General features: G+C 31.9%; 4 protein-coding genes across 9 annotated transcripts in view; 3 read left to right on the forward strand and 1 right to left on the reverse strand.

The window, feature by feature from the left end:
- Window positions 1-5032, forward strand: part of LOC134716689 (voltage-gated hydrogen channel 1-like) — a 14246-nt gene extending 9214 nt beyond the window's left edge. The window contains exons 5-10 of the mRNA XM_063579695.1: window positions 819-902; window positions 1285-1368; window positions 1630-1713; window positions 2096-2179; window positions 2555-2693; window positions 4358-5032. Of these exons, the coding sequence (XP_063435765.1) occupies window positions 819-902; window positions 1285-1368; window positions 1630-1713; window positions 2096-2179; window positions 2555-2693; window positions 4358-4485 (603 nt within the window). The 3' untranslated portion in view covers window positions 4486-5032. The remainder of the gene's footprint in view (window positions 1-818; window positions 903-1284; window positions 1369-1629; window positions 1714-2095; window positions 2180-2554; window positions 2694-4357) is intronic.
- Window positions 5033-11142: 6110 nt separating this feature from the next.
- On the forward strand, window positions 11143-15003 carry LOC134714019 (protein O-mannose kinase-like). Its single transcript, XM_063575271.1, has 2 exons — window positions 11143-11421; window positions 13658-15003. Exon 2 carries the CDS (start codon window positions 13920-13922, stop codon window positions 14925-14927), a length of 1008 nt encoding a protein of 335 aa, XP_063431341.1. The 5' UTR covers window positions 11143-11421; window positions 13658-13919; the 3' UTR covers window positions 14928-15003.
- A 10565-nt stretch (window positions 15004-25568) lies between these two features.
- LOC134715600 (nucleoside diphosphate-linked moiety X motif 17-like) lies at window positions 25569-60033 on the forward strand. Of its 4 annotated transcripts, XM_063577887.1 has the most exons (9): window positions 25569-25723; window positions 30808-30930; window positions 31395-31578; window positions 37256-37281; window positions 38970-39071; window positions 41331-41572; window positions 42713-42868; window positions 54207-54233; window positions 57731-57795. In XM_063577887.1, exons 1-7 carry the CDS (start codon window positions 25643-25645, stop codon window positions 42864-42866), a joined length of 912 nt encoding a protein of 303 aa, XP_063433957.1. In that variant the 5' UTR covers window positions 25569-25642; the 3' UTR covers window positions 42867-42868; window positions 54207-54233; window positions 57731-57795. The 4 variants fall into 4 exon arrangements, with proteins under 4 accessions (XP_063433957.1, XP_063433956.1, XP_063433959.1 ...); XM_063577886.1 differs by lacking the exon at window positions 54207-54233 and having other exon boundaries at window positions 57731-60033; XM_063577889.1 differs by lacking the exons at window positions 25569-25723; window positions 30808-30930; window positions 31395-31578; ... (2 more) ...; window positions 41331-41572; window positions 42713-42868 and adding an exon at window positions 52200-52968 and having other exon boundaries at window positions 57731-60033.
- LOC134715599 (uncharacterized) lies at window positions 44593-52209 on the reverse strand. Of its 3 annotated transcripts, none has more exons than XM_063577882.1 (4): window positions 52067-52209; window positions 49470-49633; window positions 48320-48465; window positions 44593-47091 (listed from the first exon to the last, which is right to left on the reverse strand). In XM_063577882.1, the coding sequence occupies exons 1-4, from the start codon at window positions 52200-52202 to the stop codon at window positions 45483-45485; spliced, it is 2055 nt and encodes a 684-aa protein (XP_063433952.1). In that variant the 5' UTR covers window positions 52203-52209; the 3' UTR covers window positions 44593-45482. The 3 variants fall into 3 exon arrangements, with proteins under 3 accessions (XP_063433952.1, XP_063433955.1, XP_063433953.1); XM_063577885.1 differs by lacking the exon at window positions 52067-52209 and adding an exon at window positions 52005-52054; XM_063577883.1 differs by lacking the exon at window positions 52067-52209 and adding an exon at window positions 51940-52053.
- Window positions 60034-60948: the final 915 nt, after the last annotated feature.

The raw sequence follows: 60948 nt of genomic DNA on the forward strand, positions 1-60948 counted from the left end.
TTTGTGAGCACCCTTGCCAACATGGACAGTGGTGTAGCATCACACCGCGCGCGCCGTCTGTCCGAACTATAAAAAACAACATGAAATTTGTTGACTGATCAAATATGCACGAAGCACAACAAAACAACTAACTTGAAGACTAAAGAAACAATTCATAGATCTAAGAGTATTCGGAAGTTACTGAACTAAAACTGTTTTATTATGTATATAGTAATGATAAGTTCACATCAACAACAATTGGATTGTTTTCTTCTTGCAACTTTGTTTGTTTTCTTTGTTAATGTTAGCCTTTTCCCCGAAAAAATAACTCTACCTTATTTTAGGCAACTTTGTTATTTGTGTTTTGTGTTTTATAATATTCTTTTTTCTCTATTGGATCATTGTCCTAATGTTGCACCAATCAGTAACACCGTTAAAAATGTAAAATCATGTAAAAATTCAGTATTGTCAGTTCTATTTAGGTATTTGATGCCGTGATAGTGTTACTGTCATATATATTAGGTATGGCTTTAACGTTTGCACAAATCAGTAACAACGTTAGAGATGTAATAATTCAGTATTGTCATTTATAATTTAGGGTTTGATGCCGTGATTGCATTACTGTCATTTATATTAGATCTGGCCCTAACGTTTCAACTTTGCACCAATCAGAACACCGTTAGAGACGTAATAATTCAGTATTGTCATTTATAATTTAGGGTTTGATGCCGTGATTGCATTACTGTCATTTATATTAGATCTGGCTCTAACGTTTCAACTTTGCACCAATCAGAACTCCGTTAGAGATGTTATAATTCAGTATTGTCATTTCTATTTAGGTTTTTGATGCCGTTATAGTATTACTGTCATTTATATTAGATCTGGCTCTAACGTTTGCACCAGTCAGTAGAGCAGTTAGAGATGTAATAATTCAGTATTGTCATTTCTATTTAGGTTTTTGATGCCGTTATAGTATTACTGTCATTTATATTAGATCTGGCTCTAACGTTTGCACCAGTCAGTAGAGCAGTTAGAGATGTAATAATTCAGTATTGTCATTTCTATTTAGGTTTTTGATGCCGTTATAGTTTTACTGTCATTTATATTAGATCTGGCTCTAACGTTTGCACCAGTCAGTAGAGCAGTTAGAGATGTTATAATTCAGTATTGTCATTTCTATTTAGGTTTTTGATGCCGTTATAGTATTCCTGTCATTTATATTAGATCTGGCTCTAACGTTTCAACTTTGCACCAATCAGAACATCGTTAGAGATGTTATAATTCAGTATTGTCATTTGTTTTTAGGTTTTTGATGCCGTTATAGTATTACTGTCATTTATATTAGATCTGGCTCTAACGTTTGCACCAGTCAGTAGAGCTGTTACAGATGTAATAATTCAGTATTGTCATTTCTATTTAGGTTTTTGATGCCGTTATAGTATTACTGTCATTTATATTAGATCTGGCTCTAACGTTTGCACCAGTCAGTAGAGCAGTTAGAGATGTAATAATTCAGTATTGTCATTTCTATTTAGGTTTTTGATGCCGTTATAGTATTACTGTCATTTATATTAGATCTGGCTCTAACGTTTGCACCAGTCAGTAGAGCAGTTAGAGATGTAATAATTCAGTATTGTCATTTCTATTTAGGTTTTTGATGCCGTTATAGTATTACTGTCATTTATATTAGATCTGGCTCTAACGTTTGCACCAGTCAGTAGAGCAGTTAGAGATGTAATAATTCAGTATTGTCATTTCTATTTAGGTTTTTGATGCCGTTATAGTATTACTGTCATTTATATTAGATCTGGCTCTAACGTTTGCACCAGTCAGTAGAGCAGTTAGAGATGTTATAATTCAGTATTGTCATTTCTATTTAGGTTTTTGATGCCGTTATAGTATTCCTGTCATTTATATTAGATCTGGCTCTAACGTTTCAACTTTGCACCAATCAGAACACCGTTAGAGATGTTATAATTCAGTATTGTCATTTGTATTTAGGTTTTTGATGCCGTTATAGTATTACTGTCATTTATATTAGATCTGGCTCTAACGTTTGCACCAGTCAGTAGAGCTGTTAGAGATGTAATAATTCAGTATTGTCATTTCTATTTAGGTTTTTGATGCCGTTATAGTATTACTGTCATTTATATTAGATCTGGCTCTAACGTTTGCACCAGTCAGTAGAGCAGTTAGAGATGTAATAATTCAGTATTGTCATTTCTATTTAGGTTTTTGATGCCGTTATAGTATTACTGTCATTTATATTAGATCTGGCTCTAATGTTTGCACCAGTCAGTAGAGCAGTTAGAGATGTAATAATTCAGTATTGTCATTTCTATTTAGGTTTTTGATGCCGTTATAGTATTACTGTCATTTATATTAGATCTGGCTCTAACGTTTGCACCAGTCAGTAGAGCAGTTAGAGATGTAATAATTCAGTATTGTCATTTCTATTTAGGTTTTTGATGCCGTTATAGTATTACTGTCATTTATATTAGATCTGGCTCTAACGTTTGCACCAGTCAGAACACCGTTAGAGATGTTATAATTCAGTATTGTCATTTCTATTTAGGTTTTTGATGCCGTTATAGTATTACTGTCATTTATATTAGATCTGGCTCTAACGTTTGCACCAGTCAGTAGAGCAGTTAGAGATGTGGTAATCCTTATGATCCTTCTGCGACTATGGAGATTTTTTAAATTGATATGTGGTAAATATGCTCGCTCAATGAACAAATACATACATGTATGTGATGAACAGATCTCTTAAAAAACCACTTAAATGTGTGGTAATTAAGCTCTGTTAAAAAGATATGTGTGGTAAATTTGAACGGATTAAATATTTGGTAAATATATTCTCTTAACATGCAAATCAAGGGTAAATATGCTCTGTTAACAAAATATGTGGTAAAAATGCTCTTCTGACATCAGACTCGGACTTCTCTTGAACTGAATTTTAATGTGCGTATTGTTATGCGTTTACTTTTCTACATTGGTTAGAGGTATAGGGGGAGGGTTGAGATCTCACAAACATGTTTAACCCAGCAGAATTTTGGCGCCTGTCCCAAGTCAGGAGCCTCTGGCCTTTGTTAGTCTTGTATTATTTTAATTTTAGTTTCTTGTGTACAATTTGGAAATTAGTATGGCGTTCATTATCACTGGACTAGTATATATCTGTTTAGGGGCCAGCTGAAGGACGCCTCCGGGTGCGGGAATTTCTCGCTACATTGAAGACCTGTTGGTGACCTTCTGTTGTTGTTTTTTATTTGGTCGGGTTGTTGTCTCTTTGACACATTCCCCATTTCCATTCTCAATTTTATCTGTTAAAAAACAAATATGTGGAAAAGATATTCTGTTAACAAAATATGTGGTAAAATGCTCTCTTAACAAACACATCTGTGATAAATATGCTCTCTTGACAAATAAAAATATGTGGCAAATATCCTCTATTAACAAACGAATATATTTTTTTTCTTTTTGTATTAAGAATGACATAAAGAGTTGCTTTTGAGCTTTGGGTCTTTTGATTTTGTTTTCCTGAAGACAATATTTGATAGAGCTAACTACAATATTTGTTTATATTGAACATTTTTTTGTTTATAAGATTTTGTTTAACAACTGTAAAAGAGAGACGAAAGATACCAGAGGGACATTCAAACGCATTCGCCAATAATAACCTGACAACGCCATGGCTTAAAAAGAAAAAGGACAACAGACAATAAATACACGGAGTACAACATAGAGCAACAAGAACCCAACCAAACATTGAGGGAATGATATCGGGTGCCCTGGATAAGTAAGCGATAACACACATCGTGTTGCTCATGTTTGTACGTATACAAATCCGGTAATACGTATGATTCGATAGGTCACATTCGGGAAAAGGGGAAGGTTTGAAGTTACGACATTAGGGACATATCAGATATCAACGGATATTCCAAAATGGTCTACCAACTCGTGATGGGCGTCCGTAAAGCTTACGAAGGGATGATTTTAACTTCTCCATTTGGAACTTTTGGTTTAATAGCTTCCTTGTGAGCAGCAACACTCTATATCAAGAAAATAATATCAGGAAATACAAGTTTTGGAATGTCGTACCAACTTGAGATGATTACTGGTACTCAGTATGCAGGCGCTGATGGAATGTTGCTATATAGAAATTGAAAGTTTACAATTGAGAAGCTGAAACCATCTCGTTTTGTCGTAAAATATGATGACATGTAAATGTGAATGTCTAATGCACGACAACATATCAACTGATTGAGATAAATCACAAAACTCATTACTTGTTTAAAAATAGATTGTATATTTTCTTTTTTAGATGTACTTTATTTTGATATGTGTCAATTAAACCTCTGTTTTTTGTTTGTTTCAGCCGTGAATATATGTGTACGGAAGGACATGAAAGAAGAATTAGAGAAAGAAAGAACAGCGAGAATGAAAGCAGAGGTGGAACGGGACCATTATAAAGAAGTTTTACAAAAGATACAAAATGATTCATAAAGCTTCGCTCAGTTCATTATTTTAATATTATATAATAATATTCATTTATCCTATTTTATGTGATTGAAGAATGCACTCCAATGAGGATTATATAATTTATATAAGATTATGTCATTGAGATCTATCAGTTATCATCGACTTGAAAAGCGGACTTCACAACTAGTCACTGTGGCCTTGAATCTAGCTGTCTTGAAAGAACTGCCAGTAAATGAAGTAAAAAATATATACATCACAATAACGTCACAAAACATCGACAACTGAACTAGATAGACATCAAAAGTTAAGTTGGCGGGAGGCTCAAAAACTGAAAATAACACGAATTCTATACTAATCTAGTAAAACAGTTTGGGAAAAGACAACCGTGAGCCTTCGGTATATTAAAATATATTAAGCGTCTTCTGGTATAGAAAAGTAACTCCTACCACATCCGACACCACAAATATGTATATTTCACTCATGCATATACAGTAAATTTGCCCTGATAGAATTGACATTAGATTAGATATATAATGCATTATTTTCCTGTTTATTTTTCAAATTGTCATAAGATTAAGGTGGTACCTAACACTACAGGGAGATAACTCTGTAAAATCAGAAGAACGTTTGAATGACGTTGTGTTCTTAAGGGAACATAAAGCTTCTCAATGATCAAAATAAGTGTTTGTCAAACTGCTATGTAACCAGTGTAATTTTTCTGATTAAAAAGTTGGTTCAATTTTTTTGATTTTTTTGATATTTTTGTCAAAGGGTCAAAGTAAATACTTTGTCAAAATTTAAAGAAAATTAAACGAGCCAAATTAATTTTAGTTCAGGTGTTAGGTACCACCTTAAACTGTTTATATTGAAATATCATTCTATCTTATCTTTTTTATAACGTGCAAATCTTAAACCATTAGTCGAAAGAAATGCAGTTAAAAATAAAAAGCCTTACGACAAAAAAAGTGAAGATTGAGCAAAGAAGAGTTTGTGTTTTTTTTTACATCAGCGTTAGTCTCACGAGACAATAACGGTGAATACAGATAAAGTAAAAGAAAGGAATTTAAAAAAAAATCATTTCCTTGTAAACAAAAAATTGGACAAAAAGATCAGAGAGAAGAAAGTTACCACCAAAAACAATAACATTTTAAACAAACAAACACATCAACAAAAATTAAAAAAAACCAGTTATTTGGTTAGCGTATACCATCACTTAAAAATTAATCTTATCTGTAACCTTTGAAACAAATCTACATGAGTGTAAATGTAAACAGTTTTGTATTATCTTGAAAATCATCAAGGAAAATCTTATAAAGTCAAAAGGACTATGAAGAACCACCTACATTCCTTCTAGGAGGTTTTGTTTTAAATAATAGTTTCTGGAGTTATTGCCCTAAATTGACGGGTTGTCTTTACATAGTTTTTTTATACTTTTGCCGAACTAAATCAACAATCTACAATTTTCGAAACTGCCAATACGATATATACCAACAACATACTCCTTATATCAAACATTTTATGTTTCAGAGTGATTTCATCTGCCCATATAAATAGTTTCCTGTGAATTCGATCTGTCACCATGCCTATTAATCTTTGCAAGTGTATGAAATAACTGCCCAATGTGTATGGTAATTGAAACTCATCCCATGTCTCCCATGGCAACTGAGATGGGTGTGTATTTACTTACACCAATGAAAAATATACATGCTTTCGGCGCAATCACCCTTATAAATGAAAATGAGTGCAGCCCCAACTTACAAAGCTATTTTTGACAACAGGACTTAATACAAATGAATCAAAGTTGTTTTTATAGAGTGACGTCATATGAAATTCTTCCAATAGCTTTATCCTTAACCAGAGTTGATGCTTTGGTTGTTGACCTAGCAGCTGTAAGTGTTTTCAGTTATGTTTAAATCCAGAAATTCATCGTTCAAATACGTAAGGTCGGTATGGCATAGAAAACGTTACTCTTACATGCATTGGTAGTCATTTTATTGACAATAACCAATAATATAACTCATCGAAAAAGTAAAATAGCAACGAAAATGAACTCCAAGGAAGATTCAAATCGGAAATCCCTAATCAAATGGCAATATAAAAAGCTCAAACACATCAAGAGAATGGAAAACAACTGTCATATCCATTATAGGTTACTCAATGTCAGTATGTGGTAATTAAAAGAAATCAAGAAGAAACAAAAACATGATTTCCTCCCCAATGTCAACACCAATTTTTAAATATTTTTAAGTACATCGGTATGCTCATTTGTTAAAACATTAATTAACAGTGAAACACGTGGACATCCCTGTTTCAAAAAGTAAAAAACCAAAAATGATGGAAAACCAAAAACGGAAAGTCCCTTATCAAATGGCAATATTAAAAGCTTAAACTCAATTCACAGGTTTCAGTAAACTGGGGTGTATGTGTTGTACCTATTAACTATGATCACCTGATCGTCTATACTGTGAACACGTTTTTGAAATGTTGATTTGTTTTGCCTAAGATTATACTAATGTGTATTACTATCTGTAGTGTTGCAATTATTATTATTTTTTGAATTATACATACTTTATTGAAAACTTTTGTTAGTTTGATACAGAAAGTGTTGCAATTAAAACACTGTGTAATGTTGTTTCATTACACTGCCGATAACCTAATGTCTATGACTACAGTGTGAACATTTACTTTGTAATGTTAATTCATTTCACATATGATTACACGTATTTAATATTAATACATGTAGTTCCACTATCTGCTATCTTACTTGCTGCTGACACGGGAAAGTGTCAACATTCTGAACCTTTTTGGCTATACAACTGTATATCTTTACATATTTGTTGAATTTAGAGATATACTTTTCAACAAATTGTCGGCATTCCTATGATAATGAACTGTTCGCCTCTCCTTGCCGACCTATTCTTATTTTCATATGAGTCGGAGTTACTTCCGACACTTGTCAAAACAAAAATATCAAAGAAGCCAGGTCCTTCACATTCAGATATATTGATGATGTTCTTTCCAAAAACAATCCAAACTTTTCTGATTGGGTTCCATTAATATATCCTCCAGAACTAGAAATTAAAGAAACAGCAGACACGACTTCCTCTGCTTCATATGTATACTTATACCTTGAATTTGACATAAGCGGTCATCTCAGTATCATAATTTATGACAAACCAGACGATTTTAATTTTGATATTATCAATCCCTCTCTGTAGCTACTACTTAGACTTTGTAAACCCTCACCAGTGTCCGTGCAGAAAGTTGATGAACCAGTCAGTATGTCACAAACGTCTTGTCCTTTTTCTTAAAAGTTCATAGGAAGATACAAAGACCTTGTTGATAAATATTCTTCACAAATGAAACACGATGGTTTTGAAAAAAAAGTATAGAATCTGGATATTGACGTTGTTTATCATTTTAATAATGTCTTATATTATTCTTTTATTTGTTTTCTATTTTTTGTTATATCCATTTGACGTGGCTCAGTACATGTACTACCCGTCATTATGTTAGTGTGCTATGATAAATTTTTGTTTTCTTGTTTTTCGTTTATGTTATTGCGAACCCTATCATAGTTTTCCACAGATTCACCTGCAAGTTACCTGTCCATTTAAACTTTTGTAAGTTCTATTGTCCCATCTAACAAATACAATAGCTATTGTTTTCTGTTTTAGTTTATTAAATGGGACCTTTAAATTTCTTGCAAGGGAAATCTATCACTCACTGATTAATTTACCTGAACAAAAATTTGAACTGTCAATGATGGAAATACATGTACAAATAAGTAACTATAAAACTGCATGTGATGTTGTATTTATTCAATCAATAGCACATTTTTAATTTGTTTGATATAAACACTGATTTAATTAAAAATTATAAGTTGATTTCTGTTCAAATTTCAACATTTTACCTATTACAATTAGCTTTTTTTTCGTCTGTTCACAAATAAAAACTTGAAATGATAATGTTTTAATAAAGGTCTTCATAAATGTATTCTTCATAACTGAACAACCACAAAAAAAACCGCAAATTCTTTGAAACATAAATGCATGCAGTAGTTCAAAAAAATCAGAAATAAACTTTATAATTAAATCAGTTTTATATTGAACAGATTGAAAATATATTATTGATATTGAATAAATACTGTATCACATGCAGTTTATGTGAGTTTATACATGCATTTCAATCAACAAAGAAGATATTTTTATGGTCAGGCAAATTAATCAATGAGTGGTAGATTTCTCCTAGAAGAAATTTAAATGTCAAAGTGAATAAACTACACAGAGAACAATAGCTATTGTATTGATTCAATGGGACAGGTAAACTTGCAAAAGTTTAAATACCTTGGTCAATAGCAGACGACTCTATGGTCAACTTTCATTTGGTTCGCAATAATATGCTTTTTATATACTTTTTGTTTTCTAACACTACCTCTTTTTTGACATGTTTACTTATTATGTCTGTTTGTTTTGTTTACTCATCGTTATCAATATGATAGAATTTTATGCGACTGTCATAAGTGAAAGGTTTAGTTAGCTATAAAACCAGGTTTAATCCAACATTTTCTACAGAAGAATGTACCAAGTCAGGAATATGACAGTTGTTATCCATTCGTATGATGTGTTGATTTTTTGATTTTTCTATTTGCTACGGGATTTTCCGATTAGAATTTTTCTCGGAGTTCGGTAATTTGTTATTTTACTTTTATAAACAGTAAAAGGGAAAACTGTACAATTAAATACAGTGATAGACAACGTCAGCACCTTTTAAAGAGGGACAAAAGATACCAAAGAGACAGTCAAACTCAAAGATCGAAAACAAAATGACAGCGCCATGGCCAAAAATAAAAAGACAAACAGACAAAAAATAGGACAGAAGTCACATCATAGAAAACTAAAGACAAAACAACACGAACCCCACCAATAATATATATCTTAAGACCAACCATTCTGTATTATATTGGAAGCATAATATACTAAATATCTATTTCGTAGGTCTCGGTATTTTCAATCAAAGACGCATCATTCTTTAACAAAACACTGGTTGATTAGTTTTATAAAGTTTGAGTAGCAACTGTAAGCCCCTGAATACCGTATGAGTTAAAAAGTATATAATACAGCATACGCAGATGACGTTGTAATATTGCTTCTCAGGGTCGGATTTTTTTTTTTTTTTTTTAAAGTAAATTGTCCTCAATTTTGATGATGAGAAAAACTGTAGTCAAAATGCAAGATAACAACACGCAAAAAAATAGTGTCACATTTTTTCTGTAAAATCGCTTTCACTGCGGACAAATTTTGGTGAATTTAACGGACAATCATTTTAAAGTAGAACAGGCAGGTGAGCCAATAATGTATCGTTGTTTGTATGGAGTTTTGTAAAGCTTTTGATATCCAAACCAAACAAGGTAAGTCGTTAGACTTACTGATCAATGGACTATTCAATGAGGCAACGAATGACTTATGCTTCGCCAAGATATCATATTTATCAAAAGATACAGTTTGTACGTGAGATTATCCGAGAGTTCATTTATTCCTTATACGTATACTGTAAACCAACTTATTTTCGCGGATTTTTTATGCACTCTTATAAAACATTTATCCATGCATTCATTCATTTATAGTGTCTCTGAATTGAGGTTAGCATTTCGTATTAATCTAAACATTCAATGCGACGTTGAAGAATTCAATGAATTATGGCCGATATTTTCAACAAATTACAACAAAACGTTGTAACTCGGTTAAGAGTGAAAACTAACAAATATAGCATGACGTCATTTTCTTTTTCATTTTATTTCACTAACAATGATATTACTCATATTCCTTTAATTCTGAAAAGTCGATCTCCATCTTCACTGGCTACACTTATTCTTTTACTTCAAATTTATTTTTGACCACAATATTGAAAGCATTAGTATGGCCGGATCCAGCCATTTAAAAAAGGGGGGTCCCAACCCAGTACAAAATGGGGGGTCAACTATATGTCCCCATTCAAATGCATTGATCGTCCAAAAAAGGGGGGTTCCAACCCCCGGACCCCCCCTGGATCCGCCACTGATGGTTATGACATTACGTAATGATGTTTAGATATAACTCAATATGGAATAGTCATTACTGAATGATTTTTTGTTTTACATGAAATTGTATTTTTTATATGGTTTTCATATTACGTAATGTAAAAACAAAGATATCATCATGTAATAATAAAACTACATAACAACGTAATATTAGAGTTCCACATAAGACAGATGTGGCGTTCTATACATTAGATATCACGATAAATTCTTTTAAGGTATTTTATTTGCCAACGTCTAACAAAATCATTAAAATCATTAGCCGATCATATGTTTATTAGTTTATTCATCCCTCTACAACAAGTATGTATAGTAGTAGGAACTAAAGAAAGAAATTATTAAGATTTTGCCTTTGAAAGATAAACACATGTTGTCAATTAAAGTTGAAATATATTGAGAGAGACCAGCATGATTTTTTAACCTTCACACAAGTCTTGATTTTGATAATAAGAAAATAAAGAACGATTAAAATTATTATATTTTTTCTATTAAATATTGACTTTGTTATCAACTGCTATAGACAGATCAGCATATTTACATAATGATAAAAAGGTGTCACTGGCGTGATTTCTAAATATCAAAGTAATAAAGCATCAGATGGGTACTAAAATTCGAACAGAAGTAACATAAGAATCTATCCGGGTTTTTTTCAAAAGGAGGTTCCATTTTGTTTGTTCTGATCTGTATCTAGTCTGCATCTTATAACGTGTATTGAAACGATGAGAATGTTAGATATTTTACAATATATATGAAAACGTGTCGGATGTGACTGATTCTTTTATACCGATGCCAAAAGTAGAGAAAGTTTGCAAGAAAGATAGTTGTATAACACCGATTTCAAATTACCAAGACAGCATAAGATGTATGTTCACACTGATGTAAAGGTAAAGAAACCCATCTAGAAATATATGTAATTACAAGTATTTAGAGATGGAAAGAGAATTGGTCATCATTCAATCGGTTATTTAAAAAGACAAGAGAGGTTTTTTTTCAAGACGTACAAGATATTTGATCTCAAATCAAAGTAATTTAATTCCCGAACTATGAAAACGAAGACTAGTATCGGTGATTTTTTTTATCTAAAAGTAAAGAAATTTAATCACAATGGAAGTATCTCGTATTTGCACAAAAATAAAGAATCGGCTGTAGGTCAATGTGAATAGTACTTTATAAACTTGCGTGTACGAAGCGTTTTTCTGGATTGGCCTTCTTCAACAGCAATAAAATTAAAGAATATGAAAACTAGTGATGCCGTATTAATATGTTGGAATGTTATTGAATATAATAATATGCCGACCGTGTGAGGGCAGTAGAGCAGGTCAGTGTCTTTAAAAACTGACATCACCATCCATCTATGATCATCGATGTTAAACTTTGCCTGAGGAAGTTGGAACTTTAGTAACTTAGATTTTTTTAACCTATCAACGTTAAATTAAAAAGTAAAAATTCATTCAATTACTGAAACACTCTACTGATATACCCTCTGGAACTATCAGTTCTCTAGAAGGGGTATCAAATCAGTGATCGTTAATGAAAAAATTTAAAGCACTTTGGTGATTTGTGCGTACGAAGCGCATTTCAGAAGGGGAAAACAACAACAATATATTTCATATCAAATATTATTTCTTTGTAAATTAACTGATCGAAGATAAATAGGCTCATAATTGAGTACGCCAGACTAGCGTGTATTCTACATAAACAATTCAAAATCAAAGTCCTAATCAACTATGACGTTAAAACCAACAGGTAACAACATATTCCTTATGTAATGTCAAATCTGGCTGCGACCATATATGCCTGCTCGTGAACAGACTATAATATTATAATCTTAACTACCTTCTTTTTCATATCAATATTTTTTTTCTTTTAAAATTTAGCACTAGTATGTATGGTATGTTGAAAATCTAGATTCAGAATAATTTTTTGTCATCTGCTTGACTACATAATTTTAGTCGTGCGTTCAGTGAATATAAGGGTCGGTAAACTAAAACAGTGGAAAGACCAAATCAAATACTAACTTAAATTGAAGAACATTAAAACACTAAATTCCGAAAATATGTACCAAATACGATCAAGTCAATATATGTCTTGGGTAGAAAATCTTAGTGTTTTGAATAATTAAACCTTTTTCAAACAGTACATTTTAAGGTTGTGTTAGCTAAATGCCATTTCACATTATTTTTGTCAAATTGTGCTCGTAGAAAGGAGAATCTCAATTAATATAACCTCCGTGATCGAATGAAGTATATTACCAAATTGAATTATTTTTTATAATCCGAAAGACAATACATATGTGTTTACTTCAAAAAGAAATTAAGACAGCGTTCAATGGTGTCCTTTTTATATTTTTTTTGTTATAATTGCGGTTTGGGGATATCTTTAGGCTTTTACTAATGTGTTACATGTTTCAAAATGATTAAGCTATTTAATTATTACAACCTTTGCAACAGACATTAGCCACATTATGAAACACTGTTTTGACCCTGATGTGGAAAAATCAGGGGTGGGATTTTACTGCCTCTTATTTTATTTCTTTTATTGATCAATTGCACGTGTTTGCTTGTGGCATTTTTCAAGTTACTTTGATGACTCTTTTGTAGACGAAACAAGCGTGTGACAAACAAAATTTCAATCCTGATATCTTTGATGATTTTATTTACAACAACTGGATTGATGCCACTGCTTGGTGATGGTCTTCCAAGAGGGTATAACCAGCCCGGTTGTTCTCTGTTGACATGAACTATCGTTGATAAGGTCATAATTATAAAATAACTTTTAACAAAACTTTGAAATAGTTGAAATGTTAAAGATGTTCTACCCAAGGATTATAGTACCTTGGATGTATTTGGCAAAATCTTTTGGAATTTTGGGTCCTCTATGCTCTTGAAATTTGTACGGCATTTATCTGTATTTCATTTGAGCGTCACTGATGATTCTCATGTAGACGAAACTGGCGTCTGATGGACAACATTTTAATCCTGGCATTCATGATGAGTTTATTTGAATCTATAGTTACTTTAATTCCAAAATGGTAGTTATAGTATTGTTTAAATTATGCATGGTTTAATAATATTCATTGTTTTGTCTATCTATTTATATATTAAATTCATTCACTTGCAGGTAGAAAACCGACGTCGTTTTAAGTAAAGTTTTAACAGCAATAAAAAAGAAAGAAAGGATCGTTTTCTTACACCAATAAACAATAAACAAGGCAGAAGATATATAGAAAGAATGTGCATGGGCCAAATTGCCGCATACCAAAATTTAAAAAAGAAGATATTTCGGTCTGGCAACAAATGCAAAGGAATATAATCCAGTAGAATCATTCGAAGTTTCTTTATCAAACAATTTAGTTAGATAAACAAACGAGAAAATACGGAAAATGTTTCGCAGAATAAACAAAAATATGATGATCATAATAGTGCTCCAATTTGTACTCTTGGTACTGTATTACAATGTTCCAAATAACAAAGAAGCATACCCACGACATGAAACATATGAAGACGAAAACAAGTCCGATAAAAGTGCCTCAAAATATATATTTAATTGTACAAATATAAACAGCATTAGATTATTCAAGTATGATATTGGTGGAGGAATGTCAAAAACTATCGATATTGGTACCTTTGAAAGAGAAACGGTAGTGGTTAAAAGACTTTCACCACGTAAAAACCCTAAAGAAAGGGATGCACAGTTCAGAGAAGTGTTGTTTATGAAAGACATACTTATGCGAGACCAACTTGACCATCCATCAATTATAAAAATGTTAGGCTTTTGTGTGAATCATTTAAAGCACGATCTTGATATCTACCAAGGTTATCTCCCTTTTGGTGACATTTCTGCAGTGTATGAATTTGGCAAAGAGTTTAGAATTGCGGAAGCCAAATTTAGAATAGAGGAAAGACTCAATCATGCACTTGATATAGCTGATCTGATATCCTATTTGCATCATTCTCCGCTTGGATCTTTAAAACTTGTTGATTTTTTGCCATATGACCATTTCCTTATGGTCAAGGGTAAGATCAAATTGATTGATCTGGATTACATAAATAATGTAGAGCCCACGTGTTATTTTTCGTCTGGATGCTCTTATTATAATATCACATGTCAACCATTAAATAGTTACGAAATTCAATACACCAATTGTAAATCTACAAATAATTGCACAATTGGTGTGTGCAGAGGAACAAATCTAAAACATAACATGGCTAGATTTACCGAATCATTCTTCGCGCATCTCTTAAAACCGGAATTATATCCTTTAGATAAGCAAAAGAAACTAATACAATTATTACTACGTCTTGATAAACATGATATATACATTGATGATCTGCTAGATGAATTGAGAGGTATCAAGCAAACATTCCCGATATTTAAAGAGAATTTATAACATTCAATTAGACCAAAAAATGGCTGACCTGTCGTATGTACAGTGAAGAACACTATTGAATAAAGGTTGCATTACACCTACGTAGTAAAATGTTAGATGTGTGTCTTATATGTGTTGGTAATCGTTTAGTAGTATCCATATCTAAGCATCATAAAATTCTGTACAAACAACTGTCGGTTCATCTGCATGTTCTTCATTTAATTATCGATTAGATTGAGGAAAGTTTCGTTCGTAGTGGAAGAAGATCTATAGAACTAATTTTAAACTGTTTAAAAAAAAGGCCCCGATAAGACAATGTAAAACAATTCAAACGAGAAAACTAACGGCCTTATTTATATAAAAAAAAAATGAACGAAAAACAAATATGTAACACATAAACAAACGACAACCACTGAACTACAGGCTCCTGACTTGGGACAGACACATACATAAATAATGTGGCGGGGTTAAACATGTTACCGTGATCCCAACCCTCCCCTAACTTGGGACAGTGGTGTAACAGTACAACATAAGAACGAACTATAAAAATCAGTTGAAAACGTTTCTAAAAAAACTCTAAACATCTTCTGGATAATTTTAAATCTCGATCTATCTCTGGTCAATTCGATTAAAATCTTAGATTTTTCAGCCTTTTTAGTTTTAACCACCAGTCCTCGTGTCAAATTAAAAAATCGTCTAAAACGAATTACTCTACAATGCTTTTCAATACGAAAATTATAGCATACGCTATAGACAAATTGATTTGGGCTACAATGCGACAGAGGTTGTTAATAGTGAACGAAAATGTTAAGCATGCTACATCGAGGAAGAAATGATCAGTATGCTGAAGTTTCTTATTGACAACATATTTTAACAAATTGTCGGCATTCCTATGGAAACGAACTGTGCACCTCTCCTTGCTGACCGACATCTTCTTATTCTCAATTGAGTAGGAGTTCATTCACACACTTGTATAAAATAAGAAGATTGCACATTCAGATACATTGATGCTGTTCTTTCCATTCCAGAGTTGATAACTCTTACTCAAATTTTATAAAACGTCACCAGTGTCTGAGCAGAAAGTTGTAATGTCAAAGAAAGTCCCGTCCTTTTTCTAAAATAAAGTTCACCTGAAGATACCAAGACCTTGTTGATAAATATTCTATATCAACTTCATAATAATACATACAGTGAAGATTCTAGCTACTGACGTTGTTTTGCGTCTTAATTATGTGTTAAATACTGGCAACATTAGTATATATACATATCACAGTTGAAAAAGTGTTAGTTTTTATATATTTTTTTAACCTTAACAGTTTAGTTGATTTTTTGGTAATATCCTTTTGGCGTTGCTCGGTATTTGCAAATCCCGCCGTTGTGTTTTTGTGCTAAAGTCATTTTTTGTTTTGTGAAGAAGAAAAAAATCCATTTGAAGTTGTGATATTTTAAAATTTGGATATCGAAAAAGGAAAAAGGAAAAAGGAAATAACTTGTGTCTGTTGTGTTGTCATGCCATTTTGATTTTCTTTGTTGACATGGTTGATTGTTTTTATATTTATTAAGATTATAACACAATGTTGTGTGCCATAATTTATGACATTTTTACCTACTATGTCTGTTTGTTTTACTGTTACATTGTTGTCAATATAATGGATTTTTATGCAACTATCATACAACTGAGCAGTTCGGATGGCTTTAAAACCAGGTTTAACACGCCATTTTCTACGTAAGGAAATGTCAGGAATATGACAGTTGTATTCCATTTGTTTGATGTGTTTGTAGCGTTATTCAGTCGGTGACAATTCATGGTTCTTTTGTGCTGTTTTGTGTGCTGTCCTATTTTGTTTTACGTGTTCGTTTCAATTCTGTGGTTAGTCACCACTTCGGTGTTAACATGAACATCAATTGTATGGTCATTTTTTTTATAAATATACTGTTTGCGCGCAAAAGTAAGAATTGTTCTAAATACTAAGGATTTTCTTATCCCAGGCATAGATAACCTTATCCCTTATTGCACAGCCTTTAAGAATTTTGGGTCATCAATGGTCTTCAACTTTGTACTTGTTTGGCTTTCTTTTACTATTTTGATCTAAGCGTCACTGGTGAGTCTTATGTTTACGAAACGCGCGTATGGTGTATTAAATAATTAAGCCTCCAAACCCAGGTTCAAGCCACCATTTTTTTCTTAAAATGTCCTGTACCAAGTCAGGAAAATGGTAGTTGTTATCTTATAGTTCGTTTCTGTGTTTGTTACATTGTCGGTTTGGTTTTTTGTTGCACTACAGTGTTTGTTGTTTCGTTGTTTTCTTCTTATAGTTGATGTGTTTATCTTCCTTTCAGTTTGTAACCCAGATTTGTTTTCTCTCAATCGATTTATGACTTTCGAACAGCGGTATACTACTGTTGCCTTTATTTGAGATTTTGTCATTTTGAAGGGACTTACGTTTTTAATTTTCTTTTGAGTTACGTATTTTGGTTATTTTACTTTTTAATTCACCTGTGACCATGATTTCAAAATTGTGAATGACTGTCAGTATTCTGAACATTATTCGATCAATGAAGTGTATATACTTCTGGTTGATGGCAACATCGATTTAAATGATTTTCTATATCAGGGAATGTCTGTACAAAGTCATTAACATGACAATTGTATTCCATTCATTTATGTATTTGAGCTTTTGATTTTGCCATTTGAGAAGGGATTTTCTAATTTGAATGTTATTTGGAATTTGGTATTTTAATTTTGCTCTTTACATTTTTTACAAAAAAAATACTTAGATATTATCTGATGGTTGAAAACTCACCAAATTTGACAGGTTTAAAATTTTGAACGCCAGATGCATGTTCCGTCTACATAAGACTCATCGGAGTGGAGTTCGAATTTAAACAGTCGGACGGCCAAGGATTTGTATATTCTTGGGACGATTAAATCGATATAGGAAGTTGGAGACCTATAAAAACCTAAAATGTCCGACAATTCGTGTTAAAGACAAGACGACTAAGACAATCTAAACCTGGGGTTAGAAAACCCTTAGTGTTTCGATTAATTCAAAATGTCATATATTTTTAACTTTACATGAAATTAATATGTGAATATTTTATGACCACTGTTGGCCTAGAGATACTCTCTGTGACGAAACGTCTTCTGGGAGAGGCATCGATCCAGTGGTTGTAAATCCACATCAAAGATACCAGTGAATTATCAAAGACATTAATAAAATATATGCCATGTAATAAGATACCAAATGACCACAATAACTTCAAGAAGAGCCTTGACCTGTATAGAAAAGACCAAAAGATAACTTCAGGAAAATTAGTCCGATGATTTTGCAGACCGAACAGTTTTCTGAACTTTAAAAGCTGAATTTATCATCTAGCATAGTGTAATGTTCAGGCTCATACAGTGACCCTTTTTTTTTCTTTTTTCGTCAATAGCTTAATCTTGAAGTGTAGGTGAAAATTGTCTTTAAATGACATCAATTTACCTAAGTGTAGTAGAATTGCAAGGGATATCTTCAAGATCAATTCGATGAATATTAATTTGTACGCTGAAATTCGCAAAAAAAAATAATACCAGCAACATGGACCTCACAAAATCCTTGGGATCAACTCAGAGGACAATTGGTACATTTGTGCACAGTAACATTTCTGCAGTACGTGAATTTATGGCTTATATATCCTAATTGACACAATAATGCAAGTGCTAGTGTATCATGCCATGGTTTCCTTCAGAGTGAGTTACTGCTTATGAGGAAGCTATTACATAAAGGGTTCCTTGTGAATAATTTGAACCATCCACTCGAAAGTTTTATAACCAGGAAGATTTGGACTATTTGCGATTACAAATAAATTAAGATCAGACAATATATTTTAAGTGCTAAAGTGACAATTTATTAATCCGTCTATCTAACCTTTTATATTTCTTTGTGCTTTATTAATTCTATTGTTAAATATATGTTTGTCTTGATGGAAATCACTCTGACCATGACAAGTTAATCCGTTGGACACTAATCCTTTTCTATAGATACTGTTTATTATATATGCTTGTGTATGTCATTTTGTAGTCAGTTTAGATCTTAGGTCTGGTACTGTCCGGACCTTGCTAATAAAGTTTATAGTATTGGTATTCCGTCTTTGAATCACTATAACACGGAAAACGCCCGGTTATATATTGGTTGAGGTACCCGCGGCACGATTCTGAGCTAGTTCCCCCAAACTAGTAAATGGATACCTTCAGAAACAACACTATGGAAGGAACCTGGAATTACCAGCCTTGCAGAAATGGATACCCGTTTCCGATAACAAAAGAAGATACCTGTTTGGACTTTCTGTGCAAACATTGCGGTAAGACATTGAACGTTTTCACCTACCATCGATGTTATGCAGCTAACGCTCATTGTTACAAGTGCAGACATCATGGACATTTTGCCCGTATGTGTAGTTTTCACGTGAAGTCATGTGAAAACCCAAAACTGAGAAAGAAGTCAAAATCAAAAATTCAGAGAGACAGCGACCGCATGAGAACATTTATTGAGAAGAAACAAATGTCTCAATTTCCGTTTCAAGGACTCGAGGACAAGGAACTTTCCGTTTTTACGTGCTCCATACAAGATGAATCCGCTAAACAGAACCTGAAGAAGTTAAAAGTTTCTCACAGTAACTCGTTGAAAGAAATAGCTGTACTCAAAAGTGAAAATTCAAAATTGGATACCGTAAGAAAAGAAAATGTTATTTTAAAGAACAGTTTGGACAAAGTACATTTGGAACGTTTAGAACATGGCCGGATAATTCAAACGATAGAACATGAGTTAGCCGAACATAGAAGTAGAACTGAGCATTTGGAAAGAGTAGTAGTTCAACTGGAAGAGGAAAACCTAAATTTAACGAACTCCAGACAACGCTTAACAATGGAGTTCAAAAATACTGACTTGCAGTACACTCGCATCTTACATGATATGGAAGACGAAATTCAGAGACTTAAGGCAGAGAACGTAAACAGTAGACACGAGATTCAACATCTAGATATTAAACATTCAAACCGAGGTGCGCTTTCGACCTATGCAATTTGCTCGCGTGGCAATTCGCAGCAACGTCATCGGCGAGGAGGAGGATACCCACGACGATAACAAAATTATTTCGGCAAACTCGGAGACCGAGTTTAGGTGGAGTAGTGGCGAATATAACCAGGAAGATTTGGACTATTTGCGATTACAAATAAATTAAGATCAGACAATATATTTTAAGTGCTAAAGTGACAATTTATTAATCCGTCTATCTAACCTTTTATATTTCTTTGTGCTTTATTAATTCTATTGTTAAATATATGTTTGTCTTGATGGAAATCACTCTGACCATGACAAGTTAATCCGTTGGACACTAATCCTTTTCTATAGATACTGTTTTTTATATATGCTTGTGTATGTCATTTTGTAGTCAGTTTAGATCTTAGGTCTGGTACTGTCCGGACCTTGCTAATAAAGTTTAAAGTATTGGTATTCCGTCTTTGAATTACTATAACACGGAAAACGTCCGGTTATAGTTTTACGAACGCATCACCATCATGATTTGGTTGACCGCAATGAAATATCTGTGTCATAATGACCAAGGATATATTCAACCTGTCGATCTTATAATTCCGTCCTCTTTTCCTCAAATATAACATTGTCGAAAGCGATATATTCCCGATTTGTTCCTGCTTGAGCAACACGGCGAATGTATAGCAAGAATTGCTTACGTTTTCAGAGCACCTGCATGAGGTCACCACCAGTTTTGTCTTTGGTTTTCTTTGTAATGTTTTGTATATTGTGGTTTTTCTGTTCTTAGTTTTCATTTTTAGTCATTGCATTGTCTGTTTTTAGATTTATGATGATCGATAACCATATTGCTGTTTTCTCTCTTGTCATTCATTTCAGATATTAAAAACAATGATGACGTTCGTAACACGGCCGTAAAGATAATTGTAACTTCGTAACTTCATTATTGGACGTTTTTCCAGTCAATAGTTGACACTTATTGACTGAATCTGAAGGTAATTTACATTTTGTTGTAACTTAGGTAATATTAGTTATCTTGGTGTAATCAGGGGTGTACAGAATTTTACACCGTTGTTGAAAATTCTTACACCCTGAGGCGCAGCCGAATGGGTGTATGAATTTTCAACAACGGTGTAAAGAATGGGTGTATGAATTTTCAACAACGGTGTAAAATTCCGTACACCCCTGATTACACCAAGATAACGAATTTAGTTCTTATGAACAGTATGAACAATACCTTTACTCATTTTGAAACCAGGATGTAAAATTGTAAAAATGGTAATGAAAAATTTCCAGTGTAATATTTTTTCAATGTCCATGCTGCTGCACATTGTCAAATACTTTTTTACTTATTTTGGAAAAATTAGAAAAATTTTGTGTTCTTTTGAGTTAACCAAAAAAAATTTTTTTGCATTTTGCATTTTCTAATTATTGTTTATTTTCTTAATTTTCATTTTTTTTCTTTATTTTGGCCAAATTTTATATTTTAAATTTTTTTGGCAAAATTTCATTTTATTTTTAAATTTGGCAAAATTTTATTTATTCCCGGGTAAACCAGGGTGGGGTGTTATTTACACCGGGGTAGTCAACCAATCAGATTGCAGTATTTTTGCTGCATAAGAAATAACAACTGTTGCATGCTTGTGGGACAAGAAATTTGTTATTCATGATCCGCAAAACAGTATGGCATATTATGGTGTCTACATTTCACAACTTGAACGATTCGTTATAATATGTTCAAGATAAATTAATGAAGCGGTCCTTAATGAAGGTCGCAATGCAGTAACTCTACACTGTCAAAGTCATATATTACCTTGAAAATATTTACAGTCATTGTAAATATAATATTTCCCTTTTTTATCAGATTGTAGTTCTACCATATAATCATATGATACGTGTTCAGAAAATGCCAATATAATACAATTTGACGCAAGTTGTATTAATATATATATATACGACTAAATTTACCAATCTTAATTTAAGACAACCTTCATCCGATTAGTTTTGCAGATAACATTATTTAAGGGGTATAATTCATACGTCACAGTAGTTAATGAAATTCATCTTTGTCAGAACTTAACAAAGTGACATTTCCTGTTCTTTTTTGATATACCAGATGTCGCTATATATAAAAAAGAAGATGTGGTATGATTGCCAAGGAGACAACTGTCCACAAGACACCAAAATGACACAGACATTAACAACTATAGGTCACCGTACGGCCTTCAACAATAAGCAAAGCCCATACCGCATTGTCAGCTATAAAAGGCCCCGATAAGACAATGTAAAACAATTCAAACGAGAAAACTAACGGCCTTATTTATATAAAAAAAAATGAACGAAAAACAAATGTATAACACATAAACAAACGACAACCACTGAATAACAGGCCCCTGACTTGGGACAGGCACAGACATAAATAATGTGGCGGGGTTAAACATGTTAGCGGAATCCCAACCCTCCCCTAACCTGGGACAGTGGTATAACAGTTCAACATAAAAACGAACTATAAAAATCAGTTGAAAAAGGTTTAACTCATCAGATGGACAAAAATACAAGTGAACGTGGCCGGGTACTTATACATCCCGACACAATGAACAGATCTGAGAGTACTCGCAGTTATCTGACAGCTAGTTCAAAACAACTAACAACTAATAAAAAAATCATGCTTCTAAGACTCAACTATGTTTTCTATACAAATGTTTGCTTTTTGTTTTATTTGATAAGATATTTACTTTATAAACATAAATATTATTAAGAAGCAGCTACCACAGGGATGATAAGCGGTATTTAGCAGAACAAGGTTTTGGTTGTCGTGGATATAAACAAAAAACGCCCATTGTTCAGCATTGATATAGTTATGGTAAAAAGAGGTAGATGTAAAAATTTCCTAGTATATTAGATACCATCATTTTTTTTGACAATTTAAATCTTATTACAATTTAGATTTATCGAAACAAACAGGCTCGTGTACATACTATATGATATGAGCAGAACGAAATCAGAGATATTTTAATAAGAGTGTTCCAATTTAGAATTTTGGTTAGTGGAGGGCAAATCTATCAAAAATGATACTTTAATAGTACGACTGTACACTATAAAAGTTCTTGGTTTAATGCAACCAAAATCATAATTTCCTGATTTAAATCCATCTTGCCACCTTAGAGTGTCCAATAGATAGTTGGCCACGTTGAAAATCTACAAACACGTTCCTCAAAGAGTGAACTGCATTGATGATTTATGCTGCGGCACAATTCACTACACGGAAGTGTTCTACGCGACGTATACAACTGTTTATTTACAACTAGAAATTTGTTGCAGCATTTGATTATCCTTCCGAAGCACCTGGGTGGTGTTCAAATTGCTCACTGACATGCAGCATATAAGCTTACACATTCTATGAGTTGTTTTAGAGACGGGTGTTAGTCTTTTCGCCCTATTTCTTTTTAATTTTAATGTTGTCGGCTTCTATTTCTATCATATCATACCATACTATCTCTATTGAAATATCTTATTCCCAGAGGTACAATATACTGGGGAGTAAAGTCAAAAAGAAATGAAATTGCACGACCACTTTAAACCGTTGACGTTAATCTGGTTGTGATTGAGTTAGGACTAAAGTAGATTGTAACATAAATTGGATTTTTTCCTTTGATGTTTTTATTAAATAATTTGCTTAAAAAGTGTGGTGAGGGAAAACCATGGTATATTATATGCAAATTTATGTTGTACCATACTTTGCTAATTAAATATGCAACTCAACTAGAATCCAAAGGAAAAAAGGAGGAGCTTCAGCCATGGTATAACATATTCATTTTCATGTTATTCCATGACTGAAGCTCCACCTTTTTTATTAAATGTATCCGCCTCTAAAATATTAAGGAAACTGGAAAACGTACTAAAAGGTCAAGATCTTCATTTGTTTTCATTTTATAAGAAAAAGCAATAAATTATGTGTACCACATTTTAAGAAACCTTTTTCAAACTATATAGGATTGTTACGAACTCCATTAATTTTGGAAACAATTAGTAAATGTCCTTCTTTCAGTTTTGAAAAATATAAAATGTAAAGCTATCATTTCCTTTACGAAAATTAAATTAAATTTTGATTTAAAAAGCGGGTATCTATACAAAAAGTAATTAATACCGGCTACAAATATCTGTGACAAAAACATGAATTGTTTTTTGCGATCTATTAGGGGGAGGTACACTATCTGAATCCGCCACTGTTTAAAAACATTGTGTTTAACTTTTATCATTAAAATTGTGGTTTGATAAATAATTTAATAATCGAATTAATAAAATAACGGAAGAAAAGCATTTTTCAATTAGATGAAAATTCTGTAAAATATGATTAATTTGTATGATAGAAATTGAGAACAAAGAAAAGAAACCAATTCTTACCGTCATTAGAATAATTGTTTAATCCTTGTCACTGGAATCCGACATTTTTGTTTACCTCAGTCTGATGACATTATGAAATTCCTGTGCATACAATCATACACGGGGCGCAAAAATAAAAAAAAATCATTTCCTTTACTTTCTGCAAATTCAGTGATTCATACATGCAATACACAGACGATCATATACGTAGCGCAAAAGTGACTTGCGCGAGCTTCCATTTCATTGGATAAAACTGTAACGTGATCAATTTCCAATATAAGTTGAAGGTCTTGAAGCTGTCAATCATTTTATTTATATTACAAATTTTATATACCATGTGTCTTACTCATTAACATATTTAAACAAACTCATCCTTCGGATTCGTTTGTTTAAATATGTTAACTCGTAAAAACCATGGTATATATAGTACTTACTGAATGACATATTCTCAGAATTGAGCGACTTATAAAAATAAAATAAGTCTTTCTTCTTTGTCGGAAAAATGTTTTAGTCCGATTCTTATACGGCAACAATTTCAATAAAATATGACTTTTATACGGTACGCTTTAAAATTTGACTTGCGAGTCAAGGAGTAGAATCGGATTACTATCCAAGATAACACATTTTATAGTATCTATCTACGTTGGTGCTTAACTTGAACGCTATAAATAGTTTATAGTAGGGATCTATACCATTATTATTAGAAATAACAACGGATACACTTTATTTCATCTGATGATGATACCAATTTTGCATAAGAAAAATACTAGCCTGTGAAATCATGTCAATACTATAGACACTTTTTTTTTTTATAGCACACCAACCGTAATTACAAACAAAATGATTTGCAATTTCAATTAAATTATACAGAAGTCAATATGTACCCATACATGACTGAATTATTACAGTAATCATTGAAATGATTTAAAGGATGGTCTCCTAGGTTTGTGTGGGTGTTTGCCTGTTTTTGTCTCAATCGAATATGTATCACCTCGGAATCGTGCCAAAAAATATGAGTCATTTTAATTTATATTTTACTGATTGGTTGACATTTCTAGAAGAAGAAACAAATACAAGCTTCCAATAAAATATAGCCAATAGGTCAATATGTTTGCTGAGAAAATATTAAATTTGAGAAAAGTGTATTTTCATACCCAGTAAGTGCTGCAGTATAACTTAACATTTTACGGATTCTCTTCGTCGACAGTCCGTTACCGATATTTCCATTCCCGCGGTATTTTAACAAGGGACATAACTTTATTGTTTTGGAAACTTTTGTCTCACCACACGATTTGGGAGTTGATTTGTACGTGAATACTTATGGCATCTTCAAAAAGAGTACTCGTTCATGTTCAGAGAAAAGGAATAGACAACAAGCCATTTATTGCCAGATTCACTCAGGTTTAATGATTACCTCAATTAATTTTACAAATAATGAAAATTATATATACATTTTTTTGTAGATTTATAGTTGACTGCACAAGCACTTGTTTTGTTAGATATATGGCCCAAATAAATGTGTAACAGATTAAGTTATTATCCGAGCATGTAACCATTTCACCAGTATGTAACTTCAATGGAGGCCACACAACAAGGTTATTCATATCGGGTACACAATGCCACAGTGTATTTCCTAGGATCACTATACAAATCCTTGGTATGCCTTATACAGTTATGTTGTTTCATGCAACATGTATATATAGTAAACCCTCTCCTTGTGGAAATACAGAGGAAGGAGCCTCTACCATTGCACGAAACAAATGTTTGTGGTTACTGCAATAAAACAACACATAAACTTAAGAAACATGTAGATGGTTCCAGTGCATGAGCAGTGGCGTAGCTGGGTAATTTTTACGTGTACGCCCGAACCTTGGCGACCGCTCAATCTAAAGCACCTGCTGGTAGTGGGTTCGAACGGGACGAATTAAGCCCCCGAAAGCTTTCGAGAATGAGATACCGTTATGATTCCTGTCAGTAAAAAATCATTGATAGCAACATACTTTTGAATCCAATTGGTTTATTTGTTTTGGTTAAATTTTGTTACATCACGGTTAACTTATTCATCGTGTTAAACTGGAAGCTAGCCTAATGGTCATTTGTTTGAGAGAAAACGTCCAAACCAATATTACTTTTAAATAAGTTTAAAGGGTGCCGTGAGTGAGTATACAATCGACAAAAGCACATTTAACTCAAAAATAAATATTTCTAAGAGATGCAATAGAAAAAAATTGAAACACCTAGGATTTCGTCCCACAAAAAGTGAGTCAATTTATCATTCCTTTAAAGGGATTTAAAAAAAATCTAAAATTTTCTTTTGATATTTTTTTCTTGATCTGGAATATTTCACTACAATCTCTGAAGGTTTATAAATTAAGCATGTACAACAATTAATTGCGTAAAGAAGAGTCCGGCTATCTGTCTATCAGAAAAGAACAGAAAAACGAACGAAAACAAATGCTATCAAAATTTTAGCTTTAGACATTAGTCATAGAAAAACTGCTTCTTCAGCATTTTCATAAAATTCGATGAAGGTTCGACAAGTAGTTAATGTATTGAGAAATAGCAAAATGTAAGCCTAAACTGTGACCACTTATTAATTGCAGAAAGAAATACATTTTGTCTTAAAATGCGGGAAAATTAAAGATATAATTGCTTTATCATATTGATCTGAATATACTCTTTTGATCATAAACAGTTTCTGTCCAACTTTCGTAAAATTTCACGGAGAGTCATACATAAGACTTTATCCAACTTCGGAACCTGTATATTGACGCCGCTTTGTCTTGCTTTTGGGACATAAATCACAGGCTCGACAAAAAATACAAACAGCATATCGAATCTGAGCAGATAGTGAATTGCTTTAAATATAAGAAAAGTACGTAGAATTCATAGCAGATTCAGACTTTTACAAAACAATCGAACACATATATTAGATGATCTATTTGAGTAAATTTAGTCCCTTTTTATTCAAAATTACAATCCATTGAAAAAAGAAGCACAAGGTTGGTGTGCTTTTGACCAGTTTTTCTTTTTTTATGTAGATTATTTATTTTATTTTCAAAATTCAAGTGTACGCCCGGGCGTTTTGACGTAAACGTAGCTACGCGCATGATGAATGTCATGTTTTTATCATCACAATTAATCTGCCAAATCCGTTAAAGTAATATGTTTGATTCATGGCAATCAAAAAAGATGCAAAACAGATACATGTACATCAGTGTTCTAGCTACAAAGTTTGAACAGGGCGCAGCGCCCACCCTTTTTTTATTGACGCCCACGGCGTGCCTTTTTCTGCCATCCCTCTGGCGCCCTGCCGTTTTAAATCGGCAATTTCTGCCTTTGAAATAGCAATAAATTTGTAATTTTTCCATGAGCAAGAAGTTCAGCTACCTTTGCAAACTGTCAAATTAAGTAACCCATTAAGTGCATGGCTTCTGACAGCTTTGGTGTCAAACACATTGTAAATTAACTTAGCTTTAGGTCATACATAATCAGGGCCCTAACTTCATTGAGGCAAATGAGGCAAATGCCTCATGTTAGAAATTAACACATAAAAAAACTGAAACAAAAGATTATCTTAATATCAAATTGTTTTCACGGAAAGTGTCTAGCAAGAAGCTTTTAGTTTTCAAAGTTGATAGTCTAGCTATTGTTTGTACTTTTGTGTCCCGGGTTTGTCTTTTGTTCATTTATTGTCCTACTTTATGACTTTAGTCTGAGTGTTGATTTTCATTTGTAAACGTGTGGTTTTGCAATGTTGCATGCCCACTGATGTCCAGATATTGTGCGAGAGAATATTTTAAGAATAGACAATGCTACAAGACACAGAAAAAAATGGTTGTTTGTGAATGGAAAATTGAACTTGATATCATGCATGGAAAGAATACAAAACTGACTTTTTTTTGTAGATAAAACGAGAGAGCTGACATGGTTTAAATTAAAGTAATTAAATAATTTGAAAAAAAAACAATAATGTATTGCTATATGACCTTTAACATTGAAGGGTTAAACTTGCATTCAGTCATGTTCAGACCCTTTAACAGAAAATAAAGAAATATGGAGTAAATGTGCACGAAACCTTATCACACACAAAGTCCATGCATAGAAAAAATACTTATGTTCAATGGTCAAAGTTGCTGGAGGTTCTTCAACAATAAAAGAATCATCAATACCAAGATGGTCCCTAGTGTCGACTTAAGCAGTACTAGTACTTAAAGTATAATACTGCACTGTCATGACTGTCACTGTATTTAAATCTAGTCATAAAAAAATCACCAAAGTCTAAGCACAATACAAGACGAAAACAGACAGACAGACTTATCCTACATATCGGTCTTTTAATGTTGTCCGTAAAACGTAAAAGTCTTAAATTATAATGAACCTATGTTTTTTGCTTTGAGACCAGAATTTTTTGGAAAAAAAATGGCTAAAAATTAATTGCGTTTCAATGTCAAAAAGAGTCTGGGAAATGCTCAGAATGCACGTTTTACGTTATTTTTCTCAGAGCTTTTTTTTTGCCTCTCTCTGCTCAGCGAATATATTTTGCCTCATTAATAGGAGAGGCTAGTTACATCCCTGATAATTTGTGTATATCAACAAAATGAGTTACTTCCCCTTATTTATCACCTGTTCACAATATATTTCATATTCCTTAAATTTATGTTTCTTTTCGAAAAAGGATTAAATATAAAATTAATTTAAATAATGCAAATGCGTATTAGAATATTAATTTATTAACTGATCTATAAAGTGCAATGAAGTATAAAAAATTCACAACATCTGTTTACATACTTGGTGAGACTGATATTGTAACAGTTACTATATAATATGAAGGAAACAGCTTCCTAAAAGGGTCTCAGCATCATGACCATAGATTTATGATGTCACCCATATAAAATTGAGCCAAAAGTATGGAAATATATTACTCCATTTTAACTGAAACTTAAATTTACAAGTATCACTGAATGCATAATAAAAGTTATTTGCTAATTAATTATGTGGCTTAAATATTTGCCTTTTTGGAAAGATTGGAACTTGTTCTAAATCTTGCCTTAGGCACTGACCTTCCTAACAACAGGACAGGTTAGCTACTATTACTGCATGTATTAATTCACACTGAAATACAGTTCCCTATAGTTCTCATGTATGTGCACATAATACACATATTAACTGTGAAAAATGGGTATATTTTTGGAGCAGTTCGTTCAAGAATGTATGTAATTAAGGTGTGTTGATGTGCAGGCTTTTTTTAAAACATTTTGATTAGGTAATTGAGTATTGATACACTACTAGTATGATTGACAACTGTCATTATCACTAAATGATCAGGGACAAGGTGGACCTTGAATTACAATGCCCCAACTCCTAAACTGTCAATCAAATTGACCAACTTACTTATAAACCTCGGTGTTACATAATTATACAGACCCAATATACATCTGAATACACAAATATTTGACCTCATAATTGAATACACAAATGTATATATTAGATGTTTGATATATAAGGATGATAGATTTATTTATTGCCTATTACTTTTGATCTACATTACATAAAGTGATTCTGTAAACTATGTCTGAAAGATAAATGATTAATTAAAGATTAACACGAAAATTTTCATAAGATGTGAATATATATTTTTGCTATCAAGAAAATCTGCATTTCAATAAAATAAGTTTCTTAATTTGTTTAAGTTGAAAAAGTACATTTTCAATGCCCTGTGCTGAAAAAAATACTTTATAAATTGATCAAAAGGCACTCTATAACTTTTAATCTTCAATGTCATATAACCTATGTTTTAACTAACAAAATGCCCCAAAACAACATTTTAAGATTATTTTTGTTGACACTTTAAAGTTCTTAGCTGTTGGTTTAGAACTTATGTCTTAATACAAGAAATTGGTAACATTTAATAGAACAATTTTTGATATTTAATTTTTTTTAAAACATGTTCAAAACAGGCAACATTATTTAAATAAGAAATAAACTGCAGTTGAAATGAAATTATGCAAATTCAGAGACCCATATTATGTAATTTGAGCTCATTTTATCTTCATACTAGAAAAGCACTTTTATTCCTGCTAGAGACCTGCTGTTAATTCAATTTTCAGCAATACTGTTTTATTAATGCTCTGTTGTCCCCACCATACCCTAATTTGAAATTATTCAAACTGCTCTTCCAATCTTTCCACAGGTGCTATCCAGCACTTTGATTTTCTGTGACATGAATTAATGCGTAAAATTGACCTTTTTTCAAAAACATTTACGTGTAAAATTGCCTTTTTTCTGACTAGGACCCTTCCCTTTTCAAATCCTGGCCAGAACACTGTGTAACATTTACATTGAAATAAAAAAATATTAAAAAGAAAGCTTTATCTTGGAGTCAACATGGTATACAAAAACCAGGATGAAAAGTCATGGTTTATTGAGCTTTTAAAGAAAAAAATAAATGAATTGATATATAATATGTGTTGTTGTTGTTGTAGTGCATAGTTGATTACTTTGAAACTGACAAAACCAAGCTGACCACTCTTCTGTGTCCACTTTTGGTCAACAATCAACTTATAATTACAGACAAATCAGATACTGTCCAACCAGTTAAAATACAGGTAATAAGACTTTAGCATTCTATTAAAAGGCAAACTCATTTACTTTTGGAATTTATCAATAACTCATAATTAAAAGAGACAAAAGATACCAAAAGGACAATCTTTTGTATAGCAAAATCTACATTCTAGAAAAACTACATAAAAAATGAAAGACTGCGGTACATTTTACAACAACTTCACTTAAACTAAGGGTGATCAGTTATTAATTCACATGTGGCACCGTTCATATTGCTTCTTGCAATGATGAATTCAATGACATGTCTCAATCAGGGATGTCTCAATCAGTGAAGAGATGAGAAGATTGTGTCTAGGAAAATTTAAAAACGGTATAATATGTCTGTGGTCATTTGGACACAGCTGATATTCCGTAAAGCTCATGTTTAGTGCCACATTTCTTAATGACATACATGTAAGAATAACAATAATATGAAAATTAACTTGATACCAAATTTTCTATTTTACAGCATCCTTCATTTTGTCCCATCAGAAATTTATCTCCTTTAGAGGACAGCAGACTGCCAGAAGATACAAAAAACAGAGGAATTGATGTTGGTGCAGCAGTAATCTTAGAGTCAGCTGATGGTCAAATTCTATTGACTCGTAGATCTAAGGCACTGCGAACATTTCCAGGTGTATGGGTTCCTCCAGGTAATGAATTTATTGTAGATAGTATTTTCAACCCGAAAAAAAACACATAAAAAAATAAAACACATTTATAGATATAAGAAGATGTGGTATCAGTGCCAATGAGACAACTCTCCCTCCAAGTCACAGTTTGTAAAAGTAAACCATTTTGAGGCCTTATATAGCTGACTATACGGTATGGGCTCTGCCCATTGTTGAAGGTGGTACAGTAACCTCTTGTTGTTAAATTCTGTGTCATTTTGGTCTCTTGTGGAGAGTTGTCTCATTTGGCAATCATACCACATCTTCTTTTTTACATTATAGGTCACAGTACTGTCTTCAACATGGAGCCTTGGCTCACACAGAACTGCACACATGTATGCCATATAGATGTTTTTACACTTGTATGTAAACTTGTCCAGCAATGTCTTGTCTCAACTTGTATGAAGATCCTGTCTTTCAAAAGCACATCTCTGAGTAAAGATAATGGTGTTTTTAACACCCACTAAAAAAAAATTACCCTATTTATATTCAGGCATATCACAATTTCAAAAATTTGATCAATGTCATAACTGAAAATTGGTTGTTGCTTGAGGTCAGATGGTTACACATTGTTTTAGAAACAGATCTAAGGTCATTGGAAGTCAAAATTCAGCTAAATAGTATACCAAAAAATATAAACTTTTCCTACTGACAGACATATTATAATTGTTGACATGTTAGAAATACAAATCTTGGAAATTGGCTAAATTTATGATTCAATAAGATATTTTTATTAACCAATCATGGTGCCCCAAATTTGAGCTATACAATCAAATGGATTACAAAATAAAGCACAGAAAATGATTAGAATGGTTAGAATGATTAAAGTACATTTAAACAAAAAAAACATGAATACACATTCACACTAATTAACCTGATTATAAACCAAGTTATTGACAAAACAAAGTTATTTTGGGTGCCACTGTGACCTGGAGAAATTACATAATTTTTATAGTTCTAGGTCTATGGGAGACAACTCCTGATCGATTTTATTACATATATATATATAATTTTGTTTTTCTACTTTTTAGCTCACCAGGCCCGAAGGGCCAAGTGAGCTTTTCCCATCACTTTGCGTCCGTTGTCCGTCGTCCGTCGTCTGTCGTCGTCCGTCGTCGTTAACTTTTACAAAAATCTTCTCCTCTGAAACTACTGGGCCAAATCAAACCAAACTTGGCCACAATCATCATTGGGGTATCTAGTTTAAAAAATGTGTGGCGTGACCCGGTCAACCAACCAAGATGGCCGCCACGGCTAAAAATAGAACATAGGGGTAAAATGCAGTTTTTGGCTTATAACTCAAAAACCAAAGCATTTTGAGGAAATCTGACATGGGATAAAAATGTTTATCAGGTCAAGAACTATCTGCCCTGAAATTTTCAAATGAATTGGTCAATCGGTTGTTGGGTTGCTGCCCCTGAATTGGTAATTTTGAAGAAATTTTGCTGTTTTTGGTTATTATCTTGAATATTATTATAGTAAGAGATAAACTGTAAACAGCAATAATGTTCAGCAAAGTAAGATCTACAAATAAGTCAACATGACCAAAATGGTCAGTTGACCCGTTTAGGAGTTATTGCCCTTTATAGTCAATTTTTAACCATTTTTCGTTAATTAAAGCAATCTTTTACAAAAATCTTCTCCTCTGAAACTACTTGGCCAAATTAATCCAAACTTGGCCACAATCATCTTTGGGGTATCTAGTTTAAAAAATGTGTGGCGTGACCTGGTCAACCAACCAAGATGGCCGCCACGGCTAAAAATAGAACAAAGGGGTAAAATGCAGTTTTTGGCTTATAACTCAAAAACCAAAGCATTTTGAGGAAATCTGACATGGGGGTAAAAATGTTTATCAGGTCAAGATCTATCTGCCCTGAAATTTTCAGATGAATCGGTCAATCGGTTGTTGGGTTGCTGCCCCTGAATTGGTAATTTTGAGGAAATTTTGCTGTTTTTGGTTATTATCTTGAATATTATTATAGATAGAGATAAACTGTAAACAACAATAATGTTCAGCAAAGTAAGATCTACAAATAAGTCAACATGACCAAAATGGTCAGTTGACCCGTTTAGGAGTTATTGCCCTTTATAGTCAATTTTTAACCATTTTTCGTAAATTAAAGTAATCTTTTACAAAAATCTTCTCCTCTGAAACTACTGGGCCAAATTAATCCAAACTTGGCCACAATCATCATTGGGGTATCTAGTTTAAAAAATGTGTGGGGTGACCTGGTCAACCAACCAAGATGGCCGCCACGGCTAAAAATAGAACATAGGGGTAAAATGCAGGTTTTGGCTTATAACTCAAAAACCAAAGCATTTTGAGGAAATCTGACATGGGATAAAAATGTTTATCAGGTCAAGAACTATCTGCCCTGAAATTTTCAGATGAATCGGTCAATCCGTTGTTGGGTTGCTGCCCCTGAATTGGTAATTTTGAGGAAATTTTGCTGTTTTTGGTTATTATCTTGAATATTATTATAGATAGAGATAAATTGTAAACAGCAATAATGTTCAGCAAAGTAAGATCTACAAATAAGTCAACATGACCAAAATGGTCAGTTGACCCCTTTAGGAGTTATTGCCCTTTATAGTCAATCTTTAACCATTTTTCATAAATCTAAGTAATCTTTTACAAAATCTCCACTGAAACTACTAGGCCACAATCATCTTTGGGGTATCTAGTTTGAAAAATGTGTCCGATGACCTGGCCATTCAACCAAGATGGCCGCCATGGCTAAAAATAAACATAGGGGTAAAATGCAGTTTTTTGCTTATAACTATGAAACCAAAGCATCTAGAGCAAATCTGACAAGAAGTTAAATTGTTAATCAAGTCAATATCTATCTGCCCTGAATTTTTCAGATGAATTGGACAACTGGTTGTTGGGTTGCTGCCCTCCAATTGGTAATTTTTAAAGAAATTTTGCCGTTTTTGGTTATCTTGAATACTATTATAGATAGTGATAAACTGTAAACAGCAATAATGTTCAGCAAAGTAAGATCTACAAATAAGTCAACATGACCTAAATGGTCAATTGACCCCTTAAGGAGTTATTGCCCTTTGTAGTAAATTTTTAACAATTTTCATTAATTTGGTAAATTTATGTAAATTTTTACCAAATATAGTTCTCTGTTACTAATGGGCAAAGTTCATGATAGATATAATTGTAAGAAGCAAAATCGTTCAGTAAAGTAAGAACTTCAAACACATCACCATCACCAAAATACAATTTTGTCATGAATCCATTTGTGTCCTTTGTTTAATATGCACATAGACCAAGGTGAGCGACACAGGCTCTTTAGAGCCTCTAGTTTTTTCAAACAACAATGATGTTTTCAAATGTATTGTACTTAAAGAAGGGAAATAAAGTTAACTGAGTAATGACATTTGAAAATTCAAAGAATTTGATTGAAAACTTTGTTCTAAAATGTGTACAAAATATGAAATAACAAAGAAGTGAGATAATAACAACAACAACAACAATACTTTATTTTAAGAGGGTTACACAGTTAGCTATATAACTAATCTTCCCTGAGGCCCTCGTAATGAAAAATCAAACAAAACACAAACATATACTAGTACATTGCATACATACATTAGCATAAAAAGTCAAGTGTGATAATAATGTTCAATACAACTTGATAAAATGTGATGAAAAAATAAACATGATGACATGATCAGTTTTTTATATTATTTATACAGCTAGGTTGATTTCAATAAATGATCTGTTATTTTGTATTTGAAAGAATTAATATTTGTAATATTTCTTAACGGTATTGGCAAATTATTCCACAAGAATGGTCCAGAATACATAAAAGATTTTTTGAATAATTCTGTTTTTGGTTTAGGGAGTATGAGGTTTCCTTGAACAGCATTTCTCAAGGGGTACGGATTTCTGTCTGAAACATAATGAAACTTGTTAGTAAGATATGATGGGGCATCATTATTAATACACTTAAATGTCATCACTAACTTATGATATTTTATTCTCTGTTCAACTGTCATCCAGTTTAAGTGTTTGAATAAGGGTGCAGAAGGAGCAAATGGGTCTGTTTCTAGTATTAATCTAGCAGCCCTCTTTTGTAATTTTAATATCCTTTTTAAACCCTCACTGCTACAACTACTCCACACTATACAACAATAATCAATAAGTGGCAAGATATAACCATTATAGAATAATTTTCTGCAGTCTAGATTTAGAAATTTTTTAATCTTTAATAGTAGATATAGTCTAGATGATATTTTTGAGCAGATCAAGTCAATTTGGGTTGTCCATGTGAGGGAAGGGTCAATTTTAATGCCTAAAAGACTTTCGCATGTGGAAGATTGTATCACTTGATTGTTAATAGTTAAACAACTCTCATTGTAATGTGGCATTGCTCTTAACTTCGTTCCAATAATCATATATTTTGTTTTATTTTTATTGATGAACATATTGTTATCATTGCACCATGCCTCTACACCATGTAAATCTTCTTGTACCTTTGACTGAAGAGTTTGATAACAATTACCAGAAAGATGTAAGGTTGAATCATTGGCATATAAATCAGTGCAACAATTTTTCATATAAATAGGAAGGTCATTGATGTATAATATAAACAGAAGGGGGCCTAATATGGAGCCTTGGGGAACACCATACTTGATATGAAGTTTTTCAGAATGAGCATTACCAATTTGTACTTGTTGAGTTCTTTCATTCAAATACGATTGAAAAAAAGAAACAGCAGTATTATCAAATCCATAAATTTCAAGTTTTTTACAGAGGATATCATGATCTACTACATCAAAAGCTTTCTTAAAATCCAACAGGACTGCTAAGTTGATATAACCATCATTCATATCCTGTATCCATTTATCTATGATATTGATAAGGGCAGTTTCGCAAGAGTGTTCTTGTCGAAACCCAGACTGTGCTGGGTGTAGTCGAAACCCAGACTGTGCTGGGTGTAAAAGATCTAATCTTTTAAGATATTCAAACAAATGTTTATATAGGGTTATTGCATGAATATTGGGGAATATTGTCCCGAGAAGAATTTTATATTGCACGAGCATGCGAGTGCAATCATATGTCCTACAAGGGGCAATATTTCACAATATTCATGCAATAACCCTTTTATTGTATAGCAATATAATATTTGAAAGTAAAAATTGGTGTACACTAATATTTTGTCGTTGATGACGTCATGAATTTTAAAGATGTATTGCACTAGTGCAATATTGGAATTTATTGCACGCTAACTTTTGGTTACTTTCTTTGGGAAATATTATATTGCTATACAATAATAAGTTTTATTAGATTGCCATCTACTGACACAAAAAATGATATCTACTTAATTTCTTATTTGCAAGAATCTTTTAGTAAGCCTTTTTGCATCAATTTTATTTCAAAGAAACATCAGAATCAACGATAGGACAGGATATAAAAAGACGACATTACTGAGAAGAGTTGAACCCTGAAATCTCAAAATTTTGACTATAAACCCCTTGAAGGTATAAAACAATGCAGTATAAGAGAAATATTTTAGTTATTGCTATGATCCTGCAATTATTCTGATGTATTAACAATGAAAATAACATTCATATAGCAACATTATAAATAGTGTTTGAGCAACAAGATTCTCTTTGTTTGACTAAATTCTATCCTATTTTTTTCCAGGAGGGCATATAGAAGTGAATGAAACTGTGAGTTACATTAGTATAACATAGAAATAAAAAATAAAAAATAAAGAAGTCCTTTCATTAGTCTGAAGTTTTGGCTGTCTAGCTTTTGTCTTTTTTACCATTGGTCCATCTTTCACCACAACATTTTCAACAATAACTGATGGTGATAACTAGACCTCTATCAATTTTGGGGTCAATTGGCCATGGTCAAGGTCATGGCAGATATTAATAGACTAAATTTGGGCTTTATTTAAAACTCCACATGTTAGAATTATCCGTAGGATCATACAAACAACTTTTACCATATATATAAATAACTGTCTTTTGTATTGCTTTATGTAACAATTATTTAACCATTGACATTTAGGTCACTATGTCAAAGATCAAGTTTACAGTAGCAAATGAAAGACAGTAATGGGGGCTGAAAGGGTGTTTTTTTTCTTTCCATTTGAACTATAATTTATGTCCAACCTTTACAAAACTTAGAATGAGGTAGACCCTATTAATTTTTAGTAAGTAGGTTAAAAATTGATAAAATTTTGGAAAAGTTTTGATTCTGGACAATTTATGCTATAAATTCGATCTTTAACTATAGCTATCTTTGGTTGATATAAACAAACCTTTGGTGTGATGACCCATATCGATTTTCAGGTCAACAGAAAAGGTTTACATAGCTGCCATATAATAAATAGACTGAAATATGGTAAAAGAGAATTATTTTCCACCATTTGACGTAAATTGTTGACAAACTTTACTGTATTCATTGTAGCACACGGAAGTTTTTATTCATCGATAGAAATATTTTCTAACTGTTCTAAAAATGATAACAAATAAGCTCAAACTTTCAGGGTTAGTCTTAGGCTTACCATGGTTTGTTTTTAAGAAGACAACAAGACTTTCAGAACAAATTTATTCGTTCATTGTGTAATCATACGTTATTTTGATTGAGTTAAGCCTTCCAATTGATATTTTATCGTGTGGTTTTCTATGTTGTGATGTTATGCTATTGTTTCAGAAAAAAGGGAGAAGGTTTGGTAGCATTAAAACGTTTAATCCCGCTGCAAATGTTTGCACCTGTCCTAAGTCAGGAATCTGATTTACAGTTGTTGTCGTTTATGTAATATAGACGTGTTTCTCCTTTTCTCGTTTTGTTTATATAGATTAGACCTTTGGTTTTCCCGTTTGAATTGTTTTACACTAGTAATTTTGGGGCCCTTTATAGCTTTTTGTTCGATGTGAGCCCAGGCTCCGTGTTGAAGGCCGTACATTAACCTATAAGAGTTTACTTTTATAAATTGTTATTTGGATGGAGAGTTGTCTCATTGGCACTCACACCACATCTTCTTATATCTATTAAATTTTTAATCAAAGCTCCAATATTGCTGTAAGGTCAGAACTTCAGAAACCACTAAGAATAATGGATTTGGTGTTTCAAGCATAAACTTTGTATTCCACAGAACTAAGTTAAGTTAAATGACAAAGAGTCTATAAGTTATTTGATTTAATTTTTAGCACTAAAAAAATTATAAGAAAATAATAAAATTTAATATTTTTTCATATGTCCGTTAAAAGTCTACTTTAGAATAAAAAAAATAACTATGCATACAAATTTTGTTGTTATTTTGATTATAATTTCTACATAGCTTTGTTTACAAAGCAAAATGAGCATTACACAGATAAATGCATTTTTCCTTTTTCTGTTTTTACAGTTGATAGAAGCAGGCTTAAGAGAACTAGAAGAAGAAACAGGCTTACATATTTTACCTTCACAATGTATAGATCAACAAGTAGATATTCTGGCTTTATGGGAGGTATGTAAAAAGTTATACTGTTTTCAAGGCTCATTATGGTTATGGTAGATGGAGGGTCTCAATTGAAAAGGTAGAATTTGTTCACACTGGAAATTACACAAAATGAAATGATGCTTTCTTTCAAGCTAAATCTTGTGCTAAATGGTCTGATTTTGTAAATGGGTTATAGATGGAAAAAGCGTTTTTTTTCAATAGATTGAACACTAAACAGTATAATTTAAAAAAAATAAAACACAAGAAGATAGCCTTATAAGGTGCTTTTAGAATATAAAAATTAAGAAATAATTCCTTCGTGTCATGCTCTATGCTCATATTAACATGGGTAGGCATTATATTTGTCGATATTTTACACTGAGCGTTAGCAAATACAGTATTTTTATAGGTCGAAGCGTACGAACATACCGTAGAGGAGTCTGTACATTACATTGCATATTAGATCAGTTTAAAAACTATGAGCAGGGTAAATATATGTTGTTTTATGAAAATATATAATAAAAGTTTATGCTAGCTGCTTAAATGTATACATTTTAAAGGATAACGATGGAAATAACGTTAATATCCACAGTAAGTTCCTGCGCATGTGTCAAACATATTTTTTATGCTCATTAGAACACGGCTTTGTTTTCAAAGCGTAATAAGGACGTCATATTAGAATAAGAGTTTGATGTTATTTAGTAACAAAATATGCAAAGTTTTTAAACTTAACTATCTGAGTTGTCTCTCTTATTTTAAAATTTTGCATAGTATAAAATTAGAAAAAAAGATAAGTTTTATATTAGTTGTAACTAGAATGACAGAATTGATTAAGATTGATTTAGGATGGTTTAAGATGTATTAATGTCCACAGTAATCTGTTGTGATGTGATTGTTGCAATGATGTTTACAGTCTGATTTAAATCAAACCTCTCATTGCTAACATTTTTGGGTGAAGATTGCATGAAATGTAGTAAACTCTATGGTACTTATTTGATATCTATACACATGTACTTCTTTTGATAGTTTAAAGAAAATGTGCATTGGACTATAAATATAAGGAAACAGCATAATTTTAATGTATCAAAATTTCATTCACTAAAACTGATGTGTAAATAGTTATCAAAGGTACCAGGCTTATAATTTAATACGCCAGATGCAGATTTCGTCTACATAAGACTCATCAGTGATGCTCAAATCAAAAAAGTTATAAAGCCAAACAAGTACACAAAGTTGACGAGCATTGAGGACCAAAAATTCCAAAAAACAGAAGTAAGAAAATGGTTACCTTATTTCAAACTAATTTAATGATATGTTTTATTTTTGATATTTATGTTAAATATAACAGTTGATTGACTTACTATACTTGTGCAGAAAACTTTTTTTTTGATTGAAAATTGTATAAGTAAAACATGGTATATGAATTTGTTAAAAAAAATAGGTTTATCAACAAAATATACAACCATGAACAAAGGAAGATTGCGGGAATTTCTCGCTACATTGAAGACCTGTTGGTGACCTTCTGCTGTTGTGTTTTTTTATTTTGGTCGGGTTGTTGTCTCTTTGACACATTCCCCATTTCCATTCTCAATTTTATAACTCAACTCAAACTTTTAAATTGCCTAACAAAATACAATTTAATGTTTTGTTTAAAGTTCACAAATTTGCAAAATGAAGGCAATCTTTACCCACTAGTGCTCACAAGCACCTTGATTTTATATGTCGCTTATGTAGATACAGGATAGTTATGATTTAAGTAAGTTAAGATGGAGTTAAATTATTGTCCTACAGCTCAATTGTTCAAGGGCTTCAAGTATTTGGATAGTATTACATCTTGCATCCTTAAAAATAATATCTTAATTTTATAATAGATACATGTACCAACATAATACAGGACTAAGACCCATCAATTTTTAAAGGGGGTCCAACCATATGTCCCTAATCAAGAACATTGATTGTCAAAATTAGAGGGAGTTCCTACCTGTATCTGCCAATGTAAGAAAAATATTTTTTTACACTTACTGTATAAAGCACTTTAAGGTAAATTTCGCATGATCAGCTATGGAACAGATTGATTTTAAACACGTTTGAAACTATTGTAATATATTTTTTACTATTAAAATCAAAAACACAAAATAAAGTATAAGGAAAGTTGTCCTTATTTCTTTTAGTGCCTTAGGGCATAAAAAATAAACATGGTTGTTAATACGATTAGCTTTTCATTCTTTTTATATTCTAAATAGTGGACAACTAGTGTTTCACTAAACCACAAAATCTGTTTTATAGTCAGTATTTCCAACAAAGTTAACCCTGGGACAGCCAAAAAGACATCATATTGTCCTATACCTCCATGCTAAGTTGATTTCAAATCTGACATCAGAAAAACTCAATCAGCAAATGAAATTATGTCCAAAAGAAGTAGGTGCTTGTGCCTGGTTGGATGTACCACTTGTGGAGGCAATAGTATCAGCGTGTGAGGAAACAGCTAAAAACCCAGCAGTAGGATCTCATATAACTACAGAAATCAAGTAAGTTTACTACCGGTAATTTAAAATATCTTTTTGCATACAGAGTTTGATCAAATCTCACAACATGCAAATTTGTAATGTTAAATTCTCTCTTATTGTAAGTAATATGATAACTATATTTGATATGTGTGTACCTTGGAAGGTCCTCATGCCCGTCAGATAGTTTTCACTTGACCTTGACCTCATTTCATGGATCAGTAAACAAGGTTAAGTTTTGGTCAAGTTCATATCTCAGTTACTATATGCAATAGGTCTACTTTATTTGGTGTATGGAAGGACGACTGTAAGGTGTACATGTCCAACTGGCAGGTGTCATCTGACCTTGACATCACTTTCATGGTTCAGTAGTTATAGTTCAGTTATTGTGTTTTGGTCTGTTTTTCTTATAATGTATGCAATAGGTCAACTATATTTGGTGCATGGAAATATTTTATGATCTATATGTCAGTCGCGCTGGTTTTTTTTTACCTTGACCTCATTTCCAAGATTCATTGCTCAGTGTTAAGTTTTTGTGTTTTTGTCTGTTTTTCTTAAACTATAAGCAATAGGTCAGCTTTATTTGTTGTATGGAAGAATTGTTAGCTGTACATCTCTGCCTGGCAATTGGTTTATCTGACCTTGACCTCATGTTCATGGTTTATTGGTCAATGTTTAGTTTCCTTGGTTAATGTTAGTTTATGTGACAGTTCTAATAAAGCTTTATATTTAGGACTATCAACATATCAATGATTATTAAAGAAGGCAGACATTTCACGTGTGCCCTCTTGTTTCATATTTTTTCATGTCTGAGCCTTTTATAGCAGACAATAGGGTATGAGTTTTTCTCATTGTTGAATGCCAAACAGTTGCCTGTAATTACTTACATCCACTTCATTTGAACTTTTGTCGATATGTAAATATGAATATGTTTGTTGAAAGCTGTTTTAGGCATCCCCAGCATTAGTGTAGAAAATGCAATCTGAGGAATACTTCATATGCCATTAAAACTAGGTGAAATGCTTTTGTTTATAAGTTGGTTCACATACAAACATAATTGATTGTTATGAATAAAAAAAGAAAAGCCGTATCAGCATTCTGCTCTACCTTGCATTTGGATCAAAATATATCAAATGAAATTTATATATAAGTTTTATTTTTCAGAGGTTTCATAATAAATGAAAAAGAGAAGCAAGAGGAGGCAATGCTACCTACACTGCCACTTATGACAGTTGCTGGTGACTTTTCAGATTCAGAGAGGGTCAGCACAGGGACCAAGTTTGCACTAGAAGAATGGCTTTCTATAAGGAAATTATGATGGTAATTATACAATTTTTTTTTGGAAAGATGTAAATGCGTGTAAATATCTTTTTGTGATATATTTTCTGACCAAAAAATATGTGTGAAATGGCTATTTAAGTTCGTCAAATTTAAAATTTTGACATGTTAATAATGATATCATAGTTACATCAACATTGACCACTCTGGTCCTATAATAAGTGTCCAGATTATATTAACCTGTCCATTTATCAATAGAATAAACATAATTTTGATAATCTGTTTATCGCTATTTTACCTGTGACGACGTGTCAATTTCATGTCAATTTCATTAGCAATGCCACATGTCTCCTTAGTTTCTAGCAATAATTTTCCATCTCAAGTGAGTAGCATGATATGAAAAATTATCACAAAAAAAGATCAAAGGAAAAATGCAAAAAATAACGATAAACTTGATAACCATCACTTTTTTGCAGTCATGGGCAAAAATACTGGCAAATTTTGTGTTGTGGAGGAATAGGATTACACCTGACATTCACAATCTTATTTTTGAATGCTTGATCATTTGTCAAGGTAAATGTGATGTCTTTCACCATCTTGGAGTGTAAAAATAGCAGAAAACAATCTGAATAAATCTGGTCTGAAATATGCAAATTTTAGCCAAGGAATGTAATTTGTAAGACTTATTATAGAAATGAAGAAAATATTCTGTACTCATGTGACAGTCTTTTTGCCTCTGTTCCAACTCTGGAAACTGTAACTCATTGGTTGTCGTTGATTACTGTTGTATCTGTTATTCATTTATTGTTTTGTCATAAATTTGGCTTGTGTTTTTTTCAAGTTTGAATTGTTTCACATTTTGTCATGTCAGGCGGCCCAGGCCTTCAGAGGCGGTTATAGAGGGGGGCTTTTCTGGGGGAAATTTGGTTGATTATATAGGGAATCATTGAAGAATGACCGGAGCGGGCCCCCTCTTAAGCAGTCAGTGGCCCCCCACTTATGAACATTTCTGGATCTGCCATTGGCCTTCAAATTATGGTTGACTATACTGTTTGGGTTTCACTAATTTTTGAAGGCTGTACAACAAATTGTAGCTGCTAAAATCCACTTTGTTTGTGACTGTTTGATATTTGTCTCATTGACAATCATACCACATCTCCTGTCCTATGAAGTGCAAAAATCAGTTGATATGGTCTTAAATCACAAGATTGGCATGTACAGGTAGCACAAGCAGTCTTCTAGATGATAACAAGTTTTCACTGTTAAAATAATTTTAATATGATAAAAACACATAATGTATATGAATAATTTTGTAGAACTATAATTCAATACATGATTAAAAATTTAGTAGTTAAGATAATTAAAAACCTCATAATATAATTTATTTAAAATTTAAAACATACAATAAATATTACAGTAGTATATACATTGAGTTACAATAAAAATTCAATAGTATTGTAAAAAGAAAGTAGTTGGCATTCGCATGCATAACTACTAATGGTCTCATCAATTTATTTTTCTTTGGAATGTTTGAAAAAAGTGTACTGGACAAATCATTATTTCCTTCATTCTTTCTTTTTTATTTTAGCTTTAAAGGCAGATGAGCAAGTTTATTATTGTAATATTTTCGTATTAAATTGTTATTTTTTCAGATGTAGGGGAGGTAATCATACTTTGAATATTTTTTGTCAACTTTGATTTGTTCAAATTAATGCAGAAAAATCTATAACAATTTTTTTGTTTTGTTTGTGATAAGTTTATAGAGTCTTTATATGTTCAAAATTCAGTATTGTATTTTGGTCAAAATATCAGCTATGATATTACATCAGGTACACAAAATTGATAACAACTTTCTTTTTAAAGCATGTTTTGGGTTAGTTTTTGTTCTATCTAAAATAGAAAAATTAAGCTTTTATATTTATAAATATTGACCCAAACAGTTAAAATTTGGTGACAATATACCTATTTCAAATTTAAACTTTCTTACTTTTTATGTAAGATACATTTTGTTTGAATTTAACAGAACTTTAACAAATGTTATAAACTAGAACTGCATAAATTAAGAATAAAGAACTGAATGAGAAATGTTTCATAAAATCTGAAATTCAGAATAGGAACTATTTACAGGTCCTGACTTTTTCTGAACATCCCATATAATCACATTCATGTAAATTATTTTTTTATTAAAAGCAGGTAGCATAATAAATAGCTTACAAGGGGGAGATAATTCTCCATTTGTACATAAAATTAAGCAATTTACTTACATTTCAAATTATTTCCATGCTTTAAAAAATTGAGTTGAAAAAAAAGTGGATATACATGCATGCATATGGTAAATACATATATTAACACTAGTACAGAAAGTATAATTGATCTAAACAACAATGTAATATACTTGAAAACCTATGTTAATTTTTCGGGTTCTGATGTGATCTACAGAAGAGCGAACTTGATGATACATGTATATAATACTTAGCTTTAACATAGGTATATTGACTAACTATAATATTTTGAGTCGATTTTGATGTTATATAATACCAAGGTATATTAAAATTATTAGGAGTCAATCTTGATGAAATATAATACCAAAGTTTTACATAGGCATATTTGAATTTTTTGGATTCAATCTTGATGATAAATATTTCATACCAAGCTTTTACATAGGTATATTTGCATTATTTGGAGTCAATCTTAACTTTTTACGAACAGCTGAATTAGCAGTCATTGACAGTTTCTTTGGTTTAGTTCTGTTCAGACTACCAGTAGTATCCAAACTCTGGTTAGATAGTACTGGATCTACTAAGCTCAATTCATGATTGTACTGTACAGGAGTGAGCATATGAGGGGTAAAGTTTCCAGATGGTCCAGCTTGCATAGACTGGGTTGGAGTCAAGAAATGTGTATTTTGTTGAATGGATGTTGGTATACCTTGAGTATGTAAGAAACTTTGTGTGTTGAAAGTTGAGGCAGAGATATGACTGTGATTTACTGTGTGTGATGTTACATTATTATGGTCACACAGTATATTTTGATTTGGAATGTTTGTTATATTTTGCATTGGTATTCCTGTGAGAATGGAGAGATTTCTTCCATGCGTTTGAGGTTGGTTCCTGTTCAGTGATTTCATGACTATATTGTTTTGTGTTGTAACTATATTTTGTGGCTGGTTTTGGTCAATTTGTACTCCACCTCTGTTTACATATACATTTTGTGTCTTTCCATTTGGAAATACAAATTCATGAGTGTATGGGAATGCTGATAGTGCTCTGGTATTATGGTACATGTTCATGTGACCTTGAATAGGCTCTGAAATAGGTTGAAACTGGTGTTCAGTCACTGGTTGATTTATTAATGATAAAAAATCATGAGATGCTGGTTTCCTAGTCATTGAAACATTTGCCGGTGTGAAGTTCAATTTTGGTGTTGAGTGTATTGGAAATCGCAGACTTGGTATCAGTGGTTCATGTTGATTAAAATAATGTAAATTTTCTGGTATAGTATTGAAATGGTCAAGATCAAATCTAACAATACTATTATCTGATCCAATGAGAGAATGTTGATTATTTTCATGCATTGTATCGTTTCCTGCATAGTGGTTGTATTCTTGAAAACTTTGTTGGGGTTTAGTTTTACCACCAGCTTGAACAGTTGTTGGTTCAGCTGTTTCTGGTACCCAATGACATTGCTGTTGCCTTGCAGTATACAAAGGGTTAACATTACAATGAACATCTTTACTGGTTCCCTGTGTAACAATCTTTTGCAATTTCAGAGAAGGTACAACAGGACAAATTGGTGCCTGCTGGTTTACATGGTTTTCATACAACATTGGTAAATTGGATGTACCAGTATAAACAGATGACGATGATAACACATTTGTGTTAGTTGTCATTTTGATATTTGAAGATGGTACAACTTTTTCTCTCATGTTGTACAAATTTTGTTCTGTCGTCTGCTTGCTGATAAACCCTGGTAATTTTTTGTTGCTAGTGACCTGGTTTCCCTGGGTACCACTTCTAAACCTATTCATCAAGCCTTCAGCTACATCTCCAACTGCTTCATTTAGTATTTGAGGGACAGGTAATAAAGTTGAACATTTAGGACTGCTGCTGGTTCTGGAAGAAGTAATTGGAATTAACGTCTTAGAACTGGGTAAAACTGGTTGTTCTGTAGATGATGGTATCTGTTGTGTAGAGATACTAGCAATATTGCTAATACTTGTCACTGTTGATGTATTACTGGTCTGATATAACTTAACAGTTTTCTTCCTAAAACAAAATTGTATTTTAAAGTAATTTTGTTTAATTCTACATTGAAAATTGATAATTGATAATACTGCCTTTAAAATTTAATGGCAACTAAAGTAACTTTTGCTTTTTCAGTATATATATATACAACTGAATTTCATTATTTGTTAGCTTTTCTTTACAAAAACCTTTCTCAGAAATGAATTGTAGATGCAGTCCATATGTGGGATATGTATTTCATTGGCCTTTTTAATATGAATGAATGTTTCGATTATTAAAATTTAATCTCTAGATTTAAAGGAAAAAACCAAATCATTTAACATGTAAAATAAACACATGTCCGACGCACTGGTCAGAAACCAAAAGATTTGAGTTGTAAGTCTTCACTGTTAACATTTATAAATTTAAAAAAAAATTGAAACTTTTTAAGAAAATATGCATTTTAACCATGTTTGAAAATGTATTTTATAATCATTATGGGAAATAAAAAAAAAATAATAAAGAGCAGAATAAGTATCTACAGGACACCATCCTTGCTTACATGTTTAAATTTTATGTTTAGTGAACCTTGTTAAAAATGGGTAAATGTTTGCTAGTTAGAAATAGTCGCACAAATTTAGATACAATTAAAGCTAAAAAGAGTAGAAACAAGAATGTGTCCAAAGTACATGGATGCCCCACTGGCACTATCATTTTCCATGTTCCATGGACCATGAAATTGGGGTCAAAAGTCTAATTTGGCTTTAAAATAAGAATTATCATCTCATAAGCAGCAAGTGTACTAAGTTTCAAGTTGATTGGACTCCAGCTTCATCAAAAACTACCTTGACCAAAAACTTTAACCTGAAAATCCCACTTTCATTTTATATGTTCAGTTGACCGTGAAATTGGGGTCAAAAGTCTAATTTGTCTTTCAAATTAGAAAGATCATATCATAAGCAACAAGTGTACTAAGTTTCAAGTTGATTGGACTTCATCTTCATCAAAAACTACCTTGATTAAAAACTTTAACCTGCGGACTAACGAACGAACGGACGGATGAACGAACGGAGCCACAGACTAGAAAACATAATGCCCCTCTACTATCGTAGGTGGGGCATAAGAACCTGATAAATGGTTCACACAATGGGTAATAACTCCTTAGCCTTAGGATTTAAAATGATTCCCTAAAATCTAGAAATACCTGTATTTTTAATTTGAAATTAAAAAGGGGAGATAATTTATAAAATATTTCACCAATATTCCTTACTTTTTTAGTTTCAGTTTATGATGTGTATCATCTTTGATCTCAGAGACTCCAATATGATCTACTGCCATCCCATTAGGTAGGAATGATAGGAGGTACTCAGCTAAGTCTGGCTGGTCAGTCAACAATAGCTCTATATATCTTGTGGTCTGTAAATAAAATCTTGTTATTAGTTTTTTCTTTTCTTTTTATTTATTGTTTTGAGAAAAAATTACCAACAAGACCAGATCTACAAGTTAAACATGGGAAAAAACTGCAGTTGACTTGAAATAGCAGTTATTGTTTTGAAATGATGATTCTTTGAAAGGTTTACAATACTTTTTAAATTTTGGTATTATAATTGTCCTGTCCATAAAGTACTTATGAAAATTATGTGTAATCTTAAATCAGTCCTAAACAGAAGTCTGGTCTTTGACTTAAAAGTCTGCCCGTTGACGGAAATAATATATGGACAGCTGTACTTTTGTTTTCCTTCAAAAATAACACAAACTGATTGATCATACACAAGGATGACAAATGCATATTACCTATAGAACAAAGGCATGATGATTAATTCAGTGTGGAGGGAAGAGAAGCTATACAGAAATTGAGGTCTTCTCAATTAATAGTATAGATGTATATTATTATTATTATTCTTTAGTAATCTAATATACACCTATCTTTAATTATTTTTAACATATTGACAACTGAACTAGTATATATTTGTTTAGGGGCCAGCTGAAGGACACCTCCGGGTGCGGGAATTTCTCGTTACATTGAAGACCTGTTGGTGACCTTCCGCTGTTGTTTTTTCTATGGTCGGGTTGTTGTCTCTTTTATACATTCCCCATTTCCATTCTCAATTTTAATAATGGTATATATTTTCATTAAATCCATTAGTAGAACTATATATCTCTAGTAGAGGTTGAATAATTCAATACATAAATTGAATGGTGTTTCCTGCACTACTGCAGCTTTTGAAAAAGGCAATATAGCTTTTTTACTCTGAGGGTTCTCTTTCATTAATTCAGTCCTGACCCACCCTTAAGGGCACCATTAATATGGGCGTTGAAAATAATATTTGGTTATTTATTTTCATTTATAGTTAAATACATGTATGTAGTTTTAACATTTGAAATTATCAGTTGGTATTATTAGAATCTTTGTGTTTTACCCTCTTTTTGTTTTCTTCATCAATAGGGTCATAATCTCCAAGAATTCCTAGTATTCCCTGATAAACTTCTTTCTTTTCCAGGTAGTTAAACTTGATCATGTTCATCAAGGCTGTAAAAGGTACCAACTCATGTCTGCTTATAGTTTCCATCCTGTGTAAAATCCCTGAAATAAAAAAATAAAAATATTCAAATAAAGGCTGTCTGTCAGAAATTTGCAAAAAAAAATGATTTTGAAAGGAAAAGGTATCAGGCTACATTTGCTCCTTAGTTTTGTTCAAATAAAATATTTTAAACCAATTGGTTTTTTTTCATTTATATTAACAACAGTTTCTCACACAAAGATATATAGAAAAAAAGATGTGATATGACTGCAAATGAAACAATATCCATTTTAAGACCAAAGAATCATGCCTATCAACAAAACATACAATATAAAACAAACTATTAAAATCAGTTTGGGATTGCTTGCAAAAGTAAAATCACAAAAATACCGAACTCAGAGGAAAATCAATTTCGAAAGTCCATAATCACATGGCAAAATCAAAAAACAAAACGCATCAAAAACGAATGGACAAGAACTGTCATATACTGATTGATACAATTGATTTGCCCATACATGTACCATTTCTAAGCACAAAAAAATACAAAAAACACAAAATACAGATGAAAGAATTACTGAAAGCTAGCTCAAATATAAAAATAAGGAGATATGGTATGATTGCAAATGTAATAACTATACATTGTGTAAGACCCCATACCAATAGATAGGGTGGGTCCGGGATTCGTATGATCCCCCCTTGAAAACAAATAAGCACTGGTAATAAAGTCAATGTTCAGATTGAATTGTGACTGTTAAAGTTGAATTTGCGAATCCAAATAACCCCCTCTTTAAAATTTCTTGTTATGGGCCTGGACAAGAGTGGCACATCTCTCTGAGGAGCACAGAACCAATAGCTATAAACTATAAACTGTAAAAAGGCATACACCACAAGCACAGGGGACACTTTCTACTGCATACACTGTAACACATCTCAACTTTAGTTTAAACAATACAATAGTTTATTTCAAAAAGTGCACAAAATATAATTATACAATATTAATACAGGGATTCGGAAACAAGAAAAATTTATACAAATCTCAACTTTGAGAGTCGGATCCTGCAATTATTTATCAAAATAAGGAGATGATGTCTAATGTACATTTAGACTTAGTCTACTATTATATTAAATGAATAGATCATGTTTTCCAAGACCAAAATATTTTCAGTACACTTCGAAAGGATAAGCCTATTAAGGCCAAAAAATTTACATGAGTATCTATCAATCATATATGTTCCTACATGAACAAAGGATTTATACTGTTTATACAGTAACTGAATGTAGAGAAATCCTTGAAGAATCTTGAAGAAACTTACTTTTTAACTTAAAGTTAAACTTAAAGTCATATGAAACGAGTGACCGGTGAAAAATAATGTTATTCCAATTCTCCAATGCATACAAACATTATAAACTTAGTCTTCTGTGCAGGTTTTTAACTTTTTTTTCTGCATAAACTTCGTTTAATCGTCATTTTGTTTTCAATCGGTTAGTGTTGTTGTGAAAATATGGCAGGTAATTAAAGTTCGTGTTTTGAAGCCGAAGTTTAACGATTGTCACTTGTTTGTCAACAATCCACAAAAAAGCATGGATATTGAGCACATGTTTAACATGTACAATCAGATAATAGTTTATTTTAAGGACATCCATGCCAATTGCGATCACTGGATTTTTACGAGATGGGTCACGCTGAGGTCACTTTGCATACGGAAAATATGTCGGGTTAATTGCTTCCTGGAAGCAAGCAATATTAATTAAGTAAACTTATTCTAAATATGAACAAATTAAAGAATTTTCTTCAGAAAAAAGTATATGTACATAATTAAGTTTTATAATGAAAACTATCCGTTGAGTTATAAAAAACATGTGCATTATTTTTTTTAATTTGAGATGAGTTTTTTATAGTCCAAATAATTATGACGTCTTGAAAGGCTATTATAAATTTTTTCTTTGACGACGAAGTAAGGCGTCAAAGAAAAAAATTATAATAGCCTTTCAAGACGTCATAATTGTCGAAGTAAGGCGTCAAAGAAAAAAATTATAATAGCCTTTCAAGACGTCATTATTATTTGGACTAAGTTTCCTATGACTTTAGAGTCAATAGAGAGGGAGGGAAGGAGGGGTCCTGATCCCGAAATCCCGGGCTTAAAAACACGAAATCCTGAAATCACTGGCTTAAAAACAACATAATCCCGAGGACCCGAAATTCGAAAAAAGAATTCCTGGATCACGAAAGGGTCAATCCCGAAATCCCGAGCTTAAACACACCTGTTCCCGGAGTCCTGATATAAAAGGTCCTATCCCCCTCAATAAAGATCCTTAAAAATCATAGAATGTTATATTTGTATTAAAGTTTGCTGATATTCTTGTATACTTTAGTCAGTTAGGATAATATTGATAATGTCACTGTATGGTTTGTTGTTATAATGATGCAAATACTTCATATTTCGAACCCTAAATTCATAAGTAGGCGGGAAATAACTTTAAAAACAATGAACAACCTTTGCAGTTCCTTCCCTTTAACGCCAGACGGCAGTGCGATCTATGAAAATTATCAACTTCCGTATCGAATGACGCCAAACAGTAAAGAGGGTAATGTTTGTTAGAGTCATTCTTGAAGTAATTTAAGCATGTCATGTGAAAACTCCATTTTGCTGTGCTTGTAAACAATTGATAGAAAATGTCTTCCAAAAATACAACAAATCCACCACCAGTTCCGCCTCTGGAATTAATAAATGATTCGCCGGATTCAAGTGATGGTGAAACGGAGAAACAGGAAAGTCGGACAGACAATTTAGAAAATCCGAGTAACAGAGATATTTCTCCAGAGTCGGGAATCGATCTTGCCTCTCGTGGATCAACGGGAGTTACAGAAGAAAGTGAAGACACGATGAGAACAGAAGAAACAGATCGAACTATTATCCCTCCAAATGAATTATTTAATTTTGATTTAACAAATCCAGATGATGTTATGAAAATGTTAGAAAATGTAAACTTATCAGATGAAGATACAGATGTACTGTTACAGGAAGCTTATAATGTTAATATGAAATTAAAAGAAATATTAAGGAGACAAGAACAAGCCGGTGGCAAAATGAACCAAGCAGATATTGCTAAACTAAAAGGTTCAAATACTGTAGTGGTGCCAGGACCTGGTAAAAAAGGTTCAAGTTCAAATTCTCGGGTTGGTTCAGCTAAAAGATCTCAGTTTGCTAAAGCAGAACCACTACCACCCATAAGTAATGGATCTACACCTAGTTCAAATATGAGAATTCCATCGGCTGTATACAGCGCAAAGCTTCATAGAGCACCTGCACCACCTTCAGCCTCTCAAAGTCAGAAAAGACTTGCATTGTCATCACAAGATAAAAGAATGGGTTCCAGAAATCCATCTGCAGCAATGGTTATTATCATTTAAGTTTTTTAACCCAACTTTGCACTCCATTTGTTTATGATTTATTATCACGATTATGAAAAGATGTGTTATAAAATTATGAATAGGGACATGTTTACAAATGTATTTAAAAAATGTGAAAGATGTCTACTATTACAAAAAATATATCTTTGACAAACCCCCCATTTCAAACCTCTATTCTATCGAATGTCTACATGAGTACATTTGTATGATACTGATTGTTTATTAAAGCAATTCTAAGTTCTTAGCAATAATTAATTATGAGGATCACTTTATGTATTAAAGGATAATTATGGTTTTCTGTAAATAAAAATAAGTTGGTATTGATCGAGCTAATACATAAATAATTGTGGGATTTGTATTTTTTTCTAAGCACTAATTGCATGATTTGCTTAAGCTTGCAACTTGAAATCCAGAAAAAAAATTGATACCATTCGAAAATGTACATCTGTTCATGTACATGTATTGCTTATAATTTGAATTAGTACTTATTATTTAATTCTCTGTCTGACACATAAAAACATGCAGTATCTATTAGCTGATTATAAAATTAAGAAGTAATTGATGCAAGCTATACTTTATTGAAGTTTTAACATGGGTAGGCATTATATTCATGATTATTCTTGCCTGAGTGATAGTGAGGGCTAAAATAACACGAATATAATGCCTACCCATGTTAAAACTACAATAAAGAATAGCTTGCATCAATTATTTCGATTCTGATTAGAACAATTAAGGTGATTTCTATGTCCGATGTGTATAAGGGTAAAGCGATTGTTTGTAAAGAAGGAAACAGCTGGCACTGTGATTTTTGCAACACATTACAGTCATAATAAATGAATGAGTAACAACATGTGCATCATTTAAGAGTTTGGAAAGGTTTTTTAAAAGTTAATGAAATATATTAAATGCATGCCAATTTGATAAAATTCATTATTCTGCAGTAGTCAATATATACGCATGTGCAAAAAAAAATATTGGATTTAGAGCATGGGTTTATTTATAAAGCAAATGAAACACGTCATATTAGAATGGTGTACAATATAAATTGCTAGAAAACATGAAAATTTAAAATTTATAGGCAAATTACTGAATATATATCTGTTCTCTTAATCTCATTTCAAAATGTGAAATAAGATTGTGTTTCTTACATGAAGAAGAATGTATAGCTAGGAAAACTTATTTGAATGAAATCTTTTACTACTTAGATGTGGATTTAATTTCAGGATTATTTGTTATAACATCTATGTCAGGTAGGCTTGGAATGCTTTAGCTTTTTGTCATATATATATTTGTATGCATTAATGTCACTAAGGTGGCATAGAATCAAACAGACTGATTTTGGTGTTCACACGGCTTAAACTGTTAAAACATGATATGTTATTAAAAGTCTTGCATGGAAAGGAATTTCAAATTCAATAATTTTAACATGAATGGCACAGTAGAAGAAAAAAAAATCAAACTATTCACTGCTTTCACTGTTTGTGGATTTGCTGCACATAGAAATTGAAGGAACTTTTAAAATGTGAATGCATAAGTAGCATGATTTTTGCACATAGGTTACTGGTTCGTGAGATTCATTATCATGGACAGGGTATGAATAATTTTGTGTTTTTTATGTTTCTCTCTGACATTTCTAGTAAATGTTCTACTTATTTGTAAGATTTATGGGAGTTTTAAGCATTACCTCAAAGTAGCAATTTGTCTATTATACATTTGTAGGGCCTCATTATGATATTTTTGATCTGTGTAATACTACACAGAAATAGTTGCTGGTCAGTTCAAGTTATTTTTCCTAATGCAAGATTAATATTATAGCAGACATTATAACTCATTTCTAAATCTGTTTTTATTCTTGACCCATAAGTAATAAGGTTAAATGCTTGACAAGCTTTGTAAATTTAAAAACACAATATATAATTATGTAGACATTTAAATCTAATTAAACCTGACAATTATCATGTACCCTTTTTTAATTAAGTGCAGAATATCAAAGTTAAACAGTCAAGCTTCATTCTTAAATGTCAGTTTGAACATTTTTTCTCACCACTTTAAAGTAAATAAATAATTCCTAAACAGTTTTATACAATACAAACAGGTAAAGTATCAATAAAACCGATATTAAAGTGATTTTATGGTATCATGTATTTAAATTTATTCTTTCTTATTTAATTATTTGGAATAACCATTTATAGAAGGATACATGTTGATATTAATACTGGGATTATATTTAAATGATTTTTCATCTACACTTGGTTTCCCCTGTACATGTACGGTAGTTCTACTTTCTATGGAAGATTATTACTATTGATCCAGGAGAATAAATTTGGATAAATGCCTAGTTTCAAAACACGATTTTGTTTACTTGTATACGTATTGTAAATACAAATATGTGTTGTGAATATCAAGATGTACTTGTCGAAATTTAGCAGTTAAATCACATTTATTTAGAGTACAAGTATTTAAAGTGTGATACATACATTGTACATGTACAAACATATGTATCAAACTAAAAAATAGTTGATAAGTTGAAACGATTTGTATTCATTTAAGACTGTCAGTGCATATATATACATTTGTAGCTATTTAACAAGTTTAAAAAATAAAATTTTGTTCTGTTATTGCCAAAAATCGAAATATAAACAAAAATTTCAACTTGAACCATTGTCAGGTTGTCTTATTGATTAAATGTCCAAATGCATGTGCAGCTTCTTTAATTCATTAAAACTATGTATACATTCATCTTTATCTTCATCTGACTATCATGAAGAGAGGTTTGCTTCAGTTGGATTTTTAAGGGCTGTCCGCCTGATAAAAGGTGAACATAAAAAAAAATCAGTCACAGTGATGCAGACCAGGAACTTCTTAAGTTAAGTTGTCAGAACACTTCATCCCCCTTTTACCAGGTATTTCACTTAATATATATATAGATCAGTGGAAAACCTAAAATGGCAAATTTCAAATGAAAGAATATGTCTTCCCTAAAAAGACTTGGCAAAATGATTGAACAATACAGCTGAAGAACCATTTTTTTTTTTAATGTATGAAACCAAAATAGAACTTTTGAATTCTAAATGCCCTTCATGCTTTATTGTTTTTGTTTCTATAATTACAAAACATGGAGAAGATTGAAGGATAAATGGGCAAAGTTTTAAGATATGGCTTATTCCTGAGGTTTCTTATCTGAAAAGGGAAAAGTTGATGGTTAAATACAAGATAAAAAATTGAGATAATTATATTGAATATACAATTTTTTCTTGATTTATAGAATTTTGGGAATTATTTAAAGCTTTTTCCTGCTGTTAAACTTTTATCTCTCATTAATTTAAAAAAGTATTTTTTATCAGTAAGAAAACCCCAAAAAATGCATGGTCAGAAGTACTAGTGGAATGGTAAAGGGAAATGAAACTTCCTAGCTGGGATAACTTAAAATAGCTTGGACACTTTTATTTAACTTGTGTTGAAATTTGGATTGTATCGTTTAAGTTGTAAAAAATAATGTGGTTGTTGGGCCAAATCATTAACCAATAGCCAAGGAAAAAGGTGTAAAAAACTTATAAATTAAAACTTCAGTGCGAGAAACAAATAATCTTAAGTAGTAATGGTATGTTTACTAACTGTATATCATCTGACACCATGAAGTATGCTTTTTAAATTGTTATTTGGATGGAGAGTTGTCTCATTGGCACTCACACCACATCTTCCTATATCTATTTAAATGTTTGAATGGGATGAAATACAGTTTTATCTTTTTTTGAGTCCACTGTTGCACTTAGAATATCTATTATCGCTATTTGTGCATTTTTCCTTTGATCTTTTTTGTGATAATTTTCATATCATGCTACTCGCTTGAGTTGAGATGGAAAATTATCGCTAGAAACTAAGCATGCACGTGGCGTTGCTAACGAAATATATATGAAATTGACAACGTCGTCATAGGTAAAATAGCGATAAAAAGATTATCATTGTTCATCTCAACTCGATTGCCTTTCTCGCTTTCGTCGTCCCGGCTCAAGTGAGAAAATCAATCTTGTTGAGATGATCGTCGATAATCTATAAATATAGTATTATGATAACATTTTAATTTACAAAAAGTAAAGTTGTACCTAGGCAACCTTAAGAGAAAAGAATTGTAACTTTTTTTTGCATAACACTGACATTTTTATAATGAATTATTATTTTGCTTTGAAAAGATATCTCTTATGCTTTATGTTTTATGTTCAATGGGAGAAACATGTAAAGCTCAGCCACCTCAGCATATGACATGGTGTTCAATAGTTGTTCATCAACTGAATCGCTAGCCTTTACTGGCTTTAGGAGGGTTTGAATCCTGCTCTTGGATGGATGATAATTAGCTCCAATCTTTATTCTTAAATGACTAGGATTCCGCGGTGGATTTAGGGGGTGGCCTGGGGCCCTCTCAGGCATTCAGAGGGCACCCTCTTATGAAAATTTCTGGATCCCCCACTGGGATTGTCAGTTATTCTGCCAAAGATTGTGATTCTTCCGTGGCACCATGCACTCTTGCTTCCTCCGCTAAATAAAGAATTGACAGCCACAATATAGCTAATTATATTTATCTATCAGTCAATCAACATAAGAAAAAAAGATATAATTTTTATCAGTTTTATGATGCAGACTTCAGCTTTTTGCTAGTACATGTACAAAGATTCACTGTATAACTGGAATATTATAGTTTTAATTTACATAGTTTATAAAAAACAATTGAATATTCATATTATATTTTCAGCACAAATCAAGAAACAACAAGAAGGCTACCCCAGTATCAACAGCTGAACGTCCAGGTTGGGATGACCGTTTTATGTACTAATACATCATAGGAAAATTCCTCTACTTGATTCTAGTCCAGTTCCAGATCTGAAGGGAGCCAGTGGAATTGACAACTGAAAATGTTTGCCATACTTAACTTATTATAATATAATAGTGCTGATCAGTTGTAAAATATGTTCTTGTTCTGGCTAAATAACAGTATTAGTTTCTTACTATTTCAAAAATTCTAAGCTCTGCTTCTTGTGAATAAAAATCTTACAAATATGAAATACAAAATGTAGTGTGAGAAATGAAAACATTCTCTTGAACTGAATTGTCTGGAAGAAATTGTATTAATGGTGATGAAAAGAAACTTTTAAAAAAAATATTTCTGTTTTTGTACAATTTATATGTTGTCATCAGATAGTCAAATGTTTATTTTGATAGCTTGTGAAAAAACTGCAAAATTTGCCTTATAGCTTCCATTATTGCAATATGAACATTGTACAATGATATTTAAAGCTCATGATAAGGATATATATTATTTCATCCTGCAGGTTATTGCTGTATCAGCCATAAAACTGATATATTGAAAACATGTGGGATAAAATTAAGACATATTTCTGATATTTCTCAAAAAGAAAACAATTATTATTACATTGGGTACTTTTCTGTACAATTAATGCATTTATTCAACCATTTTTTTCACAAAATTAATATGATTTATTGTAACTTGAACTGTTTTGGTGCATATATTGGGAAATGTAACTAAATACTGCAGTAAAAATATTTTTTATTTTTATATTAATTCTATCTTGTTTGTTAATACTGATGCTTTCCAGACCACCTGGACACAACTATGTTGAGTACTTTTTGATTTTGTGAGCTTGCTATATTTTTCTGCAGAAGCGAAACATTATTATTGAAAATACTTTTTTATTTGTCTGTAATTAACAGATATTAAATGGACTTAGTTTTTTGTGTAACTTATATTTAAATACAGTCAGTAGTTAAAAATAACCAATAACTTTGTGAAACCTTATTTGAATGTGAAACTTTGACAGAACCTATTTTTAGATCAAGAAAAAAACTTACAATTATTTTTATGAATAAATGGAATTCATTTTTGAGTCACCAAACAACATATATATATCAATTATAGACTGACATCAGCAAGTTTACAGGCATGTCTTCTGGCTTTAAGCTCTGTCCATTTGTACAGTATTCATGGTTTTATGGCATAAAATTGACTTTTTTTATTAAGGATGTATTCTTCTGACGTTTCAGACATTTAATGTGCACATTACCAATGCATCCAACAGCTTGGAAAGGGGAAGTAACTTTGATTATTACTATGTAAACATGGAACTATATCTAGACATGATAGAACATATTTTTAATTTATTTATGTACAAAGTAAATTGATGAATCTAGTCTTGACTTTAAATAAATTTCATATATATAAATTGTTTAAGTTTACTGTTATCACTTGTTAATATCATATTTCATATGTGCAAATTCAACCTGACTTTTCATTATGATAAGTTATACACCAAATTTATGTATTGTCCTTCAGATGAGATGTTATAAAAAAGGGGTGAGGGAGCAATATTTTCTTTTAATTTCTTTTCTTAACTTTCAATTTCAAATTATCCATTTAAAAATATACTCAAATATTTGTAAAACTTACACAGGCTCATTGAAACATCAAACAATTGTCAATCCTTAAAATAATATTGAATTCAAGACAAAAAATGTGAATTTTCTGTTAGAACCTTTTTCTAGCTATTAGTAATAGTATAGAATTCTATTCCAAATATGAAAGACAATTTTTTAATCAAACTGTCTATATCTTTTAGGAGCAATTTTGGTAAAAGTTTATTTTGAATAAGTTGTGAAAAATGCATGCAAGTCTTTGTAAAATCAACTGCTTTATTCAGGCAGATGATAAAATCAGTCACAGCTATACATATATAATTTATTCAAAAATGTTTTAATTATTATTACAAAAACTAAATGAGCTTTATCTAAAATATGTTGCTGTTGATGCCATTAATGCTTCTGTAAAGGTTTCACAAATTGAACAAAAATACTGACTTGCAATATTTTTTATTGTGTTTAAGAATGTGAGGGTTCTCTACTTTTGTGATAGTTTTGCTAAACCATTTTGTAGCAATTGATGTTACAATTGTCATGTTATCATTTATGGCACAAAGTTCACAACATTCAATATATTTATTACACTGTGATATTTTTGTCAGAAAAATAAAATTTACTGATTTATTTGTTTTGCATTCCTTCCTTTGACAATGGCCTAATGACATTTCATTTACTGTGAATTCATGAATATTCCTTGGAAACCAATTTTCATGGATTTCGAAGTTAAAGGAGAATCATGAATATAAATGTTCACTAAATTGCAAAAGGACTAAAGGAATGTGTGTAGACATTGCCAAAACCACCAAATTAAATATCAAGGAATATGCAAGTTTTCCTCAAACAATGAAAATTGGTACCAATGAAAGTAAACTAATCTACAGAAGTTAACTTACCTAAACTAGAGGCTCTAAAGAGCCTGTGTCGCTCACCTTGGTCTATGTGAATATTACACAAAGGACGCAGATGGATTCATGACAAAATTATGTTTTGGTGATGGTGATGTGTTTGTACATCTTACTTTACTGAACATTCTTGCTGCTTACAATTATTTCTATCTATAATGAAATTGGCCCAGTTGTTTCAGTGGAAAATGATAGTAAAAATTTACAAATTTTATGAAAATTGTTAAATTGACTATAAAGGTCAATTACTCCTTAGTGGGTCAACTGACCATTTTGGTCATGTGACTTATTTCTAGGTCTTACTTTGCTGTACATTATTGCTGTTTACAGTTTATCTCTATCTATAATAACATTCAAGATAATAACAAAAAACGGCAAAATTTCCTTAAAATAACCAATTCAGGGGCAGCAACATAACACAGGTTGTCCGATCCATCTGAAAATTTCAAGGCTGCTAGCCCTTGACCTAATAAACAATTTAACACCATGTCAGATTTGCTCTTTATGCTTTGGTTTTTGTCGAGCCTGCAACTTTTGTTGCAGAAAGCTCAACATAGGAATAGTGATCCGACGGCGGCAGCGGCGGCCGTGCTAGCTTACTTCCTAAAAGCTTTATATTTTAGAAGGTAGAATACCT

This window comes from Mytilus trossulus, chromosome 4, assembly GCF_036588685.1.
Source record: "Mytilus trossulus isolate FHL-02 chromosome 4, PNRI_Mtr1.1.1.hap1, whole genome shotgun sequence".
Classification (NCBI taxonomy): Eukaryota; Metazoa; Mollusca; class Bivalvia; order Mytilida; family Mytilidae; genus Mytilus; species Mytilus trossulus.

Coding starts and splice junctions, on each gene's coding strand:
- LOC134714019 (XM_063575271.1), top strand. CDS start 13,920: ATGTTTCGCAGAATAAACAAAAATATGATGATCATAATAGTGCTCCAA.
- LOC134715600 (XM_063577886.1), top strand. CDS start 25,643: ATGGCATCTTCAAAAAGAGTACTCGTTCATGTTCAGAGAAAAGGAATA. Junction 37,282..38,969: donor ATATAGAAGTGAATGAAACT/GTGAGTTACATT, acceptor CTGTTTTTACAG/TTGATAGAAGCAGGCTTAAG. Junction 39,072..41,330: donor ATATTCTGGCTTTATGGGAG/GTATGTAAAAAG, acceptor TCTGTTTTATAG/TCAGTATTTCCAACAAAGTT.
- LOC134715599 (XM_063577882.1), bottom strand. CDS start 52,202: ATGACATGCTTAAATTACTTCAAGAATGACTCTAACAAACATTACCCT. Junction 49,634..52,066: donor AAAGGGAAGGAACTGCAAAG/GTTGTTCATTGT, acceptor TTTTTATTTCAG/GGATTTTACACAGGATGGAA. Junction 48,466..49,469: donor ATGAAGAAAACAAAAAGAGG/GTAAAACACAAA, acceptor TTTTATTTACAG/ACCACAAGATATATAGAGCT.